Source organism: Pangasianodon hypophthalmus, chromosome 16 (genome assembly GCF_027358585.1).
Source record: "Pangasianodon hypophthalmus isolate fPanHyp1 chromosome 16, fPanHyp1.pri, whole genome shotgun sequence".
In the NCBI taxonomy this organism is placed as follows: domain Eukaryota; kingdom Metazoa; phylum Chordata; class Actinopteri; order Siluriformes; family Pangasiidae; genus Pangasianodon; species Pangasianodon hypophthalmus.
In genome coordinates, this window is record NC_069725.1 from 8,670,964 (window position 1) to 8,732,576 (window position 61,613).

General features: G+C 37.1%; 2 protein-coding genes across 4 annotated transcripts; one reads left to right on the forward strand and one right to left on the reverse strand.

Moving 5' to 3' along the window:
- Positions 1 to 15,223: 15,223 nt before the first annotated feature.
- On the forward strand, positions 15,224 to 21,747 carry LOC113530359 (RING finger protein 223). The gene is made up of 3 exons (XM_026920259.3): positions 15,224 to 16,273; positions 17,708 to 17,805; positions 20,668 to 21,747. The coding sequence occupies exon 3, from the start codon at positions 20,693 to 20,695 to the stop codon at positions 21,350 to 21,352; it is 660 nt and encodes a 219-aa protein (XP_026776060.1). The 5' UTR covers positions 15,224 to 16,273; positions 17,708 to 17,805; positions 20,668 to 20,692; the 3' UTR covers positions 21,353 to 21,747.
- Positions 21,748 to 25,179: 3,432 nt separating this feature from the next.
- On the reverse strand, positions 25,180 to 60,700 carry ptpn11b (protein tyrosine phosphatase non-receptor type 11b). 3 transcript variants are annotated; one of them, XM_026920257.3, is made up of 16 exons: positions 60,513 to 60,700; positions 47,814 to 47,936; positions 39,416 to 39,610; positions 37,666 to 37,858; positions 37,453 to 37,569; positions 37,202 to 37,315; positions 36,648 to 36,744; positions 35,796 to 35,875; positions 35,407 to 35,562; positions 34,458 to 34,589; positions 33,823 to 33,977; positions 31,878 to 31,945; positions 31,619 to 31,770; positions 31,289 to 31,389; positions 30,732 to 30,848; positions 25,180 to 29,358 (listed from the first exon to the last, which is right to left on the reverse strand). In XM_026920257.3, exons 1-15 carry the CDS (start codon positions 60,524 to 60,526, stop codon positions 30,764 to 30,766), a joined length of 1,782 nt encoding a protein of 593 aa, XP_026776058.2. In that variant the 5' UTR covers positions 60,527 to 60,700; the 3' UTR covers positions 25,180 to 29,358; positions 30,732 to 30,763. The 3 variants fall into 3 exon arrangements, with proteins under 3 accessions (XP_026776058.2, XP_026776056.2, XP_026776059.2); XM_026920255.3 differs by having other exon boundaries at positions 25,180 to 29,361; XM_026920258.3 differs by lacking the exon at positions 60,513 to 60,700 and adding an exon at positions 54,145 to 54,203 and having other exon boundaries at positions 25,180 to 29,361.
- Positions 60,701 to 61,613: the final 913 nt, after the last annotated feature.

Here is a 61,613-nt window from a genome sequence, read left to right on the forward strand (position 1 = left end):
TGTCTATGTCATGCTTCCTGGTGCATTAGTTTTGTCATATGGTTCGGTTAATATTTGCATCACAAGCAAATCAAATACTGCAAATACTGTGTGATTCTTGAGATGAAAGAAAAAGGGTCAACTATATTTTCAATGCCAAATACTAGCAAAGCACAGCTTATTGAGTCACCTCAATGCATAAAAGATTGAATTACTGAAAAGAGCGATATTGTTAAAAAGGAATATGCTTTTTAAAGCATGAGGTGATAAAATATACTCAGTGTAAAGTATCTCTAAAGTGCGCAGATTAATGATGATGAATACAATAATGTGTGTGTAAATGCAATATGTTCAGAGAGTAAAAAAAAAATATTCTCATCCAAAATGTTGGAAGCAGAATGAGAGGAGAATGAAAGTTCTCATTTTCATTTTTCTATTCAAATAGATTTGCATGGGCTGCCTGGGGCGTGAGACAAGGACGCTCTGTGCCCATCTGCTGCTGCTCTCACTCTTCATGTGCAACCAAACCAACATGCAAAGCGATGCTCAGAGCAAAGCCCCATCCCCCAGTAACAGCAAGGTGTATACAGTCTAAACTACACGAGAGTCCAAAAGTCTGAGGCTAACAACAAAACAACATTAACAGCAACAAAAAAATTCAAATTCAACATACTTCTGTCATCCTGATATTTCATATGCTCATATTCGTACCTCATACTGCTGCTCGCTACTCCTTCATAACTGCCATTTGTAGAAGTGTACAGAATGCTTAATGATTAGAAAGTATTGTTCTCAAATACTGTAAGCATTAAACATATAAAGAGACAATACCTCATCAATGACTGCTCTTAATGCTAAATTAAGGGATAAATTCACATATTTACAATATATTTTTATGTTAAAAGCGCTATACAAATAAAATTGAATTGAATTGAATTAATGCTATGTATTCTGTACAGAGCTCTATTTTACAGTGCAGATGAAAATGTCAGGTAGATTTTAGTTACATATGAGTATTCCTTAAAAAAAAAACTAATACTGATAACATTATTTATTACATTAAGGGTCACGTACATTTCCATTAACAATACTTATTACAGAGAATCCTAACCCTAGGTAAAAGGAAAGAGTATGAAAACACTAAATAAAGCACTGAAAAACTGTTCATGTTGCTATATTAATGTTGCTGATTTGAAGTTTGCACATGTGGGTTTTTTAAAACATGTCATGTGAGGTTTCTGACATGTAGTGCATGCGTTTTTTTTTTTTTTTACTCTCATAGGTTACTTTTCATATGATTCATTCATTGTTACATGAGTTTTTTCATGATTCTTTAATTTTCACAAGATAGTTTCACAAACTTCACAAACATCTCATGATTCCTGTTTTTCTGTTAATTTTTCATTCTTCTAGATTAATGAATATTGAAATATTTTTCAGATTCTCACTTTCATAATTCTTTTCTTCAGTGTGATCTTATTATTCACATGATGACGTGTGGAATTTCAGGGCATAACATGTTGTAATGCACCTCCACATGTTATCCACATGTGATCACATCTTACTCACATGATCACATGAAATGTGTGATTCCATAAAGGGTATGCACACTGGTTAGTTATGAATGATGATATGTCTAATATTTGCCCCTTTATACTGAAGTGCAACAAATAACACTTTGTGATATGCATTCTAATTTCATATAAGGAATTCTTTTGGATGTTCCTGTGTAAACAGTTTTTGAGTCATATTTGGAATATTCAAATTTTGAGATTGAAATGTTTGCTAATTTATTTTCTATTTTGTAGTCAGTTGGGCTAAAATTTCAACAAAGAACACCTGTATGTCTATCAGTCTATCTATGGAGATCGGTAATAAGGATTGCCAGTGAAATTGAGTTTTTTAGTACTTTTGTTCAGCTAACAAAGGAGCTGAAAGCTTAAGCCTACCACAGATTGCGCTGTGCTTGTGTGTTTCCCCAATGGCTCGTCCTGCTCCAGCTCATTTACAGGGCTGTTATTAGTGGACTGAGTTAACAAGGCCCATCTGCATCGGCACAGGAGGACAGATGGCCCTTACAAGATCACCTCAATTAAAGGTGTGCACACAGGTATAAGACACACCTCACACTTGCTTTACCTTAATGTATACAGCTGGGTCCAAAAGTCAGCGCACTATCAAGCAGAGTATATTTTGTTTTATTATTTCTGTGGAGGTGATACTTAAAATTAAGGCAGATAGATTTTTTTAAGTGTGCAGAGAAAATGGAAAAAGATCTGAATATTCACTTTCAGATTTCAGATTGTTGTGATGCCCTGTACATTAGTTAAATAGTATCATATTTATGCTACTAACACACAATGTTAACAGTTTTCATCTTCAAAATGATGTCACTTTACAACAAGTCACACACATTTAAATTCAGTTTTGTACCTTTTATTGACTTCATTCATAAAAAAAGAAACCAATCACATTCCTCTCAGTTACTTGAATTCATACAAATTATTCAGTCACATTATATTCAGTCAAATACAATCATCTACTGTATGTGATTTCTGTAAATAAGAATGAACTGTAACACTTTCTGCACAGCGCATACTCATAAATCCTTCTAACTTTACTTATAATTCTTTGTGAGTTGGCATTGATTCTTGTGTAAGAATTTTATAATTCTAATAATGCTTCATAAAGCTCTAATAATATGCTGTAAGTAATTCCTTGATAACTTAAGGCAAGTGTCACTATTCATTATAGTGCACTGTTCTGTACTGCATAATTCGTATAACTAATAATAACCTGTGAATAATTATAAAGCAACTGCAACAATTATAACAATTATAAAATATTATAAACATTACAAATACTTAATTCCAGAATAAGTGAAAAAAAAAACAACATACACACACATTATTGCAGTTTGAGAACTTTAATGTCAAAGTAAAAAAAAGGCACATTGCAAAGAATGATGTGTTTTGTTCTAAAACATCTCACACACACACACACACACACCCACACACACACACACTTCCACACACTTAGCTTCCTCTCCCTCCAAGGTTAAGTATTTTCTCCATATGTGTGTAAGTTATAAATAAGTGTTTATAAATAAATAGTTCATCTTATAACCTACCTAGAATGAGGAATGATTTAACATTTTTATAATTGTTAATAAATATTCAATATCAATACTGAATAGTGTTAGCTATAAGTGTTGTGCAGTACAGCACATGACTATTAACAATGAATATTGAATCATAATGAATAATTATCAAATTATTGAGGATAAATCTTTAGAGCTATTAAAAGAGCTATTATTTATCCCTGTACATATTGCTTATGATGGTGAATTGTGATATTCTTTGTCTAAATTTAAATCTTTGAATCTTGAAGTTCTTTGAGATTTTCAACTCAAACTGAAAAGTGCTATATAAATAAATAAATTAATTAATTAATTAATTAAAAAAAAAAAAAATAATAATAATAATAATAATAATAATAATTATTATTATTATTATTATTATTATTATTATTATAAAGCACAGTTATAATGGTTTATGAATATAGCCCTCATAGAAGTGTTACCAGACAAATGTTTTTATTTCTATTAGTAAAGAATGATGTAATGTAGTCTGACAAAAAGGGCATTAATTATCTATAAGCACATAGCTACACTGTGGGCCGGCCCAGAGCAGACTTCCTCCTTCTTCAGCTTATTGTGAGCGGTGAGCACAGCTGAGCTCCTGTGCTGTAATATGATGGAAAGCTAAATCAGAGCATAGCGTAATGGTGATGGCTTTCTTTTCAAAAATGTAAAATATATGTAAAATGTAAAAATTTCTTCAGTCAAGGCAGGGGATAACTGCTGTGTGGATACACATCATCATTAAATCACCATGTTTTTTTTTTTCTTTAGCAAGTTTAAAGGCTTTACTGTAATATATCTTTTCTAGAAAATATAAATATCAAACCAACAAACAGAATACTTGACTTGCCACCCAAAACAAGAAGAGATACATTAAATACTTTAATCACATTTCCATGATCCCATGTTAAGAACTCCTAATACTAATTTGAACGGTGCTGTTCCTACATTGTTGGCACTGATCCTAATCCCAATTTAACCCCTGATTAAATAAACACACTGCTTTGTAGTGCACTCAGACGTTTGCTTTGTAGCGTCCTGTATGTGTCCACTGAATGAAATCTAACCATGTCATCGTCATCCTCTTTCATAATGAATTTGTATAAATTTGTCATGAAAGCAGGTTCCAATCAGCACATGATATTTAGTCTATTAATCCAGACCTCTATGTGAAATACATTATCATCACTACTACATCACATGTGCATGGAGAATAGAAAGATAATTTCTAAATAAGTAATCAATTCTATACAAATTTTTACAAGCTAACTTAAAAATAACCATGACACAGAATTTAGACATGGACAACTGTACAGTGGGCTCAAACAAACTATAAAGATCCTTCAATTTAATTAGTGATTTAGTTTAATCAATATCACTATGAAATGTGAATATTAGTATGGTTGAGTTTTTGAGTAAAGTATACATTGGAATAAAATATTAGTCAAGACTTAAAAAGGTAAGCGTGAGCACCTCTCCAAGGACCGATGAGACTTTGGCAGCAGTGAGAGGTTACATCAGCGTGCACTGCTCCATGGTAACATCATGGCTCAGGAACACACAAACAGCAGCAGATCTCCTCTTACTACACCGTCCTGTCTCTACAACCCAGAAAGCACATTCATCATAATATATCCAGTTATTTCTTCATAATAAAAAGGGCCATTCTGATAAGCAAATGACATTATTAATTAGACAATATCTGCCATGGTTTGCTTTGCATCTAAGGATCCATAGAGGAACAAAGAGTATAAGACCTGCAAAGCTTAATGAACAAGCTGCTTTTTAAGAACTTAAAAAACAAACAAAAAACAATAGAAGATTACAGATACATTATTTACACAGCCAATGGCTTAGATTTCACAAAATTTCATTCTTCTGCCCAGTGGTGATGTAGATTAAATACACAATGTGTCATGTTTAAAGTCATGTTTAAAGAGTTGAATAATATAAATGAGATTATTCTTTTTGCTTTTGTGCCATGCAAGATGCAATGAGGTGATAATCTGAGCAACATGTATGTGTGTGTGTGTGTGTATATATATATATGTATGTATGTAATAGTAATTAATGTTATTATTGTTAGTAGTACTAGTAGTAGTAGAGCTGTAGTTGTTGTTGTTGCTGTTATTATCATAATAATCTATGGATTATACTAATAATAATCATGTTATGGCTTGCCAAAGACAGCTAATGTCCATAAATTATTATTATTATTATTATTATTATTATTATTATTATTATTATTATTATTATTGTCAGTAGTAGTATGTATATGGTTTCAGAGGAACTGTACTACATGGTAGACGTCATTGGCATCCTCTGACAAAGCATTACCTCCTCCCTCTGGACACTTAGGAAATGGCAGATCAGGAAATGTTACAAGGCAAAGCTCTAACTTGATCAGTAAAAAATAAACAGTTAAACATTTAACATGATGCTTTGTCTGGGAGGAATGAAATTTTAAAAGGCAAAGTAATAATTATAATGAAAGTGTGCTTAAAGTGCAGTGTGCAAATGTGATAGAAAAACAAGTGCACTGATGAGGATCAACAATATAGCTTATTTTAAATGAATGAATAATAAGTGAATAAATATTCAGTTATTTATATTAAGACACATTATTCAGTACCTACTATAAATTATTCAGTAACTACAGTGAAACTAATAGGAAATGTTGATGTAAGTCTGGAACGTAGGTTTAAGAGGTTAATAGATTAATCATGGATTAATAGGTTTATGGAATCACACATATATAAGTACATTAATAATAATAGTGAACACAAAAAAATGCATTGCATGTGATCAGAATATTTATACACATGAAGATAAATAACAGGAAAGAGAAACCTCTTAGTATTATGAGATTCTCCCTTTCATTTTTAACCCAGAAAGAACCTTAAGGTCAGGATTAGTCACTGAGATTCTGTTTAAATTGATAAATGAAACTGAAGCACATGTAGTGTGTGTGCTGGAGGAAAGAAATCTAAGGCAGTAATGAGGCCTGTGGTCTGTGTGTGTGTGAGAGAGAGGGAGAGAGAGAGGGCAAACATTTAGTTCGCGGCTGTGACCTACATACACACAGGTGATTTTACCCACATCTACAGTGCATGATAAGGTTAGCATGTTAAGTAGAATGCTTGTTGCATATGAAGGTGTAATGGATATTGACAGCTGTCAATCTAATTTAACACTCTGGTCTGCTCTGTTTTCTAAAAAAAGTTTGATAGTGGGATAAAAGATGTAGACGATGTACTGTATGCTATAGTAAATATCCATACTTAAAATACAGTCAAACCATTTCCGTTACAATAAATAGAACGTTATCTCTAATATCCACTAATAGTTAATGGTTAATTAAAATGACTAACACCCTTTCCTGGCATCAGGTATGTTTTCAGTCCCGGAAATTCAATATCATTCTCAATCCAAAAATAAGTACAACATTTCCTGTAAATATTTTTATAACATTCTGAAACTGGAAAATTGGTATTTGTCATTCATCACCAGGGAAAGTGTTGTTCAGTGACATCTGCTGGCATTTCAGGTACCATGGTCATAGCTGCATTTGAAATATTTAAGGCATTTTATTTTGAGAGTTTCGTCATTTGCCTTTTATAATATCTGCCATAAAATCAGTGTACTTTGTAACAGAATACTTCCCGGCCTGGATTTACTATTTATTACTATCCCTGCTAGTGGCATCTGCTCCAAACATAGACACAGAACAAAAACCTTTTGTATTTTCTAATGGTCACAAACTGTATTTAAGTGGGAATATTTCTCAATTTAATTTGCTTCCTCAAGGCTTTGGTGTTTTTTTTTTTTTTCAAGCAAGATTCATTTTGGCATTTTCTTTTTATCACGTTGACTATAAAGCATGGTCATATGAGCCTCTGTTTCCACCCCTCCATAAAATGCAGTAAAAAAAAAAAAAAAAAGCATGTAAGAATGACTTTGCAAAAAGACTCAGTATTGTAGGATTATATGATTGTTAAGATTTGATTTAATTCATTCATGCTTTAAAATAAAAAAACAATCCACAACAGTCTACAGGCTGGAAATACACTCAACAATACTACGGAATGCCATTTGAGGGCAATATTACATACATAAATATGACATTTGTGTAATTAATCATATCTTCCATATAAAATCCACAAGGTTTCTTTTGTTCACATGGAGAAGACAGCATCTTAATCTGAGACCTTGTTTACTGCAAGGACCAACTGTTTATGAATAAAGTTATGAACTGCATTTCCTGAAAGAGAGCTGTAACCACAGCAGATGAGTGCTTAGTCAGCTTATCCTTTCAATCATGTGCATGCATTATAATTTCATTACCTCAGTTTAGTATCCTGTGGCCACATTCAACTGTGCACACTATGTCATGCAATAATATAAAAATAAATAAATAAAATTTCTCTTTTTTATGGTTTGACCCATTTCAACAAACAGTGTTTTTCACCCACCCCTGCCTTAGCTTATACTTCTAGTTCCTCACGCAGAAAATGATGTGCTGGATCAAGTGCTATTTTATAAGCTGCCGAATAAAGAGGGTTGGATCCATATCGCTAAATTACAACAAATTAACATAATAATTATGGCTAGATTTATTCATGCAGTAATATATTAGCAATATAGCCTACTGGGCTAGATTAGACGTTTATTTGAATGTTTGCCGTCTTTTCGTTTAATATATCCTAGTCTATTTATTTGTTCCTCTTTAAATTGCCTCTTGCTTTTCTATTACATGACAGCAAAAATATGCTTCCTCAGTTTACATTCTATCACACAACTGCTTTTATCTTTAAACTGTCTATAAATGAGCTGGACGCTTGGCTCCTACTGTGAAATGCCATGTTACAAGGAATGAATCTTTCTCATATTACATAAAGGCATGCTGATCTACTACCTGGGCATCTCCGTGCACTTTCTCTAGGTTCTACAAAGTTACTAAGGTCCCTCCCAGTACCTTGAGTGAGGAGCCCATCTCAGAACACCTTTCCAGTTAGTCCTAAGGTGTGGGTATATAAACCCTGAATAACTACAAGGGTTCCTTGTCATTTGGGACCAGCACTGACCTGACAAGAATAATTACACTGGGCCACTTCAATGGGGATGTATTCAAAAATGAATTTAGCCTTTAAAGCAAAGTTATTCTGGCATTTTCCCAATTTGTCTGTTTGTATATAAACAAGATGTAACTCCTCTGACGACAACATGTTTTTGTTACAGGTAATAAACCAGTGCTTGTCCTTAATTACTACGGCCTAATGATTTCCTTGGTACAAAAATAAAATACACAGCAATCAAAGAGGCCAATCCCTCAGGACAAAGTCCATACACTTACCCCTGCTTTCTTCTTACATCTGTTATAAAAAGTGGACTCTAAACACAGCGTTGAAACATGATCTTATATACAGTTGAGGTCAAAAGTTTACATCCCCCTTTCAGAATCGGCGAAATGTTAATTATTTTACCAAAATAAGAGGGATCATACAAAATGCACGTTATTGTTTATTTAGGGCTGACCTGAATAAGATATTTCACATAAAAGATGTTTACATATAGTCCACAAGAGAAAATAATAGTTGAATTTATAAAAATGACCCCGTTCAAAAGTTTACATCCACTTGATTCTTAATACTGTGTTGTTACCTGAATGATCCACAGCTGTGTTTTTTTTGTTTACTGATAGTTGTTCATGAGTCCCTTGTTTGTCCTGAACAGTTAAACTGCCTGTTGTTCTTCAGAAAAATCCTTCAGGTCCCACAAATTCTTTGGTTTTCCAGCATTTTTGTGTATTTGAACCCTTTCCAACAATGACTGTATGATTTTGAGATCAATCTTTTCACACTGAGGACAACTGAGGGACTCATATGCAACTATTACAGAAGGTTCAAACGCACACTGATGCTCCAGAAGGAAAAAACATGCACTAAGAGCCGGGGGGCGAAAACTTTTGAACAGAATGGAGATGTGTACATTTTTCTTATTTTGCCTAAATATCATATTTTTTCATGTAGTACTGCCCTTCAGAGGCTACAGAAGATAGTTACATGTTTCCCAGAAGACAAAATAAGTTAAATTTACCCTGATCTTCAAATTCAAGGGACTCAGGAACAACTATCAGTAAACAAAAAAACACAGCTGTGGATCATTCAGGAAACAACACAGTATTAAGAATCAAGTGGATGTAAACTTTTGAACGGGGTGATTTTTATAAATTCAACTATTATTCTCTCTTGTGGACTATATGTAAACATCTTTTACGTGAAATATCTTATTCAGGTCAGCACTAAATAAACAATAACATGCATTTTATATGATCGCTCTTATTTTGGTAAATTAATTAACATTTTGCCGATTCTGAAAGGGGGATGTAAACTTTTGATCTTAACTGTATATATTTTTCACTTTCACGTACAAAAAGGCAAATCTAGCACCCTGACAGTTTTTTTTTCAAATTTCTGTATGAATCCTTGGAATTTCTATGTAAAACCCTACAACAGTGTGTTCCCCTAAAAGAGAGGGTTTCAAGTAAAGATTTAGGAAGCTAAGAATCTCTAACTAGCCAAGGAACCCTCGATTAACCCTTTTTGTTAGTGTGTACTGATAAGCATTATTAACAACAATTATCAATAACATTAATACTTACTAATTATCTGGAGTAGGGGAGTATGGTGAGCAAGTTTCAGAACTACTCGCCTGTGTTCTCAAGAAATCTGTGTCAGAAAGTGTTTTTCAGGCACATAATCATCCCTTTTTTTTTTTTTTTTTTTGGTTACTGAACTGTGTAATACCTGAACTGTGAAAGATTTAAAAAGGAAAAGAGAAAACTTTGCCTTACCTCGTTTAAAAAAAGTGTCAATGTTTGACAGTCTAATATCAGTATTCATATATAATTTGACATGTGACATGTGGCACTAATTTATCAGACTTTTCTAGCAAGTGTTACAATTAACCCACTGTCTGTCACGATTAACCCCACTCATGGATTTTGGAACATTGCACATCCTATTACTTTTGGTGGAATTGTAAATGATTTCTAGAAACAAAATTCGAGTGTTCATTTGTAGTAGAGTTGTATATGTTGCTTGTCTAAAAAACCATGATAAATACTATCTTATATATTTGCTAAATTACCAAGCAAAAACCAAACTGCTTTGGGCTGTGCCCTTCTCACCCCTACCCATACATATAGCACGTTGTATTTGTATAACACTAGTATTAATATAACACTACTGTAGCAAAGGTGTGACATTCATACAATGCTTAAGTAGTATAATGGGACCTAATTCTACCTTCTTCAACAAAACATTCTTTACTTTACCTGACTACTGTATTTAACAATATGTTGGAACCATTACTTGTGGATGTTTTAAGACAATTTACATAATTAATTTCCTACAAGTACTTTACTATCACATGAAGCCTTTATTTTGATTAAGGAAATCATGTCTGATTTGTGAAATGGGAGCATCAGTAACTGTAGACATTAAGTAACAATATGTAGCTACCACGGGTGGAAAGAAACACACTACACTACTCTTTACAGTACCTGAGTACATGGTTCACTGTAACAGTACTTTTCTGAATAGAATTAAATCATAACTTTCATTGTTTTGTTTTTTTAAAACCAAAATGTTCAACTTTGCTACATTTATTTTTGATCACTATTGCAGAGTAAAAATTAGTAACGCATTTCACCCCACAAGACTGTAAGCTAATTAAAAGACATTATGTGCACATTTGAAATCCCCAATCAAAATAAACCAGTTTCCACCAAAAGTCTACACTTCAGAAGCCAAGTGCTTAATCAGCATCAGTGTCTGAGGCAGACCCTGGCTGAATGAATCAGCTATCTTAAATGCTTCAAAGGAAACAGAATGATAATGATCTCCAAATTTTGTAAGAAGATACTGGAATTCACAGCTCAACATCCAACCTGTGGAAACATGTACAGCTAAGCCATGAGCTAGATGAGTGAGCTACATAAGGTAGCCAAATCATACGAAAAGCTGTGTATGTACTGCGTGGAAGCTTTGCGATTGCCTGGTGTGTTAAGTATATCTAAGTGATGCTACAACCTACAGGTCGTGCTCAGGATAACCTCGCTAGATAAGAAATGTGTATGAATTAACATGAGCTAGCTAGCTAACAAACCTAGAAGCTACTGAAAGCCCAACAGCATTTGGCTAAATGCTAATGTTACCTTTCTTTATATATTGTTGATCATTGACGTGGTGTTTGCTTCAGCATAGCTCACTTGGATAGTGTGTTTTGATATCTTTCCACCACTGGGAGCTACACTGTGGCACTCACACAATGCTCAAGTGGTATTGTAAGGTCTAATGTGTCAGGTTCAGACTATATATCTTTCATGTCATGGCAGGATTTGAGATTTATCAGACTCTCCAAGAGTTTTTATTTGAAATCGTCTTGCATGAAAGAGATTGTAGAGCTAAATGCCATATTATTACGTGAGAAAAGTGGAGCACACATCATCTTCTGCTCTTGCAGTTTCTTTGTGTTGTGTCCTCAAACATGTCTTATGCACATCACTATTACAGCCTTTCTGTTAGCTTAAATGCACTTTCTTTTCTGCGCACTCTCATTAAACAGCAGTTTCATTCACAGAACTGCCCGTGGCTGGATGTTTATCCCACCATATTCTTTACGACTCCAGAGACTGTAGCATGTAAAAATCTCCTGAGGGTGAACATTTCTAAAGATACACAAGAAGGACATTTTTTTCTAAAGAACACTGATTTAGACATAGCAATTCTAGGAATAAAAAGTAGAACAACAGTAATCACATAACCAATAATGCATATGAATAAGAGAAAAATTCTGGACAATTTATAAAAAACTTTGACAAACTATTAAACAGCACTTTTTTTTTTTGTTTGTTTTTTTTACTTTTAATATGATTTCTATGGAATATTACTATAATTCACCATCATCCTGCCTGTTCACTACTGTCCTTCCCACAAACTGCATATCAATATCAAGCTCCGTAATATCATTATTTGAGAATTCCTAAGGTTCAGAAGAGCTTTCTAGTGAGGATTTTTTAAATTATATTTAAAAACAAAAACAAAAACAAAAACAAAAAAAAAATACCTATAATGATTGACAGGCAAGGGGGGCATGGTGGCTTAGTGGTTAGCACTGTTGCCTCGCACCTCTGGGGTTGGGGGTTTGAATCCTGCCTCTGCCTCTGCCCTGTGTGTGTGGAGTTTGCATATTCTCCCTGTGCCCTGGTTTCCTCCCCAAAAGACGTGTGTTGTAGGCTGACTGGCATGTCCAAATTGGAGTGTGTGTGCGCGATTGTGCCCTGCGACGTGTTGGCAACCTGTCCAGGGTGTCCCCTGCCTTGTGCCCTGCGTCCCCGGGGATAGGCTCCAGGCTCTGCATGATCATGTGTAGGATAAGCAGTACAGAGAATGGATAGATTGACAGGCAGGAGTAAACATTTCAAGATATCATTGAAAGCTATTGATTTTCTATGCCCAAAATGTTTTTCCATCTCAGCTCATTTCTTTTGCTAGAGTAATTCATTGGCGAGAGTAATAGATATATTAAACATGAATAATTAAAACTTTTTTATGAATTGGGAAGTCTTTGGAAGTAATAGACATATAGAACTCATTTTTTGCTTTAGTTTGCTTCAACAAAGTAAAAAGTGCTGGCAGAATATTAGCTTGATGTTAGTTTGATGAGAAAACTACCATAAGCTACTGTAGTTTTTTGTCACAGCATAATCGTTTACGACTAATAAACAAGTGTGTAACATTAAGTAGTCTTGAACATACAATGCTACGACACAGCATTAAAAACTAGCATAAAACAGACTAGAAAGTACTGGTTAATTCCTAGCTTGTTAGCTTAATGAGAAATTAAGCACAAATTATTTAATTTCCTGTCTCAGCCTAAAAATTTTAAGACTGACCTTGCAACATTAGCACAGTTTGAATACAGAATGACCATAAGAGACTGAAAGGGATTATCTGTGCTGGATAAATGCTCGCTTGTAGCTAGCTTGTGGAGAAAACTCATAACCCTGTGTAATTTCTTGTCTCAGCCATTATGATTATTAAACAAGTGTGTAATGTTAGAAAGTCTTGAACACAGAAACTTCGATGACTGTAAAGAGACTAGCAAATCTCAAAGAGATTGTAGTGCTAAATAAATTCTAGCTTGAAGCTAGCTTGTTGAGAAAACTCATAACTCAGTGTAATTTTTTCTCACATTCTCTAAACATCTATGGCTATTAAACAAATGTGTGGCATTAGAAAGTCCTGAACAAAAACCCAAAGTTTGAAAAGAAACTAGCATGAACGAGACTGGTGCTGAATGTGCTGACTAAATACTAGTTAGCGTCTTGTCTTAGCCTAGACAATCTTTTGCTACAAAGTCTTGAACAGAGGAAAATTAGTATGTTTGAACAAACAAGCCTTCATAAATAAATGGCCTCAATATTTAGCCTTCACTTTAAGATATTTGGTATTTATGTATTATGTATTGCTTCTGATTAATTCATTAGCAAACTATGTAGTGTTAGGCGTGCATATGACAAGTGTATTTACAAAGATTTAATGATGTTTTCAGGCAAAACACCATAGTGTCCACTGCCGAGAGCACCTACAATGGGCACGTGAGCATCAGAACTGGACCATGGAGCAATGGAAGAAGGTGGCCTGGTCTGATGAATCACGTTTTCTTTTGCATCATGTGGATGTCCAGGTGTGTGTGCGTCGCTTACCTGAGGAAGAGTTGGCACCAGGATGCACTATGGGAAGAAGGCAAGCCAGTGGAGGCAGTGTGATGCTCTGGGCAATGTTCTGTTAGGAAATCTTGTGTCCTGGCATTCATATGGATGTTACTTTGACACATACCACCTACCTAAACATATCATGGTAATGGTATTCCCTAATGGTTGTGGCCTCTTTCAGCAGGATAATGCACCCTGCCACACTGCGAAAATTGTTCAAGAATGATTTGAGCACCATGACAAAGTGTTCAAGGTGTTGACTTGGTCTCCAAATTCCCCAGATCTCAATCTGATCGAGCATCTGTGGGATGTGCTGGACAAACAAGTCTGATCGATCCATGGAGGCCCCACCTCGCAACTTACAGGACTTAAAGGATCTGCTGCTAACGTCTTGGTGCCGGATACCACAGCACACCTTCAGAAGTCTTGTGGAGTCCATGCCTTGAAAGGTCAGAGCTGTTTTGGCGGCACAAAGGAGACCTACACAATATTAGCAGGTGGTTTTAATGTTATGGCTGATCGGTGTATGTCTTACGTGTTCCCAGTGTTCCTTCTTTCTAAGGGATTAGGCATTCATTTTAGAGAATTGGATTCACCACAGAGATAAATTGGGCCAAATGACCAGTGAATAATGATGTAGACACTTAAACTTGTCACTAAATAAGTATTACAGTTGTACTTTTGTTACCATTATTTATCCTCAATTTAGTCTCCTCACTTTGCTGCTTCATTGCAAGCGTTCTTGTGTGAGCTCATGCATGACTTTCAGAGTATCGGTAAAGGCATACTTCACATTCTTGTAAAATGAGACCCGAGACCCAGAGAATGGTAAGCACCTGTAACTGAGGGATTTGTGTCTATACTAAAAGACTGGATTATATTGGATTAACCGATTATCAGCAGTTTGTCCCTCACTCATTGCCTCTTTGCTGCCTCTTTGCTGACATTCCTGATACAATGTTTTCCATATTAACACGTGAGTGGTTAGCCCAAGGATTTTATCATGGCCTGTGATCAGAGGGAGGGGGAGTGGTGGTAGTCATACTTGTCTTATCACCTTGCTCTCTTTTGCACGTGTGCTGTCTAGCTTCCTCATTTGCCTAACTGACATTGCTGAGGGCTTAACATCCTCCTTATTTCTCATCAGTGTATAAAGACCACATGACTCAGAAATAAGGGCAAGCCTATCATTAACCTCCACCCTTCTCTACGTCAATGTTCATTAAGTGTCCTGATGAAAATAATACAGCCGTACTTGGACTTGGAGTTATTCAATAACCCAAAACGAGTAGCTATCAGTCATTTACTGTCTTAATTCTTCCCGCACAGCATGCCATAAAACATGAATAAGCAAAAGGTTCTCTTCCTTATAAGCTAAGAAACGTGCCTGAGGTATAATGATCTGAATAGGATAAAAATTAAGGATAAATAATTGTGTGTAGAAATTGGTACTTTTAGAAAAACGATGAGATTTAAGATGCTAATGAGTTCACTTTCCTTACTGGTTAAACCTTTTCGACATAGTGTTTTCTACAAATGGTTACTTTAGGAGAATTCTTAACCATACAAGGAATGTTTATGTTCCTCAAAGGAGCGTAAGGGTGGAAAAAATCTTTCATGTTTGTTGATAGCATAATGAAGCAAAAAAAAAAAACCTACATCTACCTTTAAGTATTATTTAATTTCCACAACATTAGAAACTTCTGAACCAAGAAAATTCAATGACCGTAAAGCATCAAAGGAAAATATTCTTTTCTTTCACGAGCTGCAATGTGGCTATTTGGCTGATGAAACCTGCCAGGTGTACACATGGGGTTTTATTTTAGATAGACAAACTTTATTTGTGTCCCCAGTGTTTGCTTTTGCAAAGGTTCCAACTCCCAGTTTGTAGTTTGCATACAGACGGTTGCACCTGTGTAATCAAAGACAGGCAAAAGTACAACTAATTTCAATATGAGCCTCATTTCATTCATGGCCTGCACCTTCAGAGAAGCAAAGATGACAGAAATGGAGATATCATATTGGATGAGCAGAGAGAGTGGAGAAAAGGAAGAAGACTAAAACATAGGTAGGGATAGATAGACAGAAGGTCTGGAAATGTTACACTCTGAAATTCCCTTGTCCTTCGTGCTGGCCCTCCCCCCTCACTAAGCCTGCCTCAAGGCAGAGTTATTGTTCCTGCCTATCAGTGTCATTTCGACAGGGCGTGAGGAAAGTAAGGGAAGGTGAGAGTGGAGATGAGGCAGTCACCATGCAGCGAGAGGGCAGTGCACTTCTGTTCCACCTGTAGCACCACTGACTCCAGACTTGAGAATGCGAACACTCTCTAGAAGCAACTAAGGAAAGTAAAAACAAGACGGGAACACAAACAGGTAAGTGTGTTTGCAGGGTTTTGCTGATCTTGAAACAGTGTGTGACTGCATGTATCTTTAGTTTGCAAAGAAAAAGTGATGTGTTCGAAAGGAAAGAATAATACCGACTAATATATACAAGCTGAAGAGAACCGTGAGGACTAAGACTGATGAGTACGAAACCAAAATTTTACCTAAAAAAAGGTGTAAATTATAGCATCATACACATTTTCTAACAACCTGAAGTTAGTGCCGTGTAATGCCTTGGATTTGAACCGCATGAAAATGAGGAGAAACAAGAAGCTTTCACAATTTTAAACTACGCATCTTTAATCATTTAGATTGCACAGTACACTAGGTTCAAAATGTCACACTTAGAGGGAGGGTCATCCAACGCTGGAGTAGCAGAACCATGTCAGCTATGCACTTTAACTCCAAGTGCTAGAGTAAATTGGGTTAATATATAGCAGAGAAGGTCTCTGTGCACCTCAGGTGCAGTGAGTGGACTGCAGTGCAGGTGATTGTAGAGGCGCAGACTCCCCCCGTCACTGTGCTGAGCCTCACAAGCTGCCCTGGCATCAGGAATGCCAAAGAGAGAGTAATAAGAGGGAGAACAAGCAGGAGCATTGTGCACTGAGGGGAGAGGGAGAAGAGCAGATAGACAGACATAAGGACAGACACACACACACTCACACACACACGTACACACACACATACACACACACAGCAGGCTTGTGTGAACAGAACATCTGGTCTGAAAACTCTTATCCTGGATCTACAAATGGACATACACACACACACACACACACACACACACACACACACGCACACACACACGCTCAGCCGTTTTCAGTGTAAACAGTATGGATGCCTTGTTAAGCAGAATAAGCGTATACATTAGAGACAATACAAACAGTGTAAACAGAGTGCAATCAACCTGATCATCTGTTAGTGATCTTTGTTCCTGTGTTTGGTGCAAAGCCAAAATGGTCCTGATATCCCAGCGAACCATAATATTGGGTTGTTTTGGACTTTATAATAGTCAGAGTAGTGAGATCCAGTGAACTTTCAGAGTGTCTGATTGTGATGAAAAGATTTATGAAGGGCACGCATAAACCTGATGGTGCAATGAAAACAGAAACAACAAAGCGGGCTGTGTGTGCTGCCAGTCGCAAGCCAGGGACTCCCACATAACTCACTGTCTCACAGAGAAAACACAGCCGATACACGCATGATCAAGGCGGCCAAAAGACAAGACCGAAACGTAGCATAGCATGATAGTGCAGCCAAGAACGAATGTGATTTCGAAACCTTTGTGGAAATATTAACCCATGTCAAATGAAAAGAATAAGCTAGACGCCTGTTTATGCCAGATTACTGGACACATGAACTGTACACTGTGTAACATGTGCTCTCTTTAATCACTTTTTTTTTTTTTTTTTTTTTTAAACACAGACTTGTTCTGCGTACTTTGCTGAAGCTGCTCAGCTGGTCGAGCGTACACCGTTACAGGATCTCGCCGTTCTGCACGTACACAGGACCATAAATCTAAGGTATGCCGTTGTTATGCTCACACATGCTAAAGTAAAACTATCCCTGCTATCACTGGCATGCACTTTTTTTTGTAATATCTACTGAATAGCCATACTCACACTTACACTTTAGTTATGGTCAGAGTCCAAAACCAGATATTTTCTTCCATCTTTCATTAAAAAATACAAAATTTGGTTCAGTAGACGCATATTTTGTAGGAATAATTCTTCTGTATTTTTCTAGATTTTTTTCTTCTTGTTTACAGCATTTGCTTCATTTAAAAAAAAAAAAAAGACGGTATTGATGGTATTCAGATGTCAGCACCTGATATTGATTCAGTTAATTTCATCCAGTATGTGGTATCGTCTCTACCGCTTTCAGTAAATTATTGTAAATGTTTAGCTTTAGATTTAGTTATGCACATCTACAAAAAAAAAATTAAATCAATAAATGGTGTGGTCCAACTACTGGACCCTATTTATAGTACATGTACAAATAAATCACAGTTCCCGCAAAAAGATTTAGTAATAAAAACATTTGAAATGTAAGATAAATTTGAGGAGTTTAGAAAACAGCCTGTAGTGTTACATTTTAATATTATAACTATTTATTCATTATTATTTAAGATGCATTGCAACATAAAATATTTTTTTAAAATGTCAAATTAGTTCAGATTAAACCTAGAGAAGTCAATCGTATAAAAGGAAAAGTGCTTAAAGTGTCAGTAGCTAGGTTATCAGTGGCTTTAGCAATATTTAATTGGACTTCTCCCTTGAACAGCCAAGATAGGGAGGAGTAAGGTCAACAAAACATTTACAGTTCAATAAAATATGATAATGAATAGCGGTAAGTGCCTGTGTAATACCGTAATAACATCCTTCAATCTGTGTAATACCGTAATACCATCACTCAATCTCTGTCTACTACCGTAATACCATCCCTCAATCTCTGTCTACTACCGTAATACCATCCCTCAATCTGTGTAATACTGTAATACCATCCCTCAATCTCTGTCTACTACCGTAATACCATCCCTCAATCTCTGTCTACTACCATAATACCATCCCTCAATCTGTGTAATACCGTAATACCATCCCTCAATCTCTGTCTACTACCATAATACCATCCCTCAATCTGTGTAATACCGTAATACCATCCCTCAATCTCTGTCTACTACCATAATACCATCCCTCAATCTGTGTAATACCGTAATACCATCCCTCAATCTCTGTCTACTACCGTAATACCATCCCTCAATCTGTGTAATACCGTAATACCATCCCTCAATCTCTGTCTACTACCATAATACCATCCCTCAATCTCTGTCTACTACCGTAATACCATCCCTCAATCTCTCTCTACTACCGTAATACCATCCCTCAATCTCTGTCTACTACCGTAATACCATCCCTCAATCTGTGTAATACCGTAATACCATCCCTCAATCTCTGTCTACTACCGTAATACCATCCCTCAATCTGTGTAATACTGTAATACCATCCCTCAATCTCTGTCTACTACCGTAATACCATCCCTCAACCTGTGTAATACTGTAATACCATCCCTCAATCTGTGTAATACCGTAATACCATCCCTCAATCTCTGTCTACTACCATAATACCATCCCTCAATCTCTGTCTACTACCGTAATACCATCCCTCAATCTGTGTAATACCGTAATACCATCCCTCAATCTCTGTCTACTACCGTAATACCATCCCTCAATCTGTGTAATACCGTAATACCATCCCTCAATCTCTGTCTACTACCGTAATACCATCCCTCAATCTGTGTAATACCGTAATACCATCCCTCAATCTCTGTCTACTACCATAATACCATCCCTCAATCTGTGTAATACCGTAATACCATCCCTCAATCTCTGTCTACTACCATAATACCATCCCTCAATCTGTGTAATACCGTAATACCATCCCTCAATCTCTGTCTACTACCGTAATACCATCCCTCAATCTCTGTCTACTACCGTAATACCATCCCTCAATCTGTGTCTACTACCGTAATACCATCCCTCAATCTGGTGCATTATTCTACAAACTAATTACTATTAGTAAAAGAGGTTGTGTGTCGGTCAGATACAAGGCTGTTACAGTATTATAGTCTAAACATGTTGAACTTTCTCAGTGTTAAACGTGGAGATAATGTCAGAAATATAGATATATTGTGCTGTTTCGCTGACATTACTGATACTGGAACTGAGGTTAGTGTCAGTGACTTCTATATTCTTGACACAAGTTCTGGCCTTCACAATCAAGTCTAGATAGAGGTCTTGTCTCTCAGTTCCAGGAAATGATCAGATATCTATTGGTTATTGGCCAAATATTGTATTCCATATTCACCTTAATACATTTATAAAATAAATAAAATAATCGCATAAAAAAGCACCCAATGTTAAGGAGTTTAGAAAAATAAATTGATGTTTAAATTAAAGTCATCCAATTAATACTGGTTATTAATGAAAATGTCATCAAATGACTTAATGACTTTATATATACTCCAAAACACGCCATTGTTAGGATCCTCCATGTTTTTGAACTCGGTGTGTGTTCTCAATAGACAACTACTAGATTTAGATAATAATCATTTGCTGTTAATTATTATAAAGTAGTTGAATTGTTCTGACCATTAGTCTTGATTTACAGTAATACTATCATGAAAAAGCCATTATGAAATAAATAGCACTTAATTTTTTACATAATTCGCTCATTTTTAACATATTGCAACTCTTATTTATATAGTTATATCTTTCCTAATTGTCTAATTTAATTGCTTATTTATTTATTTATTTATTTATTTACAACTTAAGCAGAGACCAATCTGAGACTTTTCCTAAGGTGGCATTTTCTTTCTTTTTTTTTTAGCCAATCAGACATAAGGGAGGTGTGAATGATAGGATGTACCTGTAAGATGGACATGGGAGCGACTGTGTGGCACACCCAGATGACAGTGGATGCTGACGTGGAGAAAGGTCCTGAGCTGCAGTGCTCCATCTGCTTCACCATGTATGACAATATCTTCAAAACGCCCAAACAGCTGGATTGCACGCATACGTTCTGTCTGGAGTGCCTCTCACGCCTCGTGGCCATCTCCATGGCCCCTCAGGAGAGTAAAATCTCATGTCCCTTCTGCCGACACCTTACGGCCATCCCTAAAAACGGCCCGCCGGCTCTGACCACCAGTCGCGAGGTTCTGTGTCGTCTTCCCAGGCACCAGCAGAATGAGGAGCCCGTGTGGCTCGAGGGGGACAAGCTGTGCTACAAGCGGCCCCTTAAGACAGGCATGCCAGCTTTCTGCATCTGCATTGACATTGGTGCCAGTGGGCATGGTGCAGGAGCTCCGCCTCAGACGGGGTTCAGGGCGAGCCTGTTGGAAAGACTCACTAACTGGAAGAAGCTTCTGCTGTTTATTGTAATCATGGTGCTGGTGGTGGTGATTGTGTTGTGGCCGCTGCAGTGTATCATCACCACGGGATCGATGCGGTGCGTGCCTCGCACCCCACAGCCCAACACCAGCACCACTGCTCCGCGCACAATGAGACACCCATAACTGACGCACAAACAAACTGTTGATCTCACCCTCCTGAGAACTGTACACTCAGCGATGATGGGCAAGACACAAAATAAACATTATTATTATTATTATTAGAAACTGAGAGTGGGCTTGAAGCCTGAATCCAAAAACATCTGTGTGACATCTCGAATCAGAGACTCATTAGTGTTCTTTTTAGCTGAAAACACTGTCGTATATGCTGGCCATTCATTCAGTCATTTTCATCAGCCACTTTATCTTGGTCAGGATTGTGGTGGATACTGAGCCTATCCCTGGAACACTGAACACGACGTGGGAATACTGGATGGTATGCTAGTCCATTGCCAGCGCCACACACACACACACACACACACACACACACACACACACACACACACACACACACACACACACCTAGGGGCAATTTAGCATCACCCATCCACCTACTGTGCTGTTTTGGGAGGTAGGAAGACATCAGAGAACCAAGAGGAAACCCAGACAGGCACAGGCACAACATGAAACACTCCACACAGACAGTAACCCGAGCTCAGGATCAAACCCTGGAGCCGTGAAGCGGCGACACTTCCTGCTGCGCCGCTGTATGCCTAGTGTAACGCAAATATCTTCATCATAATCAGGAGAAAATCACTGGTTAAATATTTGATTGGTATTAGTTTTCTGAGACCCGTGTTCATCTGCAGAAAGCACGAGGCTGGAGTCGGATATTATAGGACTAATGAGGTGATGAGAGGTAGGAACCTGTGGAAAGGCACTAGACTTGAACAGACGAGACTAATGTGATATAAACACATCTAATACAATGTTCATCTTCAGCACTTTCTAATAGTATTAGCATTTCTCCATGTCTAAATCATAATCTGTGATTTTAGAAATGAAGTTTTTTCCAGATCCAATCTCAGAGGTTTTTTTTAATCTGATATTAAAAAAATTAGAAACGGTTGATCTCAGAACAGTATTCAAAGTGGTTTTTTGCAGTGGATATGAGACAGCTCATACCAAAATCCATTAAAAGGTTATATTAACTTTTTAATAACTGCACTACAAATATCCTTCTGCAGTTTTTCATATATACACTAACATTTCTATAGCTGTGTATAATTTTATATGCATTGTATATGGTGTATTTGATCACACTGTATTATGGACTACATATTTTTTGGTTTACAAAAGAGTAAATGCTGACTAAACACCAACGCTTGAAGGAAGAGTGTCCATGATTGATCCTCATGTTAATATTTTAATACTGTAAATACACTCTTTGCTTTTCTTACTTCCTGTTCTGTGACTGAACGAACATGACCATACACAGACACACACACACACACACACACACACACAGACACACACACAAATCGAGCCACCGAGAGCAAAGCTGAAGTGTTCGTAAAGATGAATCACCTGCCTCTTCCTCCTGGGCATTTTAGCATCCACAAGAATCCAATTAAAGTAGTTCATTATGAAGCCTTTGTGGGAAATGAGGTTAAAAGTAAGAGAGGTGTGAAACAGTATCCAGCGCCTGTATGTAGTCTCAGATAATGCACAAATATGCCCATGGGGAAACTGAGGAAACTTCAGCATGAGCAGCCATGTATGTGAGAAAGTGGATGGATATGATGGGAGGGTTTCCACGACATTTGAACACTGTGTCCACGAGTGTTATTAATATTGAAGTTATCCAAAACTTGTCTTGAACACATGCCATTTTAGTAAAATTCCCCAACCTCACACTAAGGATGTAACATAATGCCACTATCTGTATCTGTTTAGTCCTCAAAATGGTCACATATAAACCATATTATTATTATTTTTTATTATTTTACTATGAACCCTACTACCACTATTCCCTGGAAATACTGGATGGAAAACACATAAAAAAGGGCTGCTGGAAAAAGTATTTTTTTCTTTTACAAATTACAACAAATAGCAATTTGCATAACATTTCTTCAAATCCTGAAATCAAATTTCTTCAAAATCTTCTGGCAAGCTTTCTATCTTCTATCTAATGTGACTGAGTAAGCCAGCTAACTATGTTTCAAAGCAACAGTGTATTTCCCTACTCAAGAAACTGTTATTTTTTGTTGACAACAATAGCCATCTAATAATATTTTGTCAGATTTACTTCAGTTTTGGGGTTTGGTACAGTGCAGAAAGATCAGAAAAGTGGTAGAATATAGTAGAAATATGGTTTTATTTGGTAGCTCAGTAAGGCAATGTTTAGGTCAGAGTACTGAAAAAAAAAAAACAGATTAGTGCATGTTCTATTCGTATCATGTTAATGGACTTGGTCTTTGTCCTATGAGCAGGGTTGCCAGGTTCTGTGTATAATGTTTACGTAATGCAGATACTTCAAATCAGAGATACATGCGCACCACTGTTAACTTATTTCACACACAAAGAATAAGAAAAAGAAGAACGATGTGACTACCTTTTATTATGCCTGAACATTTTGGGCTAGGTTCAAGTCTTGTGCATTTTATGAGTAGGAGTTAGGCTGGGATATTTTGAAAGCTGGCAACCCTCCCGATGAACTTCCCTTTCAAGCTTCACATAAAAGTAACAGCCTCGCACTCGCACAACTACTTTGTTTGATTTTGTGGGATCTCAGTAATGATGCACACACCAAGTCTGACACTTTCTTTAAAAAACAAAAAAACAAAAACAAAAAAAAAAAAAAAAAAAACAATGAATAGTTCACCTGCTACTTTTATATCTGTATTTGGTTACAACACATTATTTGTTCAATCTGAATAATGTATTCCCTACCTCAGTATTGGTAGCTAGGTGTCCAGTGTGTGTCCTGAACTGAAACTCAGCCAGCCAAGCATCTACACGCTGACTGAACGAACATGAACACGTTGCATCTGCACATCGGAGCTGTTTTGACACTTGCCTGTCACACAATCAACACTAATGCCAGATCCACACTACAGGATAATCAGATTAATTTTCAGGCTGATTTGTCTTTCCCAGCAATCGCAAAATGTCCCAAATTCAGGCTAAACTATTATCCTTCCAGATTATCCTGTAGTGTGGGGTATTAATAATCTAATCTCAACCCCTCTGATCTACTTACAGTACCATTGTAGCCAACTGTAAATATAAACCATGTTCAAAATGCACAACTTAACATCCAGTAGTGTGGCGAGAACACTGACTGTCTGAAAGCTAATCATGATGTCACTCTGTTATATCACAGCGCTGTTGAATTCTTGATTCCGATTGCTATGGTGTCTGTTGTGGATGTGCTGTTATAGAAAAATAACGCCTCACACCACCCCGTTGTTGATTTTTTTTCTATAACAGCATGCCCGGGTTGTGTTTTATTCCTTACTTAAGCAATGGTATGAACTGAAATGCTCAAACTTCATCTGAAAAGTTACTAGCATGGTGACTTTGTTAAATCTTCCATACAGACATTTTTTTTCTGCTTCACTTTCATGCTGCGAGATGTGCAAGCCATGATGACTCCATCCTGTCAGCCATGGTTCTGCTTTTTTTGTTGCAAAAATCACACACAATGACCACATGCCTGTCTGTCATCCGCCATTTTTGTTTTGTTCATGAAAAATTCTATGCGATCCCATGTTTTGATTGTCAGATCCTCCAAGCGTAATAGGTAAGAGTGGAGTTTTTGACTGAATGACTGAAAGATGGCAAAAGGGAAAAAAAAGAACACTATAAAATCAATTTTCAATATTGTATTGAATGAATTATAACTTGCCTTGATATGTTCAGCTCCCTTTGGCCAAAATCTCTGCAGTGCTTCCCCCCAAAAAGCTTAGATCATTAAGCTGTCTAAGATGGCATTAAAACAGGTCTTAGTGTTAAGTTTAAATATTATATTTATTTATTTGTTATCAGTTAAGATAGTCATCGCATCAGCTGTGGTTGCCACAAAAGAAGGCGTTTAGGTTTAGCCAAGTGCAAGAGGAGAAACAGTATTCACACACAAACAGGCAGCATACGAATATGAACCAGGGATTAAAAAAGAAAAAAAAAAAAAAAACATTGAAAGAAACTAATTTGAAAATGTAGAATAGCAATGTTTTGCATACCTTAGGATTATTAACATTGCAATGTCCAAATAATAATAATAACAATAATAATAATAATAATAATTTGCCAAAGAATTCTAAAACAATATACAAAAGCAACCAGTCAACATTTCATCATATAGTTCACATGTATTACTAAATAATAAATCAATGAGAAAAGAAATCTATAATCTAAAATTCATCAGTGACGGCAAAACAACAAAATAGCAAAACGTTATCTACACGTCAACACCCACAGAACGTTCTCACACTAGCAGGCAGCTAGGACTCAGCAGTTCATACACAATTTCAAGTATTGAAGTCTCAGCAAAACACCAAAGATTGACCCCTTAGCCATTTTCACAGTGGCAAAGTGAACACGACAAATATCAAGAAGAGACAAACGAGCGTCCTGGTACAAAAGAGAATTCATAAATAAAACTCTTCCTTTCCAACAGTGGTAATAAGCTTGCAAATAAGCTTGAACATTGCGACATCATTTCTCACATTAGCATTCAGTGTTTGGTTATTTGTAGCACATTTGTAGCAAGACACTTCATCTCACCCACAGGCTAAAACCTCCACATGCGTACTGTAGTTACAACATTTTTGGCATCAAGAGTCATCGAAAGGATAGCAAATTCCTATGTTCAGTTCAACAGTGATAGTGCTGCTTAACACACACCAGACTGTAATTTATACACGTGTGCTTCATTGTTGCAAATTCCGTCAAGGCCAAACATGAACATTCTCAGAAAGTAAGAGGTACTAAACTGTACCGCTGCTTGTCACTCATGTGGGATCCTCAAGGGTATGACTTCTGTACATTTATTTTGTACATTGTACATTTATTTAGCATACATATTTACACTTTAAAGATTATGACTTAAGTTTTAAAAGGTACACTTGGTACACTTTCCTATGTAAAACATACATTAGAGATGGACCAAAGAGGTACCCTTGAGGGTCTTACCCTAGTGAGAAGCACCTTTTTTTTTTTTACAGAGGTGAATTTCCAGCAAGAAATACTGAAACTATAATATAGTACCCTCCAAAATAACTGGCACTCTTCTTGAAAAGGAACAAACATTCATTTATAAAAATAATAGCACAAGCAATAAGAGATATTTTGTGCTCAAACATACAGGGGCATTGAATAGTTTAACTTGAATGTTTTTTGTTTAAGACAAAATGTAGTGTATTTTTTCTGCAAGATGCTGGCTTCAATATTATCGGCACCCTCTTCCAGTAATGTCTAACAAGGTTGGACACGTGTAGAGAGATCTTAGTCCGCTTCTCCATGGAAAACATTTTAAGCTCCTTTATATTCTCAGGGTTGTGCATGTGGACTTCCCTCTTTAATTCACACCACAGACCACAGTAGGGTTCAATCTGGAGACTGAGCTGATTTTGTGTTTCTTTAACCAATTCTTGATTTTGTTTGGCTCACCTTGTTGCAAGCTCCAAGTCTGGTCAAGTCTTAACCTCCTGGCAGATGCAACCAGGTTTTGAGCTGAAATATCTTGCTATTTGAAAGAATTCATATGTCATTCATCTTCACAAAAGCCCCTGAAACACCAGCCACAAACAGCCCCAAAGCACCAATGATCCACCTCCATATATCACAGTGGTGTATCGGGTACTTTTATGCAGCAACTTTTTTGTCACCAAATATGCTGATGGTGTGCTTGACCAAAAAGTTTGATTTGGTCTCATCTGAGCACAACACGTTGTAGTTCTAATGGAGCTTGGTTAAGTTTAGGTGCTGCATTTTATGAGATGTTTTATGGATGTTGAGCTTCTTTCCTGCAATGCTTCCAAATAGCTTGCTGTTATGGAAGTACTATTTGGTTTGATTTGGATATTTGATTTTGACAACCACATGAATCATCTAAACTGTGATACTTGGGCTCTGCTTCCCTCTTTCACCTTCCTTCTCACTGTCAGGTGGGACAGCGGGTCAAATTCCTGGCAAATTTCCAACTTTTTCAGAAACTTTATGTTTTGGCCCTAATTGTGCTTAATTGTATTAATAACTGCTTAGGTATTTTTTAATATTTATTACCTGATTGTTGCAGGACAACAACCATAAGTCTCTTTTGTGAAAATTCTATGGCTTTTCCCATGAAGGGAAATTTACATGTGTGCAACCTCATATCAACCTCAACCCAGGGAAACAGGACATTGTTAAGTTCATGGGGACTGAAGGCAAACGTTTGACAGAAAGTGCTATTATTTTTTACGAAGGAGTTCTAATGAAAATTTTTTGTTAGAACAAAGAGAAATAGTATCTCCTATTGTTTGACTGGAAAATTCAGTGTAATGTTTATTTTATACAATCACTTTTATATGAAGGGTGCCTATAATTCTTGAGGGCACTATATAATTTGAACCACAGCTGGGTTGGATCAAAATTAAAACACAATCTCAGTTCTTCCACTCATCACATCACCTTCCTCCTCATGTAGTCTTCGCTAAAACCACTTTCGTGGACGGCGATTAATCTGACCCATCATAACCTGAGTTATTTTAAGCATTCAGAATCTGACGCATGTGTCTAATCCTCCTCATGCCAGCATGCAACTCCTATAAGATCACACTCCTTTTGACATCAAGTCATGCTGGTTTCTTCCAATCATCCCATGTGGATTACCGACATTTTACAAATTGCTTTTTCACAGGCAAACCTATTCTGTATTCTTAGTCTCGGGCCATCTGGACTGCTTAAATCTGCGCTGAAGACTGTTCACATCAGTGACCTGACCAGCATGCCAACCTCTCCTCTCTGCCTGAACACCATGACTTTCATAAACCCGTCATAACTCACACACCTCTCCAGTCACACCTTGACCTGCCGCTGATGAAACGTAGAGTGCAATCCCTGAACATACCACAATCCCTGAATGCCTATTTATCACCATATTTATAATACACAAACCCTGAATATCAATCAAAAAAGTTTTAGGGTCTTCCTCTGAGAATGTGGAATAACAATCAAATGACGCTTTTAATCAACTCTGTTCAACGATTCAATATCTGTCAAAAAATATCATTCACAACAAAGAGAAAATGTGTCATAAGGAATCAATAATGGATATGCTGTAGGAGAAATAATCAGTGTTACTGTTGAACGGCCAAAGCTTTCTAAAACCAGATATAAAAAACTTCTGAAGTCATGCCTGCTGAGAAAAAGCTCAAACAGAGAAGCTGATTGGTCTATGAGCTCATTAATAACTAACAAGTGACCTCATATATAATCAGTACAGGATGAAGCTTCGCAAAGCATCACAGCAGACACTTTTACCAAAGCATAAAATGCAGCCTGCTTATTGGCACATATAAATCTATCGACAGCACGTACCATTTAAAAAGTCACCCGTTTTTGCTGTTAGCTAACAATAACATTAGTAACATCTCTGCATTCAATGTAGCTTGAGAGCTGGAACGTGTTGCAATTCTAGCTGGGTATGTTTTTATTTTATTTTATTTTATTTATTTATTTATTTTTTGCGTGCAAGCTCGGTAAGAATTTCTGCCATAGACATTTCGGATTGCTTCACTGTGTCCATCTCACAGCAAAGCACTAACTATTAGTGAAATGCAACAGACGTCTTTAGGACAGCACAAGGTCTGGCAGCAGGCATACAGAGTTTGGACAGGACAAAGCCTGGAGAAACCTGGAATTAGTCCTGTTTAACAGTCTTCGTCCTTTTAGAAGTGATTGAGTAGCTGAGTGCTAGGTAGGTAGAACTGTGCCGGCTTATCAGACTGGAGGGAGAAGCACCGAGGCGGCTCTGCTCTGGCTGTTTGCGGCGGATCAGGCACTTAGACAGCGAGTCAGTCAGTGAGGGAGGAGTGAAGGGGCTATGGAGCTCTCCGGGTCCACCAATCACACCTCCAACACACGGGCGTCCACTCAGCGACAAGCTCCACAGTCACCTCACAGCCAAGTGCCTGCACATAGCACCTCTACTGCAACAGAGGAACAAAACACGCACGCACATGCACGTGCACACACACACACACACACACACACACACACACACACACACACACACAAAGTCAATAAAAAGAATCATGAAACTGCACTGTAGCCTGGAAGTGTCATTTCATCGAATACAATAATAATAGTATTTTAGTAGCATAATGCATCCATAATGCGTACTTGACTAAGACTAAGAAACAGAGCTCGTTTCTGCCTTTGTGTTTTGGAGAAGACTCAAGGTCAACCCACTCCCTTCTACATCAATGCTTTTATTCAGAGCATCCAGCTAAAGCTACCCTTCTTCTGGTAAGTTGATACTGTATCACACAAAGGCTTAAAGGTTGACACAGAGGCCCATTCCTTACACTTCTATACAAAATATTATGTATAAAATTACACTACTACATTCATTTACTCTAAAAATAGCAACAGTATTGCTAGGAATATAATTTAGGAGTATTGAAGTGTAACTTTGTGGTTATTTGTTTAATATAAACCTAATTAAAATTGTGTACAACTAAACTTAAATTTAAAACAAGTAACATTTACCTATTATTTATACTCTTTCCTATTATCTATGCTCAGAGAAAGTCTAAGAGAAATTTCTGTTTACTATAGAAACACTAATGATAGCATTAGAACAAGCACATTAATAATAACCTATCGTACATATTACAGTCGGAACTACATTCCACTTTTAGAAAGAAAATAATGCACGAACACCTTCTGACCAATCAGAATCAAGAATTCAACCATGCTGTGGTATAAGTCAGAAGTAAAACATGACAGGGTGTCCTGTTAGAGGGGAAAAAAAAAATCTAAAGTGTCCCAAAGTGTTTTTTTTACCTCTTATACCACAGCACTTACCAACAATTAGGTTAAATGTTGTGGGGCGCAAGTCAACTTAGTTCCTGTTATCAGTTATACTATAGCAGCTATACACCTCACCATCTCAGTGAAAGTGCAAACTATTCTGTTCTGAAGACTTTCCCATAACGGAAAACTTGCAGAACATTATAAAGCCCTGACACTGGAGTTTCCCCTCATAAAATGTAAAATAAATGTCTCCTTATAGAAAGAATAACCATATAAACATATATAATTTTCTTTGCTAAATAACAACACTTTTCTATTCGTTCATTAGAAAATTTTTAGAAAGAATTTTTACACTGTGAACTCACATTCACTTTTTACACTTTACTTTCCTGTTTAACCTTCTGACTTTCACACCCCTGACACCACCTGTGTGAGCAGCTGCATGGTGCTATCTGCAGTGCAGAATGCAGTTTGTGTGTGTGTGTGTGTGTGTGTGTGTGTGTGTACATGTGTGTAAGTGCAAATGGAAATGCATACTCACACAGAGAGAGTGTGAGGCAGCAGCCCCAAGCCCTATCTCCTGGAGTTTGTGCAGACGGTGCTCTTTGGGTTTTTGATGTGTATGTTCTCGTATACACTGGATGTTTCATCATTCATTCTAGTTGAATAAGACAGGATGTTATTCACAGTGTGAACTATGACGGATTTACTGTCCAAACAAATCTCATCAGTAAACAAATGGAGAGGGATAGAGATGTGCAGTACAAATTTGTATACAAATTTCTGTCCAACGGAAGTTTCACAAAACAAACAATAGTAGTTTTACGTCACAACGTTCATCAAACAGCAAACAAAAGTAAGATGAGTGAGTGTGGGTGTAAGCTATACATAGTTAAACAGATACTAAAACTGCAAATTAGCACAGGCTCCTCAAACAGTTTACGGAAAATTACACTTTAACTTACTCACTGGGAAACTTATGCAAGCAAATTCAGGAAATTCAAATGATTTCTCATAAACCTTGTGAATAGATGAAACTTATTCATCAATAATTAACTCGTGTGGGTTGTGTGTAGTGTGTGCATGAGAGGAACTTACACAGATGATGAGCGAGAGGAGCTCATGTTGGGCATGGGCCTAGTATTTGTCATTTGAGGGTACTTGATATTGGAGTACTCTCTTTCCTTTGTTTTATTCCTCTGCAAAAGATCATCAACAACATGACAAACTGCTGTGGGCAAGAGGAGCAACCATACACACTGACTGAACAAAAGATCTTCTCTCTTTACAGCTTTGAACTCAGACTGCCAGGGATGCTGTTACACAGGCAGTGGAGTAGTAGTGATGAAGTGAGGAGTAGAACGGGGTGACTCTTAGAAATACAATCCTACAAAATACTACAGCTTTATAAAAGGAACGAAATGTTACCTGCTCCTCCTCCAGTCTCTTCTGTGCTGTGTCGATATACTGCTGTACGGCCATGTAGATGAACTTATACTGGGCTTCAGTCTGGACCATGCCGGATCGCTGCTGACGCACTCGCTGGATGGTCTTTGGGATGTCAATGTCACAGTCCAGCCCTACACAGAGACACACCAGGATGAACAGACTTTACCACAATTACATATGCACCATCACTTATCAGCTCTCGCTGTAGTTTACCAGAGAATTGACATCAACAGCATACCTTGTCTATTTATGATATCAATAAGGATGTCTATCACAATTATTGTGCCTGTTCTTCCGATCCCTGCGCTGTAATAAAAGCAAAACAAAACAGATAAGAAGGAAAATTCAGAACCAATATACTGTATATAGTCAATTTCACCAAAACAACACTGAAGTGTTTTGATTTACTGTTCGGCCCAGTTTAACAAACACAGATGTAAAAACAGGTAGCCTAAATATGTCTAAAATCTCGCTAGCTAAGAACCGCCCACACGTATATGGATAAATTTTAAAAATAGTTTTACACTTCTGTTTTCAAAAAAATCTCTCTGTTCACACAAACAATTTGAAAATACTCGCATGAGCACGGCAGCCCTGTAGGTGGCAGTAATATGACATAAACTGTCATGTCAAACACCTCAAAACTAACATTGAAAGCATGCAGATTGAGCAGTAGAGAAGGCAAAATGCAAAAATACAGTCACAACAATCTCTGATTGGAAATTGTCCTACCATCTGCTAGTTCACCCAGGTGTGGATTCAGGAACAGTACAGTGTACAATATGTTTAAACCAAATGTTTAAACAGTACAGTGTTTAAAATCTGGCACCACAGCATGAAGTTGTAATAATAAAACAAAGCAAGATTAAATTGCAAACCCGTTATTAGATAAGAAATTACAGAGTAACAACATAACAACCTGATCAGCAGTCATGATAAATGGATTCCTAGCACGTTCATAACACGTGCAGTAGCCATGCGTAGGTGGGTGCTGTGATGTCAGCTTTTTTTTTTCCCTGTCCATGCGACAATAAAATTTTAAAAAGTTTAAAAAATATCTATGTGTGAGCGGATAGGGCCCGGGGCCACAGTGAATTTCAGTCTTTGATCAAGTTGTCGCATAGCTACATACTGTAACTAAACAGACAGCCTCATCACTTCAGTTTGCAATCAAAATGTCTGATGGTCCTGAGCTGCAGTCAGAGTGTAATCTTTAAATGCAATTTCTACATTTTCATTTTTGGGAATAAATTTACTAAGCAACAAAGCAAGATTAAATTGCAAACCCATTATTAGATAAGAAATTACAGAGTAACAACATAACAACCTGATCAGCAGTCATGATAAATGGAGTCCTAGCACTTTCATAACACGTGCAGTAGCCATGCGCAGGTGGGTGCTGTGATGTCAGCTTTTTTTTTTCCCTGTCCATGCGACAATAAAATTTTAAAAAGTTTAAAAAATATCTGTGTGTGAGCGGATAGGGCCCGGGGCCACAGTGAATTTCAGTCTTTGATCAAGTTGTCGCATAGCTACATACTGTAACTAAACAGACAGCCTCATCACTTCAGTTTGCAATCAAATGGCCCTGAGCTGCAGTCAGAGTGTAATCTTTAAATGCAATTTCTACATTTTCATTTTTGGGAATAAATTTACTCTTGGTTCAGATACATACAAAGGAGTATAGGCTGTCACACAGCTATTCAGAAATAAGAAAAGCATGAGTTTGAATCCCAAAGATTACACAACCATTTGTGAGTCTAAGCGAGTAAAAATGAGCTGTGCTCTCTGGGAGGGAGGGATGGTTTACACTTTCTATGCTGTCAATCATTGCGACACTAGGCAGTCATGGGCTGCTGTGAGCTCATGCATGCGGAATGGGGGGGATAGCGTGAGTGTGACGCAGTGGTTCACCACTAACTGGTAGGTGGGAATGGGCTAAGAATTAATGGCCAAGAAAATGGGCCATAAGGGCCACATTAACATCATGTGTTATAATAAAGATGACAGATCTCTCTCTCTCTCATATACATTATATATATATATATATATATATATATATATATATATATATATATATATATATATATATATATATATATATATATATATGAGAGAGAGAAAGAGAGAGAGCTGATGTTGTGCAGATTTAGCAAATTTTAGGTATAACTCTTAGGAATTACCTGCAGTGGACTATGACAGGTCCGGTATTTGGAATGGCGTTCTGAGTTCGGTTGACCTGTTCAAGAAAGTTGAGAACTCCTCCTGGTTCATTGGGCACGCCGTGGTCAGGCCAGCTCAGGTACTGATAGTGCCAGATATACCGGGAAGCCTCCTTCTACAATTATACCAAGACCAAACAAGCATTCAGAAGAACGAAGTCAGAAAGACTACAGAGCCTAAAATATATCTGTGCTGCACATCGATGGCTCTTAAAGTGAGAGGTTCAGGCTTGTATTTTATTTTTTAAATGATGTGATGATGCTGGAGGTCCTATAACCAGCCAGTTACAAGCGTAAAAGGCTGGTCACTTAAATTAAATGGTATGCTGCTGCTTTAAATCTCAATAACTTAAAAACAAGCAGAAATAAGCAGAAACAAGCAAAGTCCAGCCCATCCAAAATGGTATACAAAGTATAACTGGTTGTGGTTAAAAAATACAGATTGAATAAATAAATAAGATGCTACATATCTGCCTATAAATTCTGTGCTGCAATCATAAGGGTTTTGGTTTTTACCCTAAATTGGGCCACTTTCTGCAAAAATTAGGGAGAAGAATTTTAAGAAGAGCTTTAAGAATGAATGAAAAGGGTCTTACCAGGTCTGTACGTGTGACCTCCAGCTCTCTGAGGATGTAGTCCTGAGCAGCCTTCTCCTCTATGTTCCTCACACACACATTCCCAAACTCTTTTGTTGTGCCTGTGTCTGGCCAGTAGTGTACACATTTATTCTGTGAATGGACAGAATAAAGATAAACACAAAAATTAGCAAAGTACTTCAGTGGACCAAGTACTTAAAAAAAAAAAAAACACTGTAGCAGAGCTGATAAACGTATAAAAAACTGTCCATAGTTAGCGACTGGTTTTATAAACATGAACCCGCACAGCTTCTGGAGCAGATTGTTGCTTGCAGCTTAACCACACATTTTGTAAATGTAAATTATTCAGCTGAAGGCAACTCAATGGACCAGAGCCTCCAGCACTAGAGACAATAGGTAAGAAAGAGGAGAGTTTTCATAGACCTTCACAGATTTTTCCTTTTAATTATCACCTCTCGTGTGAACTGACATAATGGCTTGTATAAAAAAGATGACAATGAAAACAATGTTTAAACTAAAATAGACACAGAAGCATCTGTTTATTCTCTCTATGTCATATTCAAAAGTGATGTGTCTCATCTGTTCAGAGTCCATAGCACTAGTCAAAAATGGTAAAATCAAGCGCCAATACGAAATAAAAACACATAACCACTTGAATTCCCTTTTTTGACAGCCATAAACTAATCATTAATATAGAAGCAATAAAAGGTAAATGCTGTCGTCATTCAGTTATGTTGCCTATCCAGACCTTTGTACACAAAGAATGTAATCGGACCTTTACAAATTTCAGTTGAATACCCCTGCACTAAACTCTATAGCAATGCACCTCTCCAGAACTCTGCTGTAATGTGCAACACTTTTATAGCTCCCATTATCAAAATAAACCTTGGCTATGTTCTTCTGCCATTGCTGAAAATAAAGCGCAGCAGCCTCTAGGGCCCGACCTCACCCTGCCTCGCTCCATCTCCTTGGTCGTCATGACAATAACGTGAGTGTTTTCCTGATACACCATTTTCCAGAAGTCCAGAACTGTGTTCTGAAGGCAGCCCTGAGTAGCAATGAACACTTTGCCTTCGTCCACATGACGGCCCTCTTCCTGCACACTCTGAGGAACAGCAAAACACACAGAGGCAGTGCTGTATAATTAGATTCATTAAACCCCCAAAATTGAACTAGTTTAAAGATCTGAAATATTACATTTTATATTAATAACACTGCATGCTCCCTAGGGCTTAGCATCCTCACGATGTGTTTAACAGAGAACTGATGAAGCTCCCCAGATGAGTGGCAAAATTGTCTTCAAGATTATACCAGACTTTTAACCTGGACTTGACTTACTCTGATATAGTTGGCATTAATGTAGTCAGAGCCGGGCACGTCGGGATCTGCTTCCCTGATCGTCACTCGGGTGGTGTCAACTACAACACAGAGAAAGAGCATTACTAGGACTAGCAGTGAAAATAATGTCTGGATCTGAGCTTTAAAAAAAAAAAAAGGTTAAAAAGGATGTGTCAAACTCATTTAAGGTAATTTACACATTACACATTACAGTGCAGTGTCAAGTCAATCAACTCCTCTTGCATGTGTTCATTTATCAGCATTTATGTGAAAGGTACACACAGATTGAAGATTTTAAATATTATGGGCTAGTTTGTGTAGATTCATATTTAAATGGGTGAAATCAATATAGTTTACAAAAATATTTACAAATAAAAATGTAGTTTAGTTGTGATTGCATAAGTATCCACCCCATTGTAGGAAAAAAGAGACATGTTTACAGAGTCAAATGTTTTTAGAAATAGAGGTGAATACTTATGCAATCACAACTTTTACATTTTTTTTTATTTGTTAAAACAACAGCATTAAAACTCTTAGCTTGCTAATATAGAAGTACATATCATTAGCATATGTTGTTAGTTTATCTGATTTATTAGGTTTATTGTTTATTTTGTCCCCTAGTATAATAACAGACATTACCACTTTTTTCAAATCTTTAAGTTCAATTACAGTCCACAAGACATTTTTAATATCGAACATGGATTAATCCAGGTTGGCGGCCAGATTAGAGCCTTTATCGGACTGGTCCAGGCCCATGGGCTGTATGTTTGACAACCCTTGCTTAGGGGGAAAAAAAAAAAACTATAGAAAGAAACAGGTGGTGGCAGCTGGTGTGTGCAAGTGTTGACATACAGGGCAGAATGTTCTTGTATCTGTTTTTGCTCTTATTCTCAGCTCTCTGGCCTTCTTTTCTGGGGTACAGGAGTTTACATTCCTGCTGCTGTAGCATCTGGGGAAATATATGAGAGAAGAAAACTCACTGAAAGAAAATAACTGCAGTCAGTGGACACTGGTAGAACTCTGATATACCAAAAAAAAAAACAAAACAGTACTTAAGGCAAAATAGGCTTTTGAGTAGCAAAAAAAAAAATAAAACAACACTCAAACAGAAGTGTTTCTTATAGGGCTGCAGAACTACATGAAACTTTGCTTCCAGCCAGTGCCCCCTGGAGGAGAGACGCAGATGCTTTACATGAGGTCATTCAAGAAGCTCAGATAGAGGGCCTTTTGTTCAGGCATCTTTTAACTGCCAGTTCCATCAGATATAATATGTAAAGAAGTACAAAGGCAAATATAAACTGAACTATGAAATACCCTCTTATTTCCCTATGGGAAAAAATATCTCCTCTACACTTAGCTACTCAATAAAATTTAAAAATAAATTAACAATCAGCCAACTGATATACCTCAAATTCTTCCCAGAAGCCTTGCTTGGGTTTCTCAGAATTGTCTGCCACTTTGTTTAACTCTCGCACCCGGTTCTCAATGTTGGCTGCGTTTATCCGAGTGGCATTGAACGGCTTCCATTTGTAAAGAGAAAACACAAAGCAACCGTTAGAAACACTGCAACTTGGCAAACAGCCAAAAGTGCTTTAATACAAACAAGAAAAGAGAAGGAAAAGATCTACAAACTAAAAGAGTGAAACACAATGTGCACCTGCTTAAGGTGCACTACAATCCCACTCTTCTCCACCATTGGGTTCTTTTTATAGTGCTCCACCAAGTCTGTTAGTGTGTCAAACCTCTCCCCTCCACCCACGTCATACTTCACATCCTGTAGAAGCAGCACAAGACACAAATGACATGATAAGGCTTTTTGAAAATCCAACAATCACTCGCTTAAGCATCTAATCTCTAATCTCTTCCATACCTGGTAGCGTATCATGACGTGGGTGACCTTTGTCTTGCGGTCCACATTTTCATGTTTTTCCTCGTTAGTGAGAACAGACAGCACAAAGTCTCCAGGTTTGCTCTGACTCTCCCTCACCAGAAAGCTACCTGGCTTGCCTTTCTCCGTGAGGAGCTTTTCTGCGTCTCTGCCTGATAGATGTCCATGATACCACCTAAAAACATAAATTAAATTTATTTTCATTTCATTTCCTTTTTCATTTCTTTCAGCATGCAACTGAGTTTACAAAAAAAAGGTATCAAAAAATGTATAGATATTGCACAGGCATCAAAACAAACCTCAAGCTAACCATTTTTTTTTGTCAGCAGTCTATCACGCAGCGCATGTTTCAGTCGAAACGATAAAAACTATATGTTTGTGGTTGGAAAACTGGCACATGTGCTTGTAGAAAGCTCGCCTACATCATGTGATAGAGCTGTTGATGTGGAAAAGTTAAGGTACGTGTGGGTGGCACCCTGACTGTTTTCGTTTAATGGAAAAACCACAAAAACCGAGTTCCATAAACTGTGATCTTTATGACCAGACAAAGATAAGTGAGGCATCTCTGGTCTTACAAGCAAACCTAAACAATTTTACAATGTTAGTAGAAGGTAACTGGAGTAGATTTCCTAAAGTGAAAACAGCAGGCCTGCATATAAACGCCAAATATAAACATGTAGCTGAATAATAGCTGCTCTCGGAGCTGAAGTCTAAAAAGCACAGGAACAGAGCGTTATTATTAAAAATCACAAAATCAAGAATGGTCTGTGAGCAAAAAACTAAATGAACTAAGATTACACTCATCACATGCTACCAGCTAATACTTTCTCTGTGTTGGCTCTTTGCCAAGTATAGCTTGGTTTGTGCACTAGAGGGCATGGTTTCACTCTCTCTCTCTCTCTCTCTCTCTCTCTCTCTCTCTCTCTTCTCTGTGTGTGTGTTAGGGGTTGCACAGGCTAGACAACTGAAAAAGGCCCTTGATTCTCTCTTGTTTTAATGGAACACTGTCACTTTCATGTCACTTTGTTTGACGTGTGCAAGGCTCTATCTTTCCTCTGCACTTATCTTTGTTGTTCTTCAAAGTGAAATAAAATGTAAATAAAATCCTTACACTGTGGTGTAATTCCACTGTGACTAGCACTAGGTAAAAGATCGCGTTTGGTGCTGCGAGTTGCACGTCACTTTAGAGTGGCGCATAACAGAGGACAGATGCAGATTTGCTTTCAGATTACTCAAGCTGGAGCTGAACATAGCATCCTCCATCGAAGGACAGTCGATCATTAAACTATAAAGAGTTCTCTTTTGACAGACATGAGCTTCCACGCAGCGTGCGCTCAGTTACGGAATCAACTTTTCAGCTGAGCCACCCTGTTGTCAATGAGAGCATTTTAACAATTGGTACCTCCGTAAACAGTGTAATATGATACACAGATTTTTGCTATTAAAAGTGTAACCTAAAGAAAGAGTGAAGCTGGAAAAGTAATTTGTAACGAGTCTGACATGTTCTTTGCTGTTGTTTATCAGCATTTAACTGCACTAATAAAATACCATAAAGAGAGTAATGTCCTGAAGTTTTTGCTTTAACTATGGAAAAGCATACTTTCTAGTCAACTACTTTTTTTTGAATTAGTGGTTGACTGGTAAAAATAAATAGTTGTGCAACCACTAGTGTATGTGTGTGTATGTGTGTGTGTGTGTGTTTGTGTGTGTGAAGCCCTTGCTGCTGTTCTACCTCTCAGAAGTGGGGTCTTTGCAGTTGAGAGGATATTTGAGCTCGATAACGTCTCCGTTCCTTTCTCGCAGAAGGTCGTGCTGCTCCATGTAGTACTGCACCAACTCGGCCAGAGTGGCGAACTTCTCCCCTCCATACAGGTCATAGTAATCTCCAGAATTCTGGATCTTAATGTGAGTGACTTCATTGTTCCGCCTAATTGGGGTTGATAGAAAACAAAGAAAAGGCAAAGGAGGCAGTGCTCAGCGAGCTCATATGGTTAATGGACTGTGGCTTCAGACAAATAGTTCTACATCTGTTTTACCTTTAAAACAGTTTTTCACATTACACACGGTATGATTTATAAAGATATACAAAAAAATAATGTGCTGTGCATTATTCATTACATTTTAAGTATTACAAATTATTTAAATAGCCAACAGTGGAAAGGAGAAATACAGTTTAATTTAAATTAAATCAGTCCAGCTATGCAGGAATGTTTAAGCAATTCATTAAAGTAGCATTATGTTTTTGTAAATAGAAAATCTCTGTTGTAGGTTTTCCCCAAGGCTGACACAAACAGATTATTTTATTAGGTAGTAAATTTATGGAAAAGCACAAAACCAATAGCACAATGGAATCATTTAAAAACATATTACAAACAAGCAGCCAGAAAAAGTTTCAACATTTTGGATCAAGTCCAGAAAGTAACCATATAGTTTATCTGAACACAACATACTGTAGGATTATGGTCTGAGGCCACCAAGCAAAAGAAACAGGAAAAAACAAAATTTGTGTAGTGACCGGAGAAAACCCTTCACATGGTGAAATTTTAACATTTTCAATTTTAACATTTTTTAACATTTCAATCTATTTCTCTTTTACATGTATCGCAACCAGAGGTAAAGCTCTAGCGTTTTAGTGGTTAGTGTGGTTACCTCCAAAAGTGAAAAGGGAGAAGACTGTTTAAAGATGCTGTTACGACTGAATTACAGGAATTCGACAGGATGCAACAGGATACAAGACACTGAAATGTCACTACTCCCTTACAGAACAGTAGGCAATTTGTACAACAGTTGAGTGACACCAAAAGATATCAGTTGTCCTTTTGTGGACAGCTTTTAAATTATACCAATAAATTGTCCTGTCATTTCTTTGTACAGTAAGGTGATAGGCACTATTTAAAATGTATATATTGCATTTGTATTGTCTGATTTATTTAAACTGATATTTATCACACTTACTAGTTTTAGCTGTTTGTCTATCTTAAAAGTAAACACATCTTAATTCACACTCTTATGTGTATTACAGTTTTAATAAACCTGAACATGAACAGAATAACTTTTCCTTTCTATATTCAAATAACGAAGAGTTATATACATGGATGTGTCAGTGTTGTTCCAATCAGTTGTTGGCCTTCCATAGATGATAGACAAAAGAGTGACACGGGGACCTTTTTATTAGCACAACACCAACATCACAAAAAAAAAAATTAAAATACCTTTGAACTAAATAGTGGTTAGTTTAGAGCAATAAACTGTAGCCACATATGCAATATACAGCAGGAAGGATCCACGAGAGACTCTTTACTTTCCACCGTTTTTTTCACTACAAGTATCAATGTACTGCAAATATGCTGAAACTCCAACTGTCAACGTATGGAAAAAGTGAACATGAGCACCTGCACAGATAAAATCAGCCAGGCTCAGGCAACAAGCCACAAGTGTGCAGTAAGGTCAGATCATATCTAGCATGAAAACACACACACAAAAAAATGTCAGTTCAGCAAATGTATGGCCTCATATTTAAAAGCAATAAGGCCATACTGCAAACTGATAATGAGGACAGAGTGATATGAAAGTGAGATAAATCCAATCTCTCATTCTCTCATGTCTCTCATTCGCTCGTAGATCTGTCTCTATGTGGGCTTGGCTCCTAAATCGGCACTCTCTCCTGGGTGTAATTGCATTATAGTGGGAGCAGTGGAGACTGGGCATTGCAGGATTTCAGTGCTGATGCCTAATGGGCGAGGAACTGCTGCAAATGGGCAGCCTATGCTGTCCCTCTGCGAGCTGCTCTAATGCAATCACTGTGCACACAACCAGACATGGCAAAAAGCCCCAGCTGATCTCATTTACCTCCCTACGCTCCCGGATACACTGTTTCTCTGGTCACATTTGCCAGTTAATACAAAGCAAAGCATGAAAAGATACTGTTTTAAAACCAAAGGAAACATACTGGATGCATAAAGCAAAAAAATTGAATGAAAAAGAATTTAAAAAATGCAAAATTAGTGCTTGAAGAAATGTTCTTTTCTTATCTATGTGCTTTATCATTATTTGAAGTCTTGTTCAATAGATAGATAGACAACTTTGTTAACCCCAGAAGTAATAAAAAAACATATTCAATAAAATAGATCAAATATACAAGTATAAAATATAAAAGTAAATATGTGTATATACACAAGTCCTCTGAGTGAATGTAAAAGTGATAGTGTAGTGGTATTTACTGCAGAGAAGATGAATGAAAAAATAAGTTTAATAAATGGTGCAAAATAGCAGGTATGGAATGACAACAACAACAACAACGATGATGACAGTAACGACAACAACAACGTCCTTTAGGCCAGACTGAAGATGGACAGAATAGGACAGTTACGCTACAGCCTCTTATTCAAGGCCGCCTGCTCACTCATTTTATCTTTAGAGCTACATGCCTTCAACATTGATTTTGCTGCCAGAGCCAGGCTTGGCAGAAATGGGAGCAGAGGAACACAACAATGCCAATGAGTCACTCCACATGTCTGTGTTTAACTATTTCCTTCCTGAATGCATAAATGTCCCACACATACATACACACACACACACACACACACACACATCACATACCACTCTGTGTTGTCCTGTATAGACTAGTCGTAATAAAGCAGTTTATTAGACGTAGACTAAGTTTATATTTATATGTGCGGTTTAAAATCTATAAATAGACCGAGCATGGGATGTATGTTCAACTAGCTGAGGCAATTCCGTATTACGTAAGTCAGAGCTGAAAAAATCCATACCAGCACTAGGGCAATGTTCATTTCACCTTGTTTGGGAGCAGTGTTGAAACTGAGTGGGCTCCAGTGTCATACTTTAACCAGAGGTAACTTATTTCAACTGTATTTCTTTCTAATTCATGTGTAACGTTTAAACAGGAGGGACGTATTTACCTCTTCTTTCATTGCGGGCTCCAAACAGGTTCGAAAGGTCATATCCTGAACAGTTACGGCACACATCACCTGGCACTGATACATCACCTGACACATTAAACTGACCTTCTGTGAGATGTTGGTCTGACAGGACTCCTCGCTACATCCTCTCTGTACAAGCTCCTAAACTGTTAACAATGGAGCCGACGGCATGCTGCAGTCTCCACCCAGGAAACTCAGAGCGAGAGAGATAAGAGCGAGCGAGAGGCATGGACGAGAAGATAATGACCTGATGGAATCCCTCTGTGTCCATTTAGCTCCCAAAAAACCTCCAGGCCTTTATCTAATAATGCTCTTTTAAGGCAAGACTTTCCTAATGACTTTGTAATCACCTTCTCATCTCTCATGGGGAAGAAAGTAACTTTCAGTCTGCATGGCTGTTCATTCTGTTAGCTGTCTTTGGAGGACTTCAGACTGAAGAGAAAGAGATGTGAAAGCATTTTTTTTGCAGTGATGCTTTGGCTTTTTAAGGAGAGTAATGCACTTAGCAAATTTAAAAGCAGCGTATGCACATGCATTTGAAATGAAAGTAACCACACCTTCATTTCCAACTAAATCTTAAAAATAATAATTAAGTGTTAATAAGTTTGTATACCCTGCGACAAAATAAATAAGAAAAAAGAAATGCAATTAAAAGCAATTACTCTCGTGCCGTTTATGTCGGATTTTACATTTTTCTTCACTATTAGTAACTAAAATGGTTAAACAGGGTATGCTAATATATTAACCCTTAGAAGTCTATGTGCAATTTGCAGAAAAATTGCCTTTAACAGATTCACATTAGAGATGGCACAATACTACTATTTTCTTTTCTGATGCCGATACCAAGACCTAGAGTATCAGCTGATATTGATGCTCAACTGATAGGTTTTTCTACTACTATGCTTTCATTTTTTACTGAAGAACTTAAAAATTACATTAAAAAAATACATAGATTAAAAAAATGACTTAAATATAAATATAATAAAGTTTAAAGCATACGCATATAATAAAAAAAATCAAATCTAACAAAAAAACACAATCATGGCTCTTTATATGTAAACATTTACTGCTCTTAAAATAAAAATCCAATTCAAATTTTTTCCATTTATTACAGGATCAAATACATTCTTTTCTTTTTTTTTTTTTTTTGTTTTTACCTCCGATATCCGAGCCACCATTTTTCGCTATTACTATCTCTGATTATTATATTATATATTTATTTTATATGTTTTTCAGCACAGAGAGTGTTTTGTGACCATTGAGATATAACAGAGATGTATACTACTGAGATGGAAATTTGATGTATTCTACTGAGATGGAAATTTTACAGCTCACTCACCAAATCACTGATGAATGACGATTAGTGTAGGAACTGAATAACAAAACATATGCTTGGTCAGAATGTCTTGTTTGCAAACTGTGGGTCTTCTGTGTACACTACAGCTAACTTACGGTTTGAAAATTAAACAGCAACTTGTTCACTGCTAAACTGTGATGCTACCTCTGGCTTTACAATCTTGATTTTTTTTACCCCCCGCAGAAAACCTTGGGCCACATGAAAATGTTAAAGCAAGTCTCTACAGCAAATAATTCCAATATGTAAGATACGATCTCTCACGTCACCTCACACGAAACACTGCTGACCACCACAGGTTAAGAGTAAGAAAAAGATGATTTCAGTTCAAAAATTTTGCACGTGCCTCTTCCACTTGTAATATTCGGCATCCATAGAATAAAATCAGGACTGGAGACAGAGAATCAGCGAATAAAAATCTGACCTCCTTCGTTATCATTCCTTTCAAATAATTCTTTTTTCTGTTGATCTCACACTTTCTTCTTTTTTAATGAGATACACTCACAATTCATTTTACAACATAGTGGAATTGTCTTTTAGTAGAATAATTGTGGTGCATTTCTTACTTTTTCACCCAGAAGCCATGAGACAACATTGCACTAAACTGCAACCTTATGCGGAAGAGAACCTTTTGCTTATGTGGTAAGAATTACTGAGCAGAGTGTCTATGCTTGCAGGGGATTAGGCTTAGTAAAGATTAATTTAAATTGACTGAGATTAAAGTAAAAAAATAAAAAAAAAACATACATAGGAATCACTTCCCACGTGGATTATTATTATCTTTTTTTTTTTTTATCTTTTAGACCTCCCAGGAGCATAGTGTTGTTAATCAATATTCAGCACTTACTGATCCAATTGCATAACAGTCTGTGACACTGTAAACACGATGACTGGCACTAACAACTGTCTCATTTCACCACTTTTTCATCCTGTTTGTTTTAATGTTCATGTCAAAACTAGTAAATGATTCTCAAACATGACACATTGGTTCATTTGGTTCGATTTTAAAAACACATTTACAATACAGATTCTGTTCAGTTCATTTTAACCTGAGAATTACACTGTACAGTAAATGCTGTTGAATGCTCGATGCTGACTGGTCAGAAGGTGTTGATTCAGTTTCTATAACAGCAGCTTCTGAGGTGGACGCTCCACATAAACTGTTTTAAAATATGCGTGTAATTATTGATATAGTGACATCATCTGTGAGGAGATTTTTTAGAAGTCAGTAGTAAAGTTTGAGTTTTGCAACATACGAGCATCTTCAGGAGAGTTTGTGCTTTGTCGTTCCTGTGTAACATGACAAGCTGCATTTTTTTTGTTTTATTAACTTCAAGCGAGAGAACAACAATAGGCTGGAGAGGGAATTTACAGGGTTTACAGCCTCTATAACATAAGTGACAACAGGAACTTGTTTCCTGGCTGTTCCACAACATTAAATGTCACTATAAATGGATAAGAAGTATGACGTCAGTTTTCTAACAGATAAACCATTGGAATCATTAACAAATGTCTCTGATATAAGAGGAATACAACACTTTAGATGTGCTCTTATAGGAAAATAAAAAAAAATTACTTCATTCCTTAGTTTAAATACTGGTCACTGTATCTACAAAGCAAAAAGTTGCTTTTCATCCATGTCACATTGACTCTGATATGTTTGCTTGCTCATTTATATTAGTTATATGGCTATTTACACAACAGTTATTACATTAACAATTCTGCTGCACTTATCTGATTGGTCGAGTGCTTTATTTCATATAACCACACTGGGACGTTTCACTGGGACGTTTCACTGGGACGTTTCACTCCTCTCGTCTGTGTTCACCACATAAAATTCCACTTTCTAGTTCGATACAGTTACTACAGTAATGCTAGCTACGCCATCAGCGAACATGGGAATGGATACTTTTCAGAAATATATCTTTTGATTTAAAATATGAAAGCTCATTGAAGATGAAAAGTAGGGAAGTAGGGACACCAATTTTGCCGTAAGCACCTTTAACAGGAATGTACACATCAATGTGAGGTAGCTAGCCACCTAGCCGACGTGCTGTAAAGTGAGCGTAGCTTCTTCGGGATCTATTTCCGCTAGTGGACAAAAAATAAACTGGCCATATTATGTTTTATTTTTTTATGATTTTTTAATGTCAGTTACATTTCTTTTTTTATAGAACTTTATAAAAGTTTTATAAAAGCAATATCGCACTTGCAATCGTGCGGTTATACTGAATGTCGGCATGGCTGTGATTACCTACATCACTCGCCCTGCTGGCTCGTGCCCACAGTCAAATCACAGCTGTACCCTTATTCAGTATAACCGCACTCTTGCTTGTGCGATATTGCTTAACTGTCAAAAGAAAGAAATTTTACAATTCCTCCATAATCAAAGTAGACAGTCAGCTTCCATGTGACATCACAGAACAGGACTTTGTGAACTTATACACACTAGTGTATCCTCGTGTCTTATTTTTTTCTAGAGTATTTAGAAACTCAGAGTGGATAACTCAGAAAAAAAAAGCCTGTGGTGTGACTGGACCACATGGTGCTATTCTGAAGCGTATAAGATGTAATGCGAAGCCTCACCACCAAAGCCACAGGCAGCAGGACCGGGGTTCAGCAGCCCCTCGTCTTAAAGCTATTACGAGCCACCGCTGTTGATTCTCTGCCAGCAGCCGCAACACACAATCCAGTCTCTCTCTCTCTCAGCCTTTTCCCTTTTGGCTCTGCTCTACAGACTAACAGCTGCAAGAGCACACGGTGCTGCCACAAGCTGAAAACCTAAACACTTCCCTCAGACATCCTGGACAGTGTGAAAGTGCAAGGTCATCTAGGAACACTGAGGTTTGTAGTTGATACAAATGCTTACATAGATATAGAAACCAAGTGGTATACACTCACCCCGAAGTGAGAAACCCACGTGTTACTCTTGACGCTTACCTCACCTTTTAATCTTACTGTAATCTTTTTTTTTTTTTTTTTTTTTTTTAAATAAATAGTTTACCCAAAATGTTAAGAGGGTTTTCTGGGATTATTGCACTGGCTACTTTCTTGGATACATGCTTACTGATTGCAAAATTATTCTGTTGGTTTTAAATCAAGGCTTACTGAATATGCCAAGGGTCGAAAAGGGGGAAGGAAAAAGAAAAAAAAAAAAAAAAACGTATCAAATGCTTGTAGGGAGACAACTTCACTTATCAGCACTATAAAAAAGCTCTGTACTAATTTCTTCTTTTATGTCTTCGCTGTAATTTTTATTTCTCTTCTCATCATATTTTATGGCATTTTTTATGTTACCAGCTTTTTTTTTTAAATTTTATTTACATAAAATAAATAACCTGAATTTTTTTCATGTATACTGGGAGCTTTAAAAGGTATGTGATATTTTGCACATGTAGATTTAATTTAAGTGTCTGTTTTCTTCACTCAAACAATTAGCCAATCAATCAAATAAACTATAAACCTCATAAACTCAGGTTCGTTACTTGAACATACTCCTGGTGCATGGCTCATAAGTTTCTCCGTGTGTAGCCTGGCCAAATTGAGGTTCTGTAAAAACAATAAGCAGGCTAATGCTTCACCAGGCTTGAAAGTGCTCAAAGAAACCACAAAGCTCACTCAGAGAGATCGATAATGCTGCGCACAAATGCGCTCGCTGTCTAGCCAGAGACGTATGCATCAAGTCCACCAAACTGCAGCGAAGGGGAACAAACAACTTGTCTGATGTGATCAGTTAGCTGCTGTACCAGCCTGAGGAATGAATGCTCAGTCTTCAATGTATTCAGGAGCAGGACTGAGTGCAGAGGAGAATAAATGAGGCTAAAGAGGCCCACCTGACAGACAGTGTGAAGTCTCCTGGGTTGCTTTTGCTCGGTCGAGCCAGGAAGCTGCCGTGGACACCTCGTGACAAGAGGAGCTGCTCTGCCTCGATGCCAGTGATGTTGGGGTGGAACCACCTGGAGTAATGCGAAAAATAACATACAGCAGTGTCACTACAAGTCATGGTTATAACAGTATACAGAAAATATACAGTGATAAAGGCATGTTATATTAGCATTATGTTTAAAAAAAAAAAAAAAAAAAAAACATGACAGCGTACTGTTATAAGAAAATAATCAACAACGGCCTGAGTGGTGTGATGTTTTACTACTCTTACTGAGACATTGAAAAACCCTGCAAAGCCCTTCCTCCCAAACACTTTCCCACGTTGGAAAATTGAAAGGAAGGAAACTCCTTCCAAAAATTCTAAATAAACATCTCCTTATAGCATAGTTCTCCACATCAATGATTATAATTTTAAATTAGGCTTTGGATACTCCATTTTAAAAACCAAAGTAACCTGATTTTAACTTTAACTGATTTTTATACTGGCATTGTTTCTGTAGTGTTAGGAATAACACATGACAGGAGTGTATATTTCTGCTTATACTGCAGCAATGTGCCACACATTACAATGTTTAATGTATTAATGAACGTCGAGTTGAACATAGTTAGTTAAAAGACTAAAGTTAGATTTAATGTTGAGAAACAAGTTAGATCCTGTTATCACTTATGTTGTAGCAATAGTTGCATTCTCCTAACCCACATCTCCTTCTCTCTCTCACACACTCTCTCTCTCACACATTCTCGACGACTTCTATAAAAGTTAAATGTCTCCTAACAAAAAATTCATCACATCAATTGTTATGTTTTTCTTTGTTAAACAAGTTCTTTTAAATTCATTTATTATTAGTCTTAGACAATCATACACTATATGAGTTCCTGTGTATGAGCTGTTACTATAGAAACAATAGCATACGAGAACAAGTGCATTAATATAAACCCATCCTGAACTACTGTACGAGTCGTGCTGTTATACAAAATAATGCACACCTTCTGACCAATCAGATTGGAGAATTCAACCGCACTGTGGTGTATCTTTAACTCTCATTCTCTTTTAAAAGGGAACTACCCAACAGCATAACACACCAACTATGATGATACTGATTTGCAAGATTATCATAATGCAAACTGTTACACATTCCACTCAGTCACCACATTTGTTAAAAAAAAAATTAAATTAAAAACTAAAATCAGATTTAAAACAAAAAAAAAACTCATACTCTTAAAACTCTTAAAAAATGACCAAATTTAAATAACACCTTTGTCAAAAACAAATAATACCTACAGCACACTGCAGTACGATCAGATTCGAAATGTCAAACTGTGTCTGAGGAAGGGAAGCAGTGACTCCTAGTATGCAAAATGATCAATAAGAAGGAAGTGAAAAAGCAATAATTAATGTTTGATCAGATGTGATGGGTGATGTGTAATGATGGTCTGTTGAAGTGTGGAATGTTCTGACACATCTGTCTATACACAGTATAAAAGTGAGGTAAAATCTTGAGGCGGATACTTTGAGGAGAAATAACTACAATTACTGACATCCTCGATGGATTTTTAGTGAAGGAAATAGTAACTGTTGAGTAACTGGTGGTCTCAGGCGGCCAATTTAATACTGTAATTATCTCATTTGACTGCTCATGGAGGTCTTAACTGCCCCTTAATTAATGTCATTAATTTTTTACCACGCAGTAATTTTCCAAAAGGCAATGAATCAAAATCTGTTGATCTTCAGCATGTCAGTGATTTTGACCAGATCCCCTACACTGCAGGCTTAAATGCCCTCCAGATTATTACAGCTTCACAGAAATATTCTGGTTCTCATGTGACACTTTATTTATTCTATAGCAAAGGTTCTTAAACTTTGTGTAACCAGGAAATCCTTTAACTCTTAAACAAAATACAAAAGAAAACAACAACAACAACAACAACAACGAACCCTGGGTCTATAGAAACTCACACATCATTCAACTATATGTGTACATGTGTATAAATAATATTTTTGAGATGTATCATTTTCAACTTACAGAACACATTTTTATTAAAATTATATTTAAGTTGACATTATTTACAGGCCTACTTGTGTTTGAGTTATTGAGGTTTGGATTAAAATCATTCAATTCAAGTGAGAAATCAAACAAGTAATAACTCTTTTTAATAATGGAACGAAATTAAACGTTAACGGAGCCTGGATCTCTAGAAATGTAAATCTGATTTGTCTTCTTGTTTAAAAGTTTTCTTACCTTCACCTGTGCTTCAGTATCTTTTCTCTAAGACAGTTCACTGTTGAAATGTGTCCACTGGTGCCAGATCACTACAAGATGCTAAGCAAGTGTTTGTCTAGATTTCCGCCTGTGGCTAGCTACTGTTGATCAGACGCAGACATTTCACTGCATTTTCTACCTCCGACTTTCACAGTTTCTTCAAATTTCTTCAAACATCATGTCAGGAAACACGATCTGACTCTGATATTTGTAATTTCTGGAAATATGTTGAGATAATATTGATATGATGATGATGATGATAAATTATGTCACAATACACTTTTGTCATCTTTGATGTTAAAATTTTGTAAAATGTACATTTTCACAGAAGTTCAATTTCCTTCCTTTCAGTGCTAAATAATTTTATTGTGTAGAAGAAAAGGCTTTTTTTTAATGCAACACTACTGTTAGCAAACCTGTATCATGATAAATATTGGGTGTCTTAGAAATGTCTTCAAATATGGTGATATATAACTTTAGCATTACACTACTCAGTACTCTCTATAGACTCTTGAACTCCACTCGATTTGCACATTCTGGCCATCACTCTGTGTGCATAACTCTGGATGCTGTATAATCTATTTATACCACACTGTATAGAAATCCTTTTTAGCTGGACTCCCATGTTTGGGTAATGCTGTAGTAATGCATTCTACAACAGAGCACAGCTTTTGGACTTGCTACAAGGCACTTCACTGCAATGATTATACTGTCTATGTCTCACTGTACGTGTCAAACAAAACTTAGTGTCATATCGTCCAGCTCTGCTATACCTATGAATTTAAATTCCACTCTAATATAATAAACTCTGCTATACCTATAAATTTAAATTCTGACCCACTAAGCTCTTCAAAGGCATATTAAAATTAATATCAGATGTGCTGGTGTTGTAGTTTAACAAATATGTGGAAAAGCTAGGAAAGAATTGGAGGAAATGTTGTTAATTCTATTATATTAAGGCTTATTTACATTTCCTCTAATATTATACAGTATAGTATATATTTATAAACAAAGAAAGTCTTACTGTCTCGATAAATAGCTTGTTTAAGGCATTCATTGTCTGCACTCAGACACTAAAAACCTATGGGAATCATCTGAAACCTGATTTTATTTTTTTTAAATATATATTTGTGAATTAGAGGAGTCCCATATAACAAAATCATATAATTTGTTTTGGTATCGAAAAGATCAGATTTTGTGTTAAAAAAGATACATTTTCAAACGATATTTCTAACATCTAAAAGTGTTGCCTGAACCAAAACATTTCACTTCGCCATGTCAGCCTCATGAATGTCCTGCTGAACGAGGCAATAACCCATCCCAATCTGTCTTTTAAAAGTGACTTCTTAATCTTCAGGGAATGAAAATCTGTTGTGGTGGTGGTGGTGGTGGTAGTTGGCCGGGGTGGGTGGGGGAGGGGCGGGTGGTTGGTGGTAAGAGAGTCAGGTGCATTCTGGGACAACACTGGGCTTCTGATGCTTCTTAAAGGTATCAGTCTGTTGAACTGTAAAAGACTGTTTTTGATATCTTTTAAAAATTAAAACCTCAGATAATCTTGGAAATCATTTCTTTATTCCAAAAGATAAATCCTTGTTATTTTATAAACCTTATTTTATATGTTAAATCAATTTCAATATTAATTATCCGTTTAAAAGTCTTTTCTAACTGTACATGTATTTTTCCATTTACACAAATTAATGAATAATACATGATAGTTTCAGGGACAGTTTTCACTCATTCATATGTTCTATGACTCACATGATTAACAAAAGATGATATTTTTCCCCTAAAGTTGAATCATACTTATTTTCACTCTGTGACTGCTCAACAGAAACAAAGCACGCAGCTTTTAATACACGTGGAATACTTTTAATACTTCTCTATTCACCCTAACTGCTCTTATTGATAATCAGACTTTACGACACCATGCCACAACACAGCTACTTCCTGGAAACATATGTGAACAAAGAGAAAACGAAATTTCCATTTGGCAATTTCCTGCCTCATTATCTCTTAACACATGTGCCAGAAACCGAACATAGCACGATATAGCAATGAAAGATATTGTGAAATGCTGTATAGTTTCAGCAGGTTGTAGAAGAGCATTTAGATTGCTGAACTCTATTTTTACTTTGAAAAATATAACTGACACACTGACTTTCTGGAATGTGCAAAAATGATGCAAGCATCGAGAACATTTCTTCCACATCACGCATTTTTAGATGATATTTTCCTTGGCATTTCAAAAGCGTGAATCACACATGAATAGTAGCAGTCATTCAGTTTTACACTGTGCAGCAGAACTGGTCTGAATGTTCCTTGCGCTTGTGTATTCACGTCTACATCAGAATATTTCTATGCCATATTCATGTGCACATTGAGCTGTTCTAAATAAAAAAAAAAAAAAAAAAGTTCCTCATTTTGTCTTCAACTGAAAAACAAGTGCATGATGCTGATACCTTACTGTTAACACATTCAAGCTTCTCTGTGAGTCTGCTTCAGTCCTAAAGAGACTAAATGACTAATGAGAATCTACACTCGCAGCTAATGTGCTTGCGTTTAGAATGCAAGATAAGGTAGCAAAAGCAATGGATTTACATCAAATAACAATGATGCATATTATATAGAATAACTACAAATGTAAACTAATAAAAATAGCATAAAGTACACTGACATGAAGATTATCTAGAGAAAGAAAGTGAAGGACAGAAACTTACACTAGATATATGCCTGGTTTTGGTAGTGATGGTGATGACAATCACTCCTAAGGGTGAGTGTTTAGTAAGGAATAAAACACGATGAGGCATGCTGTTAGAGGAAAATAATCAATGATGATGTGGTGTGATATGAACCGAGTCAATGTTAACATGCCAGAGTTGATTGTTTTCCAACAACCACTTGTCCTGGAGAGTTTTATTCCCCTTACACCACCACAATTTGCCAAAACTGGCAATATTATTCATTAAAGAACAACACATACATTTTATCCATTTATACTGTATCCTGTTATCACTTACATTATAGCAGCTATAAGCACACGTTCCCTCACTAGCTTCTTTTTTTTCCTCTCTCTCTCTCTCTCTCTCTCTCTCTCTCTCTTAAAGTTAATAAGACAAAAAAATTGCAGCTTCTCAGGTTACAGAGAAACTGTAAAGCTGATTTACCACTGACTGCTACAAAGTGCTGACACTGGAGACTCCTTCCAAAAAAATGCTACATAAACATCTCCTTACAGAAGACTTGTATGATATGCCATATCAGCGATTACACACTTGATCTGTTTATGAGTAAGCTGTTGCTATAGAAACGAGAACATATTGGAACAAGTGCTTTAATACAAACCTTAGTGCCAGTAATACTGTCTGGTTTTCTACCACAGCAGCCCAATCAACACCTTCTGACCAATCAGAGAAAGCGAGAAATTCAACGAGAAAGCACTGTAGTATAAGGCAAAAATTTCATATCAAGATACCTGATGACATTTCTACTATACACGATATAGATCACAATATTTAGGTTTGCAAAAACTGCTAAGTTGTGTTTAAAAGTTCAGTGTACTTGTATATAACATCTACAAATAATATTATAGCAATGAAAAAATGAGGGAAATTTTTTTTTTTTAACTTTTTGAACATAAATTCAGCTACTTCCAATCCGAGTTTGTAATTTGTTACTAAAAAAGAAAAAAAAACCTTTTTAAATTGTTAGAAAAAGATAGCACTATGATTCTGATATCACAGAAAAGTGTATTGTGATATTATTTATCACAATATGGATATCATCATATTCCCCAGCCCTAATCACTCCTTCTCCTCATGTAACCCTGACCCCCCCCTCTTCACAACAGCTTAATCCTGAGCCCAGGGCCTCTTCACTCAATCACACACGTCTTCGCTTGTCTTCTGTTCAAGATCTTTCAAGCAACACACAGCTTGAAGCGTTATATTTCTGCCCCACTATTTCTGCATGTGAGAAAAGACACACAGAGAAGTGTATTGACAGGCGCACTTTTTCCTACCTCACCATTTTGGCTGGAGCCCCTGCTTCGCCTCGCAGCTCGCTAATCCACGCTCAGTACAGTTACACAAGGAGGGAAGGAAGGCAGTGCTTCTCCTGCTGCTGGAGGAGGAGGAGGAGGAGGGTAATCTGGGATTTGGATGAGCCTGAGCCGCCCTGATAGGAGCGTCAGTTGGCACAATCAGCCACTGAGCAACTGTCCATCACTCCCCACGCCTGACACAGTGCCGTTGCGCTCAGTCCCACTCGCCTTCTCTTTTTATCTTCGCCCTCGATATGTTGCAACTGTGCTGCGTGTTTTTTTGTTTTGTTTTTTTTTTTTTTTTTAAATATCCCGCCCAGTGCAATATGCACAGATACAAGAGTCTAGTAGCAAGGTTTGGGTGCAAGCAAAGCAAACAAAGCCGTACGGTGGTGGAGCAGAAGGCTGCCGTGCACAGAGAGAACTATTTTCTGTGGTAACTTGAGTAAGAGCTTCCACAGGCCAGACAAAAAAACCAAGCCTGACACGCTTTTGTGACATAAAATGCCCACTCAGCCATGAAGCGCCAATCTAAAGGCATTCACACGGTTGTAATCGACTTACATTAGAATAAAGCCAGACTGAAAACAGAAGGTGGAAAAAAAATAACTGATTCATAATAGTGCCCTGACAACAAGTTTCCACTCACAGAGGTAATAATGAGCCGCAAATGCAGTAAAATACAGTAAATAGGTCACGACAGGAGCAGACCTCAGGCCATCATGAGGTCACTGACTCTGGTTAAGCTTTATTAAACCATTTACACATGCAAAGCATTATTTGTATAAACTGTATAATCATTTGTCTTCATTATTCATAATAATTAATCCAACTGAAATATTTTAGGGAAGAGAACTGACTTTCCTTTGGCTTTGTTTCAGGCAAAAGATGAAAGAAAGAAAAAAAAACCTCAGTTTAATCATTAACAGCTAATGTAAACTTGCTGATGTTAAAAATAGAAATAGTGTCCTCCAGTATGAGGGGGAAAACAATCAATTATTTAAAAATATATTATATTACAATATTATAAATAAACAAGTAAATAAATAGCTAAGTACATTTTTTTTAAAAAAAAAGAAACATAATACAGACAAAAATTAAATGCACAATAACTTAAATAACAGTAAATACGTCAAAAAAAAATAAAAATGATTTAAATGCTTCAAAACTCCGTAGGTGCCCTAAAGGAAATCAAGCACACTAAAAAAATAAATAAATAAACTTGGATCAAAGCAAAAAAAAGATTGTTGCAAGTAATTTTTTAAGTTTTTCTCAACTGAAAAAATATAATTTTATATAATAACATTTTTTTTCAGTTGAGGAAAACAGTTTCAATTTTTTTGAAGTGCAATTATGTTACAGAAGAGAAGGAAATGATTAAAGATTAGAGAGAGAGAGAGAGAGAGAGAGAGAGAGAGAGATTTGACAGGGGAAACATGGTCCCACGTGTCTCCAGCTAGCTGCGTCTTACGTAATGTCTCAAGTTCAACACAGACAGCTCTTTAAAGAGACAGGCCTGGTGACAAAAAGGGGATATTCTTAGTGCCCCCTGCTCGCCTTCAAAGCTCCCCGAGTCTATATTAGTCACAGACGCTCACATGCTGGCTGGATTTTGCTACTGTTACTGATATTTTTAGAAGACCTGATCGTGCTTCTGCATGCAGAGCTAACACACACACACACACATACACACACATACACACACATACACACACATACACACACATACACACACATACACACACATACACACACATACACACACATACACACACAGCACTCTAGCTAGTGCAGTGGCTACCCAGTGAGACATGATTTAACAGGGAGAAAAAAAAAAAAGAATTCTGTCCAGATAAAGAGAAAAAGAGTATTGATTAAGCCCTGGAATTGAAGTGCATTTACAGCTTAAAACGCTGATTGTATGCACATCAAAACAGATCTTAATCCTTTAAATGAAGGACTTCTCACACCCTCACAAAACCTGTCCAGACGCCAGCCCTTCTCTCGTCTTACTCGGTTAAATAGGTTGCTGTATTTGAACGTCGCAGCACACAGGTCAAGGACATACTGAATAAAGCGATATGAATCAAACATCATGGGACATATTCAAATTCCTAATAGCTCATAACAATATTTTCAATAAGAATGGATGATTTCTCAGTGAATAATTGTTGGTGAAATATATGGGAGTTTGAAAGAGTTGTGAGAGACTTCCAGAAGACCTCCGGGATCGTGCCATGAGGGGTTTGGTTATATTTTATTTTAAGTGATAAGTGCTTATCACCAGCCTATGAATCGTCCACTCCTCTCTGTGCCCCACACACACAAACACACACACACACACACACACACACACACACCATTCTAAGCCCAAACTAACCAGAATTCATACTGTTACAGCTCATCTAAAATTTAGTACTCAGACACATTTAATGACAGCTACCTTCAAAACTCCGGACCCTAACCAGCATGAAGTCAGTTCCAGAGAACTTAGGAGATGCTATCTCATCTCTCCACATTGGCAGCTTTCCTGGCTTCCCAGCTATCGAGAAAAAAAAAAAAGAGTGTGAGTGCTGACTCACAGGTCCCGTCCCTCCTGCTTTCACACGAACAAGTCCACAGGAGCTTTCAGATAAATATAGTGCTAGAGAACATGCGGACAGAAACGCAACCATTTCCTCAGCGCTTAAACACCTGGGTGTCATGCTCCTCATCAAGATACCTATTCAAATGTCATAGTTATACTTACAAACACATAATCTGCTGCCTGATAAGGAAGAGAAAATGGACAAATCTGGGGAATTTAGGTCATCACTAACTCGTGTGATATCATCTTAGTGCTTATTCTTCCTTCCTGATCTCTCATGGGAGTTATCTAAAATCATTTACATCACAGCGCTGTTGAATTCTCGATTCTGATTGGCTAGAGGGTGTTGATTAATCTTCTATACCAGCAGCTCTGACTAGTTAAATTACAGGCAAATCACAGGTTTATATTTATATGTTATCATTTCTATAGTACCAATTTACACAGGGACTTGTATGACATACAAATCATTAATACGGTGAAGTTTTCTGTAAGGAGATTTTTTTTTTAAAACATTTTTGGAAGTAGTCTCCAGTTTCAGGCACTTTGTAACTCGGAGGTAAAGCTGTAACTTTAAGTTTTCACAGGAAAGTCTTTCGGACAGAGGACTTTGTGCTTTGTTAATTCTCTGTAACATGACAAGCTGAATTTTTTTGTCTTATTAACTCCAAAAGAAAGAAAAAAGAGGGAGACTTGTGAGGGAACAACTGCTAAACAGCTGCTAAAACATAAGTGATAACAGGAACTCACTTGTTTCATGGATGTTCAACAACATTAATTGTAACCATAAACAGATAAAACATACGGGGTGCTGTTCTTTATAATAATAATTATAAGTAATTATTAATAATAAGTAATCTTTGGCAAAATGGTGTGTTATATGAGGAATAAAACACTGCAGGACGTGTTGTTGTCGGAAAATAATCAACTTGCTGATTATTCTCCTTTAACAGAATGCCCCTAAGTGTTTTATTCCTTAATTATTGCATGCCATTACATACTAATAATAGCATGTGGTCATGTGTAAATAGTATAAATAATGTTGGAGTACTCAGTTTTCACAAGAATACATACTTTATGCCAATTCCAAAGCGAATAGGTCAATGTATTATACTTCTATTTATAAGTAAATATTTTGATGATCCCTAGTAACCAGCAACCTATAACCCGCTGTCTGATGGGAAGGGAACGCGGAAACAGACAAAGCCTGGAAGTTGAGGGCAACACTAAGTCGTGTGTCAGAGCACTGACTGGAATACACTCAAAACGTAACCCCCATTATTTAAATGGCTGATTCGATAAATATTTCGACCTCCTACTTCCTTCCTCCTAAAAGTACATCTCAGACGAAATTAATATTGATTTAGGATTCTCTCAGTAATGCATTTAAGACTGAAGATCGCAGGCTGGGGAATGAAAACTTAATGTATACTTTCTCTGGACAGCTCCATTATTGATCTATGTAAAAGATGGAATTGCTAAAATATACATAAATATGTTCTTAGGTAAAAAAGGTTTAAAAAAAACACTTAATGTTCATTATTATGTAAAAATAAAAACAACAAATGAAACTCAATATTTCAATCTCTGTATTAAATTTACTAAACTAGTCTACATTCAAGCAAAGCTCATAAATAAGGACTATACGCTTGTATATATAAGGTATATAAGGAATAAAACTTCAGGAAATGCTGTTATTAGAAAATAATCACAGCATGGCATGACTCATTACCACCCCAAAGTTGATTCTTTTCCAATAAAAACATGGCCTGAAGTGTTTTATTCCTCTTATACCAGAGCAATCTGCCAACACTAACATTCTGTAAGTATTAAACAATGACACATGCATACTTTTTAACCGTTTATACTTACATTTAACATTGTTTACTGTCTGCAAAATAAGCTAGGTCCTGTTATCACTTAGGTTATTAGTCTCAGGGTCTCTTTTTTCTCTCTTGAAGTAAATAAAAAAAGTTTGTCAAATTGTAAAAAAATAAATAAATAAAAAAATACTTTCCCACATGGAAAAACCTACACTAAGAGATCTAAACAGACATCTGACAGAAAACTTCACCATGCCAGCTATTTCACAATTTTTATAATCTGTTTATGGGGAGCATCTGCCATACAGGTCTCTGTGTAAGTCACTATAGAAATGAAAACGTATTAGAATGATCACTTTAATATAATTCTGTGACTTACCTTACAGCCAAATGATTGTCAGAGTCACGCTATTATAGAAAATGAATCGACACCTTCTGACCAATCAGAATCGAGCAATCAGCAGCAATGTGGTTTGATTATAAGTAATGGATCATTTGGTGTAAGGCATTCAGTATGCATTAGACCTATTATTATCATTATTATTATTAGTAGTAGTAGTAGTAGTAGTAGTAGTAGCAGCAGTAGTAGCACTTACTTGTGCTATATCCCTAACTGCAAATAATTCATCATAATTTGAAATATTACATAATAACTCATTTCTACTCATTTCATAATAACTCATTTCTACACCTGCAACAACACCAGTTGATTCCTCCAACTTCTTATTTGATTCATTTGATTCATCACTCACGTGTATGTGCGGGCCTTGCCTCTTTCTGAAAGTGCACACTCCAGCTCATACTGCAGATGTTCTTTACTAAACGTAGTAGAAGTGTGTGGACACAGAGCTGCTTTGTCCCACGGAGAGTGTGTTACTGTCCCCATGCTACTGTCCTACTGTTTACTCAAGACCAAGGCAGAACACCTGTCCAAACACACACTGCCCCTAGGACTCCAGCAGCCTGCGGACCTGTTTATTTGGGTGTATTTACACCATCAACCAAACACCATTAAAATGCTCTCGTCTCCAAAAAATCAACAGAGGTATAAATTATGCTGGAAGACCAACTTTTTATTTTATTTTATTTTTTTTAAGAGTAAAGCAGCCTGATAGAAATAATGTCATGTTATAAGCCTTATATACAGGAACTGTACTTTTCCGTGTGGCTGGGATGAGGTGTATCTTGTGTATCTTTAGTATGTACAGTATATTTCACCTGTGAAAGTGCAAGTGTTGTACCTTTAATCACCTTTTAGAGTAAAGCTTTTAAAGCTACATCAGGTCCTTAAGGTCCCTTTAATTCTTTTTAAAGGTAACACATACACACTAAAGATACCAAAAGATGTTTTTCTGGATAGAAAAGTACAGTACAGTCTGGTACAGTCTGGTACCATTATTTTGGAAAGTTTACCATATAAAAGCTACAATATACATCCAACTTCACAATATGTGACTCATTTATCTTATCGTGCTACAACTTTTAGCAATATAAATATATCGAAATTCACGATATATCGACCCACCTTTAAACAAACTGTCATTCGGAGTCATTCAGAGATACAGGCCTGTATTTTAATCTTTTTTTCAACGTTGTGGAACAACCTACACATTTTTGTAGTTAAATGTACAACACTAGGCGAGCCTCACTCCCCACAGACATTATTTCTGTGAATAAATAAACAAAATAACAGCCCATTAGCGTCAATTCAATTCCGCCATTAGTCGCGCTACTGATACAATATTTACACACGGTTAATAACTTAACACCGATAAAGTCCTGGCTATTCTGTTCACATAACAGCACCCAGTAGCGCTAATTCCAGTCATGAAACCCGCACTCCGGGCCGGAGAAAGGAAACAGGCGCCTGAAAACAGTAAACAGCGCTGACATGGACGAGGCGAGCGCCGGCTGTATCCCCGCGTACGCTAGCTTACCTCCGGGAAGTCATGGCGGCCGCTTGGCTGCTGAAGGCCGGTGTGAAGGGAAAGGGAGCGCGAGCTGCTGCAGCGAGTCTTCCCGCGCGCGTCTCTCTCACTGTGCTGAGCCGAGAGCGAGCGCAAGCGCGTGACAGCCGGCACTCTCCGCCTCTGGCGCGCGATGCGCTGTGACACAGAGGCTGCGTCCCAATCCGCACACTACCTAACTACATAGGCTAGTAGGTTAAATTCGTACACTACTTCAGGTGACGTAGCCTACATGTAATAGACCTAATGTACATATTCTTTATAACCTGACATAAGCCACGTGTCTAACTACATAGTAACGTGCTAAATAGTAGGGTTAGAGTTAGGGTTCGTTTAGGGTTAGGTTGGGGTTAGAGCAGGGTTAGGGCAAAGTTAGGGTTAGGGTTAGGTCAAGGTTAAGGGTTAGGTGAGGGGTAGGTTAGGGTTAGGTCAGGGTTAAGGCTAGGGTTAGTTTATGATTAAATTGGGGTTAGGTTAGGGTTAAGTCAGAGTTAGATCAGGGTTAAGTCAGAGTTAGGGTTACATGATGGGTAGGTCAGGTTTAGGTCAGAGTTAGACCAGGCTTAAGTCAGAGTTAGACCAGAGTTAAGTCAGAGTTAGGGTTACATGATGGGTAGGTTAGGGTTAGGTCAGAGTTAGATCAGGGTTAAGTCAGAGCTAGGGTTACAGTATATGATGGGTAGGTTAGGGATAGGTCAGGCTTGTGGTTAAGTTAGGGATAGTTTAGGGTTAGTTCAGGCGTGTGGTTAGGTTAGGGATAGTTAAGGGTTAGGTCAGGCTTGTGGTTAGGTCAGGGTTACTTTAGGGTTGAAATAAGGTTAGGTTAGAGTTAGGATTATATGAAGGGTAGGTTAGGTCAGGGTTAAACTTAGTTTAGGGTTAAGGCAGGGTTTGTTTAAGGTTAATTAGGATTAAGTTAGGGTTAGATTTGGGTTAGCAATAGGTAAGGGTTAGTTATGGGTTAGTTAGGGTAAAGTCATTTAAGGGTTAAGTTAGGGTAGGTTATGGTTAAATCAGGGGGAGCATTCGGTTAGTGTTACTTTAGGGTGCGATTAGATTATGGTCATTTCA

Coding starts and splice junctions, on each gene's coding strand:
- LOC113530359 (XM_026920259.3), top strand. CDS start 20,693: ATGATAGGATGTACCTGTAAGATGGACATGGGAGCGACTGTGTGGCAC.
- ptpn11b (XM_026920257.3), bottom strand. Junction 35,563..35,795: donor TTAATGCCAACTATATCAGA/GTAAGTCAAGTC, acceptor GCTGTTCCTCAG/AGTGTGCAGGAAGAGGGCCG. Junction 30,849..31,288: donor TCCTCTCGCTCATCATCTGT/GTAAGTTCCTCT, acceptor TTATTCAACTAG/AATGAATGATGAAACATCCA.